Below are 72,089 nucleotides of genomic sequence, written 5' to 3'. Positions count from 1 at the left end.
GTATACATTATGTTGGTATGCGTTATTGGTGGTATTTATGGGTGAGCATAAATCCTTTGTTTTATATATGTGACCACAATATCCAGAACCCCTTATTTTTGTTTAGTTTGTTCGTGTGATCACTAGAGAGACCTCAGGCTTGCATTTCAGAAACAACACATTTCCAATTGGAGTGCCACCATGGGCTGTTCTCACTGACTTATCTATGACAGCAAGCTATATGTGGTATTTATCACCAACTTATTTACGTTTGGTGAGCTATGTCCAGGGCCTCTCTTCCTGCCGACTCATAGACCTTCGGCAGCCGGCTATTTCATCTTGTTATTATTATGTTCCATTCAGAAAACACACACGCACTCATATACTGAATGGATTCATGCACACAGCTACTGCCATGTCTTATCTTTTAGCAACTTTTTAAAAATGACAATTGCACTGTGCAACGATCTTCCCATATTCCCAGTGTTATAATGATAGATGCACAAAGGACAAGATAAAATGAAACACACTTCCCGCCTGCTTTCAGATAATTTTTTTGTATTATAAAACTTGCATTTCAACACGGGATTACTCTTTTTTTACAGAAATAAATGGAAAGCTCATAGTAACAACATTATCTGTTACACAATGAAAGGAGAGTGGCGAGGAACAAGAATTCAATTTGCAACATTAACATGTGATTAAAACACAGGAATCTCCTCTCCTTCTCTGACTGAATATTTTCGCACACATACGCACAGCTCCCACACTTCAGCGAGACAATTACCAGGCTTATTCAGCATGTAACTTCTTTGGCTGGTCACCTTCTGGAGGGGTTCACCCAGCAAGGACAAGCATTTGCTGTTGCTCAAACTGGGGCTTGTTCACTGGAAATCCCAGTCTCTGTAGCAGTATTGAATCTGCTTTAGGAATCAGGCATCCCCAGCTATCAACCCCGTCCTTCTCCGAGCTGTGTCAAGATGTCGTCTCCTAGCTTCTTCCCCGAGATTACACAAGAAAACTCTGGTTACCTCCTACCAAAGGATCCTAACCAATAAAATTCTATCATGTCCTATCCACCCTCTGCACACAATAGAACTCTTTTACAGTAAGCAACTGTAACAAAACTGATTTCCTGCTATTCGAATCCTTGCTTCCTGCAAATACTATGGACAAAGCAGCACAGAAAAACCAGAAGAAAAAAAATATCTGCACACAGTCTGAAATGAGTTTCAGCCTGCCTCATTTTGCAGTGTAGAACACATTATATTATTAAGAAGTTAGAATCATGTTAGTACGGTTAATTATATTAGTTCATTCATCTTCAAATGTGTCTCTTGCAACATAGGCATTTCAGATGAAAAGAAAAAAAAATGTGTGCATTTTGAATATGAAAAATAAAATGTGCTTTTAAATGAGAAAATGGTTTGTTTTTAACCTGTGTAGCCTGCCTTCATTTACATATCCATATGTTGCACTGGCAACACATAGCTTGAAGCAATTGCATTAAACCCATGCAGTGGCGCTGTACTTCAAAAAACATGCTATACATTGATCCTGTGCAGTGGTGCTGCGCTCTGTGCTCCCAAAACATGCTAAACAATCCTACATATACCCTCCTTTTTTTTTAGAACTTGGCTACAATCCAAGCCAATTTTAAAAAAACAACCTGCTTCTTTTCTTCTTTTCAAAATGTAACAATCCAATACAATTAACATTCTTGTTGTGAAGATGAAAATTGAAAAATCACTGTTCAATCAACATAATATTAAAATTCATCTGAATTCATCAATTCTTATAAAATGTTCTACATTTGCCTTCCCAATGGAAGTGTCCATAGTCCAGTGTTTCAATTTTATACTTGAAGTCAATTGAAAATAATAAAATAAAGCAACTAACTAAAACAAATAATTAACATAACAGATTAAAACAATTAATTAAAATAATAAATACGTGGAACTCCATATGCCAGGACACTTGTCTGCCTCTTTTGGTTAATTCGGGTACTCTTTCATCTTGGTACTCTTGGATCCTTTTCTATAGAAGTCATCTTTTCTTTGGCATTCCGGTTATTTTGTCTTCAACTCCACCTGGAGGCAGGCATCATTTGATCTTCATCCAGGGGACTCCAGGACTCCATCGTCTCCCGTGACCTCTGGTACAAATATGTTAATATTCTAAATCAAATAGAAAAGAAACAGATTAAGTATATAGCACAATACCAATTTCACCCTTTTGCCAAAATAAAACACGCCTTCTAAAATATTTCGCCCTTGTTCTTTCGCCTTCTGAAATTAAACACAGGTTATAGAGAACAAGTATACATAAAACACCATTCGATATTTAATGCATTTTCATTCTGCAACTTCAGCTTCTATTTTTTTATAATATATATATATATATATATATATATATATATATACTACAGTGTTTATATGCCCTTATAATCAACCATCTTCATTTAACTTCTCTATCACTGCCTTCTGTCTGAACCCACTTATTTCACTTTTTTTTTATATTCAAGGGATATTATCTGTTTCTACACGCTCAAGGTGTTTAATTTCATGTCTGGGATGGCATGGCTTGATCTGATTGACATGCACACACTGTTCAGTTACTGTTTCACCTTCAGTCTTTAAAATTTTATAAACTACAGGAGAAACCTTATCTATAATTCGAAATGGCCCCTGCCAGGCTGCTAGAAATTTTGCATTTTTCTGTTTACTTTTTCCAAAATGAAACTTATACACCTGATCCCCTACACTGTATTCTCTCACTGATGTTCTTTTATCATAGTATGACTTTGCACTGTCAGCAGCTCTTTCTAAATTTCTCTGCACAAAAGCAAATGCATGTTGCAAATGCTTCCTCAATTCATCAATGTACTCATGAACTGTGGATGCACTCACAAGTGTCTGCTCATGTGTTCTGTATAGTAGGTGTTGTGGTAACACCATTTTCCTACCTGTTAAGACTTCATGTGGACTAATACCTGTTGCTTTGGCCGGAGTTGATCTGATTGCCATCAAAACCAATGGTAAATGTAAATCCCAGCTGGAACCTGCTTCTACCACAAATTTCTTTAATATGTACACAACAGACCTATTGCTCCGTTCAACTCCACCTGAAGAGGCTGCTCGATATGCGATATGTAGTTTCCTTTTCACACCCAGTATTTGCCATACCTTACTCATTAGAGTACTTGTGAAATGACTTCCTCTGTCTGACTCAATTCTTTGTGGCAACCCAAACCTTGAGAACACATGGTTCACCAGCAATGTGGCTGCTGTTTGCGCACTACAATCTGGTGCAGGAATACATTCAATCCACTTCGACATCATGGACTATTGAAATAAACCCACTAATGTACTGTACTTGAATATAATAATTTAATGCTCATGCTCATTGTTACTGAATATGAAAGTGTTTGCATTGCACTGCGAATTTAGCATTAAGGCTGGACCTACGGCTCACACAAAATGCCACTTTAAGCATGGCTGACATTGGTAGATACAAAATCACCTGTCCAGCCCTGTCCTTCCTTTAAGGAAAGGCACAACACTTCTAAAGTCAAATCCCAATGCTTTATGCACTTAACCAATATTGCCTGGAGCAATTTTGTTTAAAGGCCGTCAAAAATATTCTACTGTTTTCAAATTAGGCTGAAAGCATACATTTTTAAAGCAAATATATGCATCGCAATATGATAATAATGTTTTTGTATATAGCACTTCAATCTAAAGTGCATTATATAGGACATATCTACACACATACAAAAAAGGTAACAGGTGCCCCGCTCTAGAAAGAGAATGGCATTATAACCTGTTCTGCGTTTTTTACCCACTTTGAGAGTCCGCAGCCATCGCTTTTTGCTCACTGTGCTTTTCACAAAAAAAGGTAATATCTATTTGCATAACAGTCTTTGTCCCGCCCACAAGGGCAGTCCAGCACCAAAATGCCTGGCAAGCCTCCTTTGAACAAGAGTGCCAACAGCAAACCCAGACACGTGTTTCAGTCTAGTCGGGCCTCTTTAGTGCGGTAGAGCTGTGCCTCTCTGAGCACACTGAGCAAGAGGTCCATGTATGGGTTCACCCAGGAAATTTAGGGTGACCAACCCCAAGTTCCTTTCACAAATACGAGAAAGGTAGCAGGCAACCTTCTCTAGAAAGAACATGGCATGATCATCTGTTCTGAGGCTTATCCCCACTTTGAGAGTCCACTGCTATCGCGTGTTGCTCCCTGCACTTATCACAAAGAAGGAATCCCATTTGCATATCAGTCTTTGTTCCACCCATAAGGGCAGCCCATCACTGAAATGCCTGGCAAGCCACTTTTGAACAATAGTGCCAACAGCAACCCCAGATATATACATTGCAATTATTACCCTATCAAAATTGGTAAGCATTTATATAGCTTGGAAGTATGAAAGGCTGAGTTTGCGTTCCTGGGATTTGAATCTGTGACCTGCAGATCAAATACACATCACAGCAATGATTGTTTAACCCGCTGAGCCGTACCAGTTATACATATCACAATATCCAATGCAAAGCATAAAATCACAGCATGACAGGACTAAAGGAACACAAGTGCACATTTTCAAACAAGCCAAAACCCATTGCATCTTTAGAAAAGACATGACTTCAAAGTGTAGCTCCGAACTCACACCCCCTGGTCTAGCTTCAGCAAAATCAGCCCTGGTGTTCGGCCAAGCAGCATATACAAAGGGTCCTTAGCTTGGAGATCCCCCTTAACATAAATGCTGTCACTTGTTTGGCAAATTCCTGCTTCTGAGGTTAATTTAGAAGTACCTCCCTATTCAATTTTTATGACATAGGTAAACAGTATGAGAAGTGCCTACCTCAGTTTGCGTTTGCTCCCGAATGATAAAGTGTCGGCTTCTGGACGATTTATCTCTACGGCTTCAAAACAAATTATCTTCAAGCCCTAAATGTCACTGATTCAGGGACTCAAACTTCACAAGATTATGTTTCTTCCTCTAACATAGAACATTTAGCTGATTTTATTTTACGGTGTACTCATTATAGCTATATGTTATATGTATTGTGACCAATCTGAGGATATCATCCCTTCTTCGCTAAGGGAGGCCTTTTCCATGGGGCCAGAGTAGTGTGTCCACATACCAGATCCTTTCCCCTTAGTTGTAGGCAGAACCAATATACTCTGCTGCGAGGTTAGTAACTTTAATATACTTAAAAACGTTTACCTATCAGAGAATACTGCCTCAGAGTAGCCAACCAGTACTGGGACAAGGAGGATCACTTAGAGAAAACAAAGTGTGCAATCGAGTCTTTTTCACAATGTCAAGTGCCTGAATGAACACAGCTGGTGGGCACGGGAGTTCAAAAGGAGCTCAGCTGTGAATCTCAGCGAGAACTAACCTCTGAGGAGGAACAGTGGGAGGACTGCAACAGGAGGGCAGAGAGAAGCTGGATGGGAACCCACAAAGCGAGGTGAATGAAAACCTGATGAAGCTCTGAGCGGGCACGAAAAACAGGGTTGTTGCTGATACTTACCTACAGGCAACCCGGCATCTGCGACCCACTTGCAAGACAGGATTTGCAACCAAATTAAGAGAGACTTCTGTGCAACCGCCATTCACCAGGGAGCTGCCAGAGCCTCAACTAGCAACACAAGAGCTGGGCAAATGCTGGTACTGGTCAAAAGAGAGAGAATGGGTACAAAGGTTTACAGTGTCACTATCCTAAAAGCAAAGAGACCATAGAAGGTGTGCAGACAAGCACCCACATTTTGAAAACTTGTGTGCCTCCTAGGCGCTGCTGCAATGTTACTTGCACACTCTGTGCATGCTGTGCCTTCAAGTGCATCCATGGCTCCACCGTATAGTGTGCACTCAGAAAAGGTTTTACTTTTGCCTTTGAAGTTCAGTATATATTGTGCATTGTGTATGCACAGGATACAATATATGTGTACATTCTTATAAAGGTATGCTTGTGTGTGGTGTGTGAGAAACCTGAGGCATTTCTCTCAGGTTATTCCCGGGATCTTTTATTCAGATGGCCAGGGAAGGGCAATCGCTCTTGGATCCCAACCCTGGAGGTGGATGAGCAGGGGAGGATCACCTCGGCAGGGGGTCCTTGGAGACTGTGAGAGGAGCGCCAATGGTCAAGAGGTTGTATTCCAGTGCACCCCTACATGATATTCCAGTGCACCCCTCCCTGGAATCCCAACAGTTTTCATGTTATGTTGTTACCAACATCCCATACCCCCCAGCACTTTCCCTTACGGAAAAGAAGGAGAAAACAACAGGGGACCGCCACATTACCTTTAAGACCCAATACGAATTTTACCTCTCCACAACATTAAAACGCCCATAATCCTATTCCCCTATGGAAATCCACAAGGACTGGGTCGAGAAAGAGGCACATGGGAGTCATGAGAATTACTTACGCCGGCTTTCTTATTCAGGCCTCTTAAGAAAAACAGGGGGTTCAGCAAGTGAAATACGTTGAGTAGTGACCCTAAATAAGAAAGAATTGCAATAACAAATAATGTGTTTTTCTGAAATTCTATTCAATAATTGCTAGACTCATTAAAGGTTTATTTCAGGCACACTACAGGGGGTGAGTCACTGATTTAGTCTGTCCTTAAAGACCTCAACTCAGCCTTTCATCCTTCTTAGCTTGCTTTGGAATAATACATCATTATCATTTGGCCTTGGAAGTCTGCTTGCATTCACAGTAATTTGGTAATATGGGCCTATACACACTGATATTAACGATACATATGGTGATCCATTCTTGTATGAAATGTATATCACATTATAGTGATATTGTAACCATATTTGTCATAGTTTACTTAGGAACAATGCTATGCGATGGAACTTCCTGTTTTGTCAAGCGGTGAAAGGCTGTGTTCCTTCGCTTCCCGTGAAGTCCCTTCAGGCGGTGGTCAAATGACATCACTTCCTGTGATGCCATCAGAGATCTTTGACCAAACGCCACAAGGACGGCCTTTTTTCATTTGATGGTCGAAGCTTGCTCCCATCTTAGATTTAGGTAAGATCAGGCATTTTTGAAACCTGCATATTGTTTACACACCCTTGAATCGTGATCACTTGTGTCTGTGTTTACTGTTACCACCATGAGTTCCCTACAGGTTTGGTGGGGTGTATGTTTCTTAAAGGAACAGGTCTCCATGTGAATGATTACCAGTTGGGCCATGTCATGGGCTGATACCTTCAACAAGCCTTTGGCATTTTAGCTAACATTTTGAATGCTGGAAATTGTGGGATAATTTACATACTGGGGGAAACATTTACGCACCTGCCAATATGCAAGGTTCTGTTGGCAGAAAAGCCAGGACTGACTGATTATGTCACACATGACATTGGATCACTTGCCACTATGGGCACTATAGACAATGCAAACATTATAAGGCTCCCCTCAGGATGTTATTGTAATCTGTTAGGCAAATGCTCTTAAAGTAAACATACTTTCATAGGCAGTTCAAGTGCAAGTACTAATGCCCCAAACCATTACAGATGTAATGGCAGAAATAATCCCGGGAGTCCTCCCAGGAGGATAGCTCAGCGGCAACGTGCTCGCCTTGGAAACAAGACTACATGAAGCAGCATAGGTTCGATCCCCGGGTCTGTGCTTAGAAACCTCTGTGTATTAAGTGCGTTATGAATACTCAACTAAGACATATTCCTGTAAAAGCGCCTTGATGCACCCGGGCTGTGCGAGCGCTTTAAAAATGCAAATAAATAAATAATGCCTGTATCACAAATGTATTGTCGAATTAATCATGCCCAACTCACTTGCAGCACCTTTGGGTGTCTGTTGGGCCACGATATTGACATTATTTAGCGACCCTAAGTTAGTGTGCATGTTAGCTTCCCATGCAATCTTCCAGTGAAGATAGGCTATGTATCAGCCACAAAGGTGCACGTGTTTGCATGTACCCGTATACATGGAAAACTGAGTGGCTAATTGTAAATGATGTGTGCCTCTGTTACTGTATGATGTTGCCCTCTGCTCTTCAGACCTGTATGCCAGCAAGAGTTTGACAGAGGACTCTAGGCAGACTTCTCTTTCACGCTATCCTGGGTACTATCTCTGGCCTGTCTGAGCTAGAGTAGATCTTTCAAAATAACCTGCTAATTCTATAGGTAGTAAGGACTATTCTCGATTTCAAAAACACCACCTAGCATGACAACTACACCATTTACAATGTATAGTTCTGCTGCTTTCATAGATTTCAGTGGATCAATTAAATAACTCTGACTAATAATAATAAGGATAATAATCAAAATGACAGTGATACATGTTTTCTTATCATCAGGTGACACAAATTTCACAATGCCACAAGTATACTCAACCCTGCATTAATAACATGCTCTCAGTGGCATCATCCCTACTATTGTGCAATACAACAAGCTAGCGGCCTGTACGTCGACCATACATCTTTAGGATTATCCACCGACAAACCATTGAAGTTAAGGATGTACAACACATTTACATATCTAAGTGTAAGGTGTTACTCCCTAAGATATCTGAAAAGTGTTGTGTGCTGCAACCTGTAGGAGTCCTGAGAATGGGATACTGCATTCTTGAAGTGTTCCCAATTGCATTCTTGAAGTGTTCCCAATTGCATTTAGAAGTGTTCCCAATTGCATTCTTGAAGTGTTCCCAATTGCATTTAGAAGTGTTCCCAATAGGATTCTGAAGTTTAGGTGCTGCGTTCAATAGCCTCTCTGAGGAAAGTTGCATTTAGAAGTGTTCCCAATTGCATTAGTAGTGTCCCAATCGCTTTCTGAAGTTGCGCCCAATACCCTCTCCGATGAAAGCTGCATTTAGAAGTGTTCTCAACTGCATTTAGAAGTGTCCCCAATTGCTTTTACTAGCGTTACAAATTGCATTTAGGTGTTGCGCCCAATTGTCTCTCTGAGCAAAGTTACATTTAGAAGTGTTCTCAACTGCATTTAGAAGTGTCCCCAATCGCTTTTACTAGTGTTACAAATTGCATTTAGGTGTTGAGCCCAATTGTCTATCTGAGGAAAGTTGCATTTAGAAGTGTTCTCAACTGCATTTAGAAGTGTCCCCAATTGCTTTTACTAGCGTTACAAATTGCATTTAGGTGTTGCGCCCAATTGTCTCTCTGAGCAAAGTTGCATTTAGAAGTGTTCTCAACTGCATTTAGAAGTGTCCCCAATTGCTTTTACTAGTGTTACAAATTGCATTTAGGTGTTGCGCCCAATTGTCCCTCTGAGCAAAGTTGCATTTAGAAGTGTTCTCAACTGCATTTAGAAGTGTCCCCAATTGCTTTTACTAGTGTTACAAATTGCATTTAGGTGTTGCGCCCAATTGTCCCTCTGAGGAAAGTTGCATTTAGAAGTGTTCTCAACCGCATTTAGAAGTGTTCCCAACTGCTTTCACTAGTGTTCCCAATTGCATTTAGAAGTTGCACCCAATAGCCTCTCCGAGGAAAGCTGCATTTAGAAGTGTTCCCAATTGCATTAGTAGTGTCCCAATCACTTTCTGATGTTGCGCCCGATAGCCACTCTGAGGAAAGCTGCATTTAGAAGTGTTCCCAATTGCATTAGTAGTGTCCCAATCGCTTTCTGAAGTTGCGCCCAATACCCTCTCCGATGAAAGCTGCATTTAGAAGTGTTCTCAACTGCATTTAGAAGTGTCCCCAATTGCTTTTACTAGCGTTACAAATTGCATTTAGGTGTTGCGCCCAATTGTCTCTCTGAGCAAAGTTACATTTAGAAGTGTTCTCAACTGCATTTAGAAGTGTCCCCAATCGCTTTTACTAGTGTTACAAATTGCATTTAGGTGTTGAGCCCAATTGTCTATCTGAGGAAAGTTGCATTTAGAAGTGTTCTCAACTGCATTTAGAAGTGTCCCCAATTGCTTTTACTAGCGTTACAAATTGCATTTAGGTGTTGCGCCCAATTGTCTCTCTGAGCAAAGTTGCATTTAGAAGTGTTCTCAACTGCATTTAGAAGTGTCCCCAATTGCTTTTACTAGTGTTACAAATTGCATTTAGGTGTTGCGCCCAATTGTCCCTCTGAGCAAAGTTGCATTTAGAAGTGTTCTCAACTGCATTTAGAAGTGTCCCCAATTGCTTTTACTAGTGTTACAAATTGCATTTAGGTGTTGCGCCCAATTGTCCCTCTGAGCAAAGTTGCATTTAGAAGTGTTCTCAACTGCATTTAGAAGTGTCCCCAATTGCTTTTACTAGTGTTACAAATTGCATTTAGGTGTTGCGCCCAATTGTCCCTCTGAGGAAAGTTGCATTTAGAAGTGTTCCCAACTGCTTTCACTAGTGTTCCCAATTGCATTTAGAAGTTGCACCCAATAGCCTCTCCGAGGAAAGCTGCATTTAGAAGTGTTCCCAATTGCATTAGTAGTGTCCCAATCACTTTCTGATGTTGCGCCCGATAGCCACTCTGAGGAAAGCTGCATTTAGAAGTGTTCTCAACTGCATTTAGAAGTGTTCCCAATTGGATTCTGAAGTTGCGCCAAATAGCCTCTCTGAAGAAAGTTGCAACTGCATTCTTGAAGTGTTCCCAATTGCATTCTTGAAGTGTTCCCAATTGCATTCTTGAAGTGTTCCCAATTGCATTTAGAAGTGTTCCCAATAGGATTCTGAAGTTTAGGTGCTGCGTCCAATAGCCTCTGTGAGGAAAGTTGCATTTAGTAGTGTTCCCAATTGCATTAGCAGTGTCCCAATCGCTTTCTAAAGTTGCGCCCAATACCCTCTCTGATGAAAGCTGCATTTAGGAGTGTTCTCAACTGCATTTAGAAGTGTGCCCAATTGCTATTACTAGTGTTACAAATTGCATTTAGGTGTTGCGCCCAATTGTCTCTCTGAGGAAAGTTGCATTTAGAAGTGTTCTCAACTGCATTTAGAAGGGTTCCCAATTGCTTTTACTAGTGTTCCCAAGTGCATTTAGAAGCTGCGCCAAATAGCCTCTCTGAAGAAAGTTGCATCTAGAAGTATTCCCGTTTACATTTAAGTAGTGCTCCCAACTGCATTTAGCAGTGATACCAATCGCATTCTGAAGTTGCGCCCAATAGCCCCTCCGAGGAAAGTTGAATTTAGAAGTGTTCCCAATCACACTAGCGGTGCTCCCAACTGCATTTAGCAGTGATACCAATCGCATTCTGAAGTGCGCCCAATAGCCCCTCTGAGGAAAGTTGCATTTGAAGTGCTCCCAATTGCATTTTGAAGTGTTCCCAACTGCACCTAGAAGTGTTCCCAACTGCATTTGAAGTGTTCCCAACTGCATTTGAAGTGTTCCCAATTGCATTTGAAGTGTTCCCAATTGCATTTGAAGTGTTCCCAATTGCATTTAGTAGTGTTCCCAATTGCATTTAGGCGCTGCGTCCAATAGCCTCTCTGAAGAAAGTTGCATTTAGAACTGTTCCCAATTGCATTAGTTGTGTCCCAATCGCTCTCTGAAGTTGCGCCCAATAGCCTCTCTGAGGAAAGCACCTAGAAGTGTGCCCAATAGCCCCTCAGAAAAGTTGAATCCAGAAACGCACTTAGAAGCTGCATTCTAGAAGTATACCCAACAAGCTAAATTGCGAATCTAGAAGTGCGCCCAACAACCTGTCTACGCAACTCTAACTTAGAAATAACTAACAGTATAACTGCGCAATGTAGAATCTAAATGATGACTACAAAGTTGATTTAAATCCACACAACACCGTCCCTGTATAAAGGCGAATTGGAAAAGTCCACCACCACCGTGCCCTACCCAATCCTATTCAGTATAACCAACAGTACCACTGTATATTATTGTATCTAAAACTGTGACTAATAATCTGACTCCCCCTCTAAGCAAATAGAATCTAGAGGCTGACTGAATATCCTCCTGAGGACAAACAATCTTAGAAGTGTACCCAATAAACTAAAACAATCACTATCTACAACTGTAACTAGAAAAGCACCAAGTAAACCTAATACCATCTTCGAGCAGTTGAACCTTGAAGCGTACCTTAAAGCGTGTCATCACCAATCTTAGAACTACAATCAGAAAACCCTCCTAAACCATCCTTTAAGCTTACACCAATCATGAATGCACCCACTCCACCAGAATCAGTCAGAAACATCTCCCATGGACCACCCCCTTCCTCCGATCAGTCTTCCTTCCCATCCCGCCCCCGCGAAACCCCCGCACCCTCTCCCTCTCTCCCTGCCTTTCCCCTCTCCAAACACCAAGCCAGGGGAGCACAATGGCGAACCACCCACCCTAAAACCACTCTTCCCCTGAACCCCACTCCCGACCCACCAGCACTCCCCATACCCGCTCCCATCACTAGCATACCTAGCACACCCCACCCTGTAATCACCCACCTCCCGCCCTCCCCTCATACCCCTGCCATCACCAACCTCCCGCCCTCCCCTCATACCCCTGCCACCCTCCCCCCCGACCACACCGTTTCCCCTCCCTAAAAACTGCACGGCTAGCCCTAGCAAGAACCGAAGCTGCCTCCTGCTCACCCTCCGACCCCCCTACTCTCTCCCACACACCAGTCGCAACAAAGAAACTAAAGAGGAAACGTTCTTGGTCCCCCTCAACCTCCCAGCACTCCTCGCCTCCCCTGGCTCGACCCATCACCTCTATCCCGCAATCCCCTCCTTCCCCCGTCGCTTCTCCCTACCTGAAACCCCTCTCCCTCGATTTCTCATCAACTCCAACTGAAACTCCTAACCGCCAACATCCCTCTTTCAAACCCCCCAATCAAAACCCGACCATCCTATCACACACTGCCTCCCAACCCCTCCCGAACCCTGCCAATCACACTGCTCGCCCACTATTCCCATCTATCACCACCCACCCTACCCCTTTCCGTCCACACCCCCCACCACCGCCCTGTCCCGCTCCAGCACCGAGACCATCCTTAGCTGCCGATGTGAACTGCATCCCATTTAACGCCCGATCGGTAGCAAAAAACAGACATTCCATCTTTGACCTCCTCTCCTCTGCCACACCAGACCTAGTTTTCATCACCGAAACCTGGTTCTCTGATGACTTCGGCCCAATCGCTAATGAAGCTTTTCCTCCGGACTACTCCCTCATCCCACTGAACCGCACGTCCAGGGGAGGAGGGATAGCATTCGTCTTCAAATCCCTCTTCCGCGCCTCAATCATCGACAACCAACCCTCCATTCCATCCTGCGAATCGCTCCTTGTTAAACTATCCCTCTCCCTTTCACTCTCGTACAGCTTCCTAATAATCTACAGGCCCCCTGGCTATGATAGACACTTCGCAAACAAACTTTGCGACTCCATCTCCACCCTCCAACTAAACCATCCCAACCTCACCCTTCTTGGAGACTTCAACATATGGCTCGACATCCCCACCAACCCCATGACATACTCCCTGATTGACGGTTTAGATGCAATTAATCTCCAACCCCACATAAACGGCCCGACTCATTATAAAGGACACACTCTTGATGCCATCTTCAGCTCCAACACCCTGATTCATCTAAGGCCGCCCACACCTATCATCTGGTCCGACCACTTCATTCTCTCGTTCGCCATCCACTCACCTGAACCCCTTCCCATACTCGTATCTGAACCTCCGAACATTCGCAAAAGCTGGAAGAAACTAATAGTCACCCCTGACCTAGCCGAGGCACTCCTCCAGTCCCCACAACCTACCTACCATCTCAACAATCAACTAACCCCTAAGGCCTTTGATTCATGGCTCAACTCATCCCTGATGCGCCTGACCCCCTCGTGCAAACCATCAACCCGACTTGGCCTTTTCCCCAGATGGCTTACTCCTGAGCTAAAAAACACTAAACGACATTACAAATACCTAGAACGCAAATGGCATAAAGAGAAAACCCAAGACAGCAGGACCACCTTGGCACAACACCTGTACCAGTACAAAGCCGAAATCCGGAAAGCAAAAAAAGCCCACTACAACTCACGAATCCTAAACTGCAAAAACCCATGCAAAGAACTTCACAAAATTATCTCCGAATTCACCAAACCGGCATGTAACACAACCATCCCGACCGCGTCACAATCACTATGTGACTCACTCTCCCTCCATTTCTACTCCACGGCCATTGAAAGGACAAAATCTCTGACCACCAAACAGGCTCTCTTACAACCACCAGGCAATCCTCAACCCGTACCAGCCAGCCCCCCTACTACGACCACTACGCAACCAACTTTCGAATCCTTCAGTCCAATATCACCAGAACAATTTCTCAAACTCCTATCCGACCGCAAGCCATCTGGATCACCACTAGACCTTTGCCCAGCCACAACCCTTAAAGAAATCTTTGCCTCCACCTGCGCAGGAGAACACGCAAGATCTATCATAAACGCCTCCCTTTCCTCCGGTATCTTTCCAGATGCATTCAAATTAGTGTACGTCAAACCTCTGATTAAAAAACCCTCACTCGACCCTCTCGAACCAAAAAACCGCCCGATCTCTAACACCAGGTTCCTTGCCAAACTCATTGACCGAACAGCCTACTCCCAACTAAACGCCTTTGTTGAAGCCAACAATCTCCTAGACCCCGCCCAATCAGGATTCAGATCTTGCCATGGAACTGAAACCACCCTAACCTCGATCTGGGATGACCTAAAAATGACTGCTGACTCTGCAGAATGCGCCGCACTAATCCTTCTCGACCTATCAGCCGCCTTTGACACGATCAATCACTCAATACTCCTTGACCGCCTCCACTCCCTAGGAATCCGTGGAACCGCCCTTAAATGGATAGCCTCATTCCTCAAAGACAGGCACCAAATAACGACACTCTCCAACTTTACATCACAAGCCCGACCAGTTAACACAGGAGTCCCACAAGGAGCATGTCTATCCGCCCTCCTGTTCAATCTCTACCTGATCACCCTCCCACCAATAATTCGTGCTCACAACATCCTGTGTTACAATTACGCAGATGACACTCAACTAATTCTAAAGTTCCTGAACGCGAAACCCAACTCCCAACCTGACCTGACCTCCTGCCTCCTCAACATCGAGCGCTGGATGACCCAAAGCCACCTCCTGTTAAACCCCTCCAAAACAGAAATCATGGTCTGCGGCAACTCAGATCTTCTTCCGCACCCACTACCATGGCCACCCGCCATGGGCATCTCACCGACCCCCTCTAACACAGTAAAAAATCTTGGGTGCACCCTGGACTCCGACCTAACACTCTCGCGCCAAGTCAACAATGTCTCTAAGTCCTGCCACTACCACCTCAAAAACCTTAGGCGCATCTTTCCATATCTCTCATTCCCTAACAGAGTCTCCGCAGTCCAATCAATCGTCATATCCCGACTGGACTATGGTAACCCCCTGTACCTCGGAATTCATGCCTACCAACTGAATAAACTACAAAGAATACAAAACGCAGCAGCCAAAGTGCTTCTCGCGCTCGGTCCAAGGGACCACGTATCCCCAGCCCTTAAGACACTGCACTGGCTTCCAGTAGCCTGTAGGGTAGCTTTCAAAACCCTATGCCTCACCCACCGAGCTCTACATAAAACTGGACCCTATTATCTTCAAAAAAAGCTAATACCCTATCACCCTACCCGCACCCTTAGATCAAGCTCAGCCGGCCTCCTAGTAATTCCTAAAACAAACTCAGTCAGGTTAGGCGGAGCATCATTCTCAGCCCTGGCCCCAACCCTGTGGAACTCGCTCCCACCCCACATCCGCCGAACTCAGGACCTAACGGCCTTCCGCAAACTACTGAAAACCTGGCTCTTTCCCTAAAACCAACCAGCCCTAAACCACCATCATCCCAAAAAAAATAAAAATAAATAAAAAAAAATAAAAATAAAACAAATATATTAAATAAATAAATAAAGTAACCGAACCAGATTGTAACCTACATTGACAAACAGAACTAAAACGAATAAACTAGATCTAAACAGGGAAATGATTAAATAGAAAAAGAATCACTGAATAATGGAAAGAAGAGAGCGTGGAGAGCGGATGAACAAGGAGAGCGGATGAGCTTAGAGGGCACGACCAGATGAGTAGAAAGAACGAATGAGTATGGATGAGTATAGATGAGTATGGATGAATGTGAGGATAAATGCTGTTGGCAAATGAGCCTGGAGAATATGGAGAGCGCAAGATCATACAGAACGAAAGAGCGCTGAGAACAGAGGCACATATAGAGCGGAGAAATGTGGGGAACAACCGAATGGGGGGAGAGACTGAGTGTGGGGAGCGTATGAATGTATGGAACATATGAGTGTGGGGAGTGTATGAGTGTGAGTAGCGGATGAGTCTGGAAAGCGGATGGGTCTGGAGAGCGTATGGGTCTGGAGAGCGGATGGCTGAGTGTGGGAAATGGCTGAGTGTGGGGAATGGCTGAGTGTGGGGAATGGCTGAGTGTGGGGAATGGCTGAGTGTGGGGAATGGCTGAGTGTGGAGAATGGCCGAGTGTGGAGAATGGCCGAGTGTGGAGAATGGCCGAGTGTGGGGAATGGCCGAGTGTGGGGAATGGCCGAGTGTGGGGAATGGCTGAGTGTGAGAAATGGCTGAGTTGTAGGGAATGGCTGAGTATGGAAAATGGCTGAGTGTGGGGAATGACTGAGTGTGAGGAATGGCAGGGTGTGGGGAATGGCTGAGTGTGGGGAATGGCTGAGTGTGGGGAATGGCTGAGTGTGGGGAATGGCTGAGTGTGGGGAATGGCTGAGTGTAGGGAATGGCTGAGTGTGGGGAATGACTGAGTGTGAGGAATGGCAGGGTGTGGGGAATGGCTGAGTGTGGGGAATGGCTGAGTGTGGGGAATGGCTGAGTGTGGGGAATGGCTGAGTGTGGGGAATGGCTGAGTGTAGGGAATGGCAGAGTATGGAAAACGACTGAGTGTGGGGAATGGCTGAGTGTGGGGAATGGCTGAGTGTGGGGAATGGCTGAATGTGGGGAATGGCTGAGTGTGGGGAATGGCTGAGTGTGGGGAATGGCTGAGTGTGGGGAATGGCTGAATGTGGGGAATGGCTGAGTGTGAGGAATGGCTGAGTGTGAGGAATGGCTGAGTGTGGAGAATGGCTGAGTGTGGGGAATGGATGAGTGTGAGGAATGGCTGAATGTGGGGAATGGCTGAGTGTGGGGAATGGCTGAGTGTGGGGAATGGCTGAGTGTGGGGAATGGCCGAGTGTGGGGAATGGCTGAGTGTAGGGAATGGCAGAGTATGGAAAACGACTGAGTGTGGGGAATGGCTGAGTGTGGGGAATGGCTGAATGTGGGGAATGGCTGAGTGTGGGGAATGGCTGAGTGCGGGGAATGGCTCAGTGCGGGGAATGGCTGAATATGAGGAATGGCTGAGTGTGGGAATGGCTGAGTGTGGGGGAATGGCTGAGTGTGGAGGAATGGCTGAGTGTGGAGGAATGGCTGAGTGTGGGGGAATGGCTGAGTGTGGGGGAATGGCTGAGTGTGGGGGAAATGGCTGAGTGTGGGGGAATGGCTGAGTGTGGGGGAATGGCTGAGTGTGGGGGAATGGCTGAGTGTGGGGAATGACTGAGTGTGGGGAATGACTGAGTGTGGGGAATGACTGAGTGTGAGGAATGGCTGAGTGTGGGGAATGACTGAGTGTGGGGAATGGCTGTGGGGAATGGCTGAGTGTGGGGAATGGCTGAGTGTGGGGAATGGCTGAGTGTGGGGAATGGCTGAGTGTGGGGAATGGCTGGGTGTGGGGAATGGCTGGGTGTGGGGAATGGCTGAGTGGGGGGAATGGCTGAGTGGGGGGAATGGCTGAGTGGGGGGAATGGCTGAGTGGGGGGAATGGCTGAGTGTGGGGAATGGCTGAGTATGTGGGAATGGCTGAGTATGTGGGAATGGCTGAGTATGTGGGAATGGCTGAGTGTGGGGAATGGCTGAGTGTGGGGAATGGCTGAGTGTGGGGAATAGCTGAGTATGTGGGAATGGCTGAGTGTGGGGAATGGCTGAGTGTGGGGAATGGCTGAGTGTGAGGAATTGGCTGAGTGTAGGGAATAGCTGAGTGTGAGGAACGTACATAATATGCATTGATATGCGGGAACATTCGAATGAACATATATCATACCACAGCTCACGCCTACTCTCCTCTTTACACCATCACTCAAATAGAACACAGGGATACTATGACACCATTCGGTATAACTGTTCTCATATCAACATCTCCCGCTCACTCCCCATCACTCTAAGTAACCACCGCTGGTTTAACACCCCCAGCCAGGCGTTTCTCCTCAGGCCTAACGCAGCCACTCTCGAGCTGGATTAATTCTGCCAGAGCGTACACATTCTCCTGACCTCTCAACCACCACACCTACCGCTAAGAAGCAGCTACCACAATAACCCCGCACCAGCTGCACATATACTCTGTGCGCACACGCACCTTTTGTCTCTCTTCACCCTCTCTACTGACTCGAACCTCGGTTCCCAAGGGCGTTCAACCCACCAGCGCCTTCAGACCATACCAATGGTATATAAGGCGCTATATAAATGCAAAATACAATACAATACAATACAATACTCACACCTTACCGCACACATGTGCAAAATGACATCCCAAGGGGTATAGGGGTGTGCTCTCTTATGATGACTATTGGCCCTCCCCAGAGAGAATAGTGGCTCTGGGCAGCGTGGGCCCTCCTTTATGAGATATGTTAGACCTGGTTGCTAACCTGTATTAGTGTGCACCTAGTGTAAATAAAACAGACAGAGACATATCTTCAGTTGACCAACTTGATAGCTTGCTTTATATATCCCATGTTTGGGTCAAGTAGCACATTGTTTCATTAAGGCTATTCAAGGCTCTAAGCATCACCCACAAATGTGTCCATCTTGCCGCCCCAATGTACCTTTCCCAGAGGATCCACCTGGTCTCCTCCACAAGACCCACTAGATCACCCTATGCCAGCATGCTCTCAGTACCCAGGGTAAAAAGGACCAGAGCAGGGGGCTCCAGTTTCCCGTACCTCGCTGCCGTATACTGGAACACCCTCCCTAGCTCCCTGCACTCTGAACCGTCACTGACCGCCTTTCGGAAAACCCTGAAAACGACCCTGTTCATCTAACAATTACATGGCCTAGCCCTCATAATTGTATTGTATGATGTATTATGTGGTATATCTGATCACAGGTCACTGCCTTACTGTAACCCAAGGCACAACCTGCTCACATTGTAACTATGTCTTCCTTGCAAGTAACAGTGCCACAATGCCCCTGGGCTGCCTGCGCGCTATATACATTTAATAAATAAAGAAATAAATAAATAAATACATTAAACATGTCCTAACATTCTGGATAGAACAGTCAGTTCACATCTGTTACATACATGTTTTAGCATCATAACTTGGGTCACCTTGGAGTAAGTCAATTCACCGCTGGTAAATAAATAATTATTTAAAACACTTGAATGTCAATATGATGCATTGGGTCACCTGGGAGTGAAACAATTAACCTCTGATAAATACATAATTAATTGTTAACACTAGAAACACTGTTAAATCAGTCAGTTCACATTTGCAACATAAAGATCTGAGTATCATAAATGGGGTCATCTGGGAGTGAGATAATTCACCAAGAACATTACAGCCTGTTGTGACTGAACCACCACCTTTCGGAAACCTGCCTGCCTCTGCAGCCATCCAGGGGGCAGGGGGATTGGGACGAAAGGGGCACGTGACTGCTCCCTTCACTTTGACAGGATGACTGTACACTGGCCCCAGCCCACCTGTGCGTTGCCGGTGAGTGAGTTTACTTTTAAACAGTTCACTATTGTTCCTTCGTTCCCCGTCAACTTTGACAGAAATAAAATACACACTAGCCACTGCCCGCCTGTGCATTGCTGGTTACTGGGCTTACTTCTCAACAGTTCAATATTGTTCTTTTGTGCTCCCTCAACTTTGACAGAAATAAGATGTACACTATCCATTGCCAGCCTGTACACTGCCGGTGAGTGAGCTTACTTCTAAACAGTTCAATATTGTATGGCATTGTCCTATTCCCGAAGGGAGCACGTTGGTATTGATGTCATGACCAGAGGCCCCAGAACACAGAAACCACACCATCTAGTGATGGGGGCAATGGGTCACTTGACTCACTTATGTCCCTTTGGGACCCATAAACACAGGGGCCCTGGCTGGACTCAGCCCTGCCGCCTTTGGCGCCAGGCTCACATAGAGATGTGAGGAGGAACACCTTATTTCAGTGTAGGAGTGCTTTTACTTTATTTCATTGCAGGAGTGCTTTTATTTTAAAAGAACTTTCCAGGAGCTGAAAGCCTTTATTCCAGAGAACATCCACATGTGCTGACTCATCAGGTGTGGCTCCCTAGGCCTGGTCTCCATGTGCTGATTCATTGGGTGTGGCAGGTAGGCTGAACCTGGTCGGCGTGGCTTCAGAAGCTCAGCTATATAAGCTGCTCCATCCTTAAGTCCGGTGCTTTGTGTTACTGTACACTCATGTGCAACGTGATGCTCACCGCCGCTTGGACCAGTTTACTTACCTTTGAAACCAGGCGTTCTCCTGCATACTCACCTCCAGAAAACTCGTGCTTCATCGCTTCATCTGCAGACTCATCTTCTGATATCCAGTGATCTTGATGCCGACGCCGCAATACAACAAAAACAGACAAGGAAAGTCAAAGGCAAACAGGAACACTTAAATGAAGTATGGTGGCTTAGTCGCAGCAGGACTGGACTACCATGTGCAAGGGAACAGTGAAGGAACTCGGTCCAGATCATACATACGCCCCTGCCAGAAGCAGCAGGAATCAGTGCTCGCCAAAACTAATCTTTCCAAGAGACCATCCCACGGGTACCACGGTTTGGGAGAAGGGGTCTGGAAGGGGATCAGGCGCACAAGCAGGAATACTCACGCCCACTATTCTCCACGCAGGAGCAGTTCTGAGCAGCATCACCTATTACCACCAGTCACCACATAAGCGCAGAGGTCCGAAGTTGGACCCGAGCGACCTCACCCATGGGAGGGCTGCAACTGTGCCCCAACGCCTTTGCAGAGACCAGGTGAGCGTAACAATTGAGTTATCTGCCCAGCCATTTTTCACATATACACAGACATATGCTGGACATGACGTCAAGAACTCAGTGCCATCATTAAAGCACTTCCTTAACCTTCATAAGTATAGACCACACGAGACAAACTCCAAACATGCAGCTGTGGTGTGGAATATCAAAAAAGACAAGTTAAGAGCACTACAAGGCAAAAAAACCATTGGGAGATGTGCACTATTCAAATATCCATTAACATCACACCATTATTAGCACCCGATGCGGGGGGAACAGCCAATCAGGTTCTGTGGATCGCAGGCTGAAACCACTGACCCCAGCCTGCGTTCCATGGGACCCGCAATCTGCCTCACCCACCCGGACCACCATCTTGTCCCCACCCTCCTTTCCCTTTTTTGAAAAAAAATCTTTTTTTTTGTGTGTATGGTTGTGAAAGAACCTTTCCAAAATTACAACCAATCACATAATTACATTTAACTAAAACACATTTTCAATCATTAAAAGACATATGACCTTTGTTAAAGATTACCATAAAATGTCCTAAAAAGTCTAAAATACATATTAATTGTAGGGTATTTTGTATAAATCTGGGGCCTAGCGGTATTTTCTTACTGCCAAAATGAAAATAATTCAGTAATAATCACTCTTTGCATTCAGATTAGATTTGGTATATAGTACTATAGTATACATACATTATTTCAGCACTTCTCCCATCACAGCCCCAATTTTAGCTAGGTGGTCTGCCTTATCATTTCCCTCCTTATCCTCTCCGGGTGTTTTTAAATGCCCACAAATTTTTCTCCAGTATATTGTCAAATCATTTTCTGACATCAATTTGTCTATGGCTTGTATCATTTTTCCATGTTTAAGTGGCTTTTTGTTGTATGTAACCATGCCTCTCGCTTTCCAGCCAGGTACATTCTCAGAATCATTCACCAGGATAATTTCATTGAATTTATTATCAACTGCAGTAGAAATTGCTTTATAAATGGCCGCCAATTCTGCCACTTGACTGATTCTAGCTCCAATCCTCATCCCTACACTAGGGACGCCTTCACATTTCAACCAGACATTCCCTATTCCTGACACTAATTGTTTATTACTGTCATTTTCAATGTGAAAAGCACAACCATCCACATATACAGTTGGCAGATCCTTGCAAGTTTTTTCATCAAAAGCTTTGTGTGGTGATTGTTCAAATTCCTGCAAACTAGGTTCCACTTCCATTTCGTTTAAGACTTGTTCAGCTGCACACTCATGAAAGTCAGCTAACCCTTGAGCAATTGGGCTCTTTTTATTTTGTCCATATCTCACTTCTACAGGAAAACCTTGTAATGCCAGTGTCCATGAAGTGATTCTGGACTGCGCTAGATTACCTGACCTAATTCTTTTACTCTCTAAAAACTGCAAAGGTTGATGATTTGTTTCAATAATCCCCTTTTCTCCCTGAACAATAGGGCGGAAATGTTGTAGCGCCCACACAGTGGTTAATAGGGCCTTATCACATTCATTGAATTTCATTTCAACTTGGGAAAATGCTTTACTTGCATTGCAATGGTTTTGTGATTCACATCATGTTTTTGTGATAACACTGCTGACATACAATGTTCAGAGAACCCTATTTCTATAAAGAAATCCCTGTCCTTTATGGGATATGCTAAACATGGTGCCTTTACAAGACATTCCTTCAATTTAGCTACCGCCTCAGACTGCTCTTTTCCCCATATCCAGGGTGTATTCAGTTTATGCAGTTTAGTCAATGGTTGAGCGATTTAAGCATCATTTTCAATGAACTTTCTGTTATAGCCTGTCATCCGTAATAACATTTTTACCCCTTTCACATTTTTAGGGTCCTTTAGTTTTTGTATGGCCTCTATTTTCTTCTTTTGTGGATTTAGCCCATGTTCAGTCACTTCATGGCCTAGAAAGTTCACTTTTTTCTTGCACCATTGTGCTTTTTGTAAAGACACTTTGGTGCCTGCTTTCTGCAATTGGCCAAGCACATGTCTTATTTCATCAAAATGGCTTTTCAGGCTTTCATTTTTTATCAGGACATCATCCACATAAACTATGGTTCCTCTTTCCGCTGCATCTGGCATGGCCTTTCTCAAAAATATGCCAAATTCACTCCCACTATTGATGTACCCGAACGGAATTCTAACCCATGCGTATTGAGTCTTGTCAAATGTAAAAGAAAATAAATTCTGTATCTCCTCTGCCAATGGCACGCAGCAATATCCAGAGGTGAGATCTAATGTGGTAAACACTTTTGAACCATGTACCTGTGCTAGGCCCTGATCAATGAATGGCAGTGGCCATCTGGATACTGGCAGTCTTTTATTTAACTCCCTCAAGTCTGCACATAGCCGCCATTGACCATTTGGCTTTAACACACCTAAAATAGGTGTATTGGATGTGCTATGAATGGGCCTGATGATTCCCTGAGCTTCCAAATTCTTTATAATCTCTGCTAATGATTCTAAACAGGCCAGCGGTAGTCTATACTGGCGTACAAATACTGGACTTCTGCTACACCCTTCCGGAAGTGTGGCCACATGTAAATCAGTTAAACCGCAATCATAAGCATCTTTTGCAAATACATCTTTAAATTCCATAAATATCTTTCTCAGTTCGTTCCTATCCTCATTGCTGTCACACGCATCCGCTAAGGAAACCTGCCCTACTACCATTTTGGAAAATTCTGGAAAATCTTCTGGTAAGGGAATCTCGGCGCTTTCCTCTAACTGTGTGGCTGTGTCTTTTTGTAAAGTTGCCTAAATGTTTTGGCATATCAGCTTCCACTTGAATGGGCTGATTTTCTTTTTTATTTTCTTTTAAATTAAATGTTATGCAATTCTCTTGATGGCAGCACACTGTCTCATTTGAATCATAAGGATACACAGAATGAATTTTAAATATTCCTTTGGGCTGAGAGTCCAGGTGTTCTGGCAACTCACCCTTGGCATCTACATACTTTTCAGGGATATTTCCAATCACCATGTTATTTAAATCTGCCGTATAATGTGATTTTTGTATGGCCATTCCTAATGGGGAGTTTTCCTCTAAATGAATATCCTGACAACCTTTATTATTTACCATAAATTTTACAGATCCTTCACCAATATCTACCAATGGAATGTATTCATAATCCAGGCCTTGCTGTTTTATGGATTCATTCAGGCATACAAATGCATCAGAGTCTTTCATCTGGTGTCCATTTTTGCATTTCAGTGTTATTGCAAACTGTTTTGTAAATGCAGGAATAATAGTATCTTTCCTCATTTGTAATTCGATTGCATAAGAAACCAGTTGTGCACAATGATAAGCCCTTCTTTTGTCTTCAAATTCAGGTGACGGCCCACCTAGGCATGACCATATTTTTTGATTAAGGAAATCTAACACCATACACATTCTGTGCATGATGTCATTGCCAATGGCAAAGTCATTTTGTGCTCCACTCACTATCCATACATTTTGGTAAATTGTTTTCTGCCCAATGCTAATTTTAAGCATGCATCTGCCTGCAATTCGGTTTTCAAAGTCTGGACTGTCCAACCCAGAAACATATTGGTTTTTGATCCTAAATTTCGGGATCTCTTCCCTCTCCATTATCTTTTGCAACAATTTCTCATTAATGAAGCTCCTCTCCTGTTCAAGTGCTAAAGTGGCTTTTATTGTTTTAAAACAGTCATTTATACCAACATGAACCCATGGTTGCTCATCTTCCATGTGTATTTCAGCAAGAGTGGTAATGTGTTTCTGAATCTGTTTTAGGAGCAATATTCTGTTTGATTATTTTCTCTTTTAAATAAAAACGTAATGTGTGCTCATCTATGGCAGTCTGCCAATTTTTCCTTGGGTCCAAGTATATTGTACAGGTAGTTTTTCATTGTCGCTCTGCATTTTGTCTTGACACATTAATATAACCGTGACATTAGGTATGCAACTATTCTGGAGATATACCTCCACAGCATCATTTGTTTTGGCAACGGTGTGACATTCATTTATGTTGCTGTTTTGTGATTTTAGTTTCTTCGGTCTCAATGGTTTTTTGGTTAAGGACAACAGCACTCCATTTACCCCATCTATGAAAGGAGACAATCTTTTCAGGCAATCTGTCCCCATCAGAAATGGAATTTCACAAATAGATGTGATCAATACCTCTTGTTTCATTCTGTGCTTTCCTATTTTTATGTCAACCTCAGTTACACCTATGATGGGCAACTCCTCCCCATTAAAGTTATGCACTGGACCTTGATTTTCCTTCACTGTGATCTGATTCTGTGGGGGTCTCCCTTCATTGATACTCTTTACCAGCTCCTTGGACATAATTGTGGCCTGTGCGCCAGTGTCAACCATAGCAAATGTTTGGCATTTTTCTTCTACAGTGATGGGTGCATAATATATGTCCTCAACTTCCTCTAATACACATAAGAATTGTGAATTCTTACTGATTTCAGGGCTCACCTTTCTCAGGCCTTTTTCACTTTTGGCTAAGCACATTGGTAAATGGAAAAACATGTTTCCTTCCTTTTTACCCATTTCTGCGGGAGAGACTTTATTCATTTCTCCATGATCAAAGGTTTTTTGGAGTGTGGCCACTGTTTGCCCACCCATCTGGGTATCATCAGGGACCACATTACAACCTTCCAACTGAACATGTGTAACAACATCATTTAGTAATTTGTCATTGTTTAATTCTGTGCATTTGTGATCATTTAGTGTTTTACCAGCCATTTCAGTTTCTTCAAAAATATGTGGCTCAAAGAATTCTTCAGGTGATTGATTTGTACCCTCCTTTTGAGTATTTCCTTTTTCTGTCTGTGTTTGTTCACCATTTTGACTGTCCAGGAAAGGAACTATAGCATCCCCACTTACTCCCTGTTCACTGGTATTCCCCATGCATGAGTCATTTTTCTTAAATCTGTCTCTTTGTTCTCTTGGAGTTTCAGGTTATCTTATTTCATTTGTACAAATCTCCAATGTTTGATTTAGCTCTAGGTTAAACCGTACCTCTCTTTTACAATTATTTGCACTTTCTATTAGATGTTCATTCATTGGTGCTTTCACTTTGACATCATTAGGCATCTCAGAGTAATTATGCAAAATTACATTAGGGCAATCTGTCTTTTCGGCGTTGTAGGTATCATGAGTACTTTGAGTCACTTTTCAGAAGAAGTCCCCCGGTCATTGCTATGGCCATTAGCCCCCTCTTTGGATGGTTGTTTTTGCGCTGTATAGAGCTTCCCTATTTGCTCAGCTAACATTTTCACTTGGGCCTCGAGGCACTGGAACCTTTCCATTTCTCTAGAATCCTCTTTCTGTGGCCTAGGTCGATATTGGTTGTTTTCCCCGTGATTGGATCTATTCTGATACCTCTCTGGTGAGTGATTTCTATTGGGATGGTTCCAGAACTCTTGATTCATTTGTGGAGAGGAGCGGGGTGCACTCATCCTTTGGTTGTAGTCCCCTGGTGGGGAATCATTGTACTGACGTGGAGTATAATACATGTTCTGTCTCATGTCCTGTCTCTCATGTTGTGGGTACTGACCCCTATGTTGATTCCCATTATCAGCAAATCGATCCACATATCAGGGTCTATCCTGATTACCATATATCATGGTGTTGGGATTAAATCTGCTCTGTGTCCCCAATGTCTGGTAGGGACCCTCATTTCTTTGATCTTGATTTTGTCTTTGGTTATTATTCATACCTAACATATCAGGCCGATATCCTGCCCGGGGTCTATCCCCTCAATACCTAGGGCTGATGTAGCTCTCCCTATTACTAGGATCATGTGATTGGAACATTGGTGCAGAGTGTGATGACCTTTGTTGATTAACCCTTTGTTCAGGTGCCGAATTATATTTGCCTGGACTTTGAGCAGACTCAAGGGACATTTTGGCTGACCTGATTTCCATCACTGTGGCTGAGGGTTCTTTAGATTTAGGTCTAATATCTTTCATTGTATCACTTTTTCTACTCTGACAATGGAGTACCTCATATAGTTTTGTGCTTTGATGTACAATCCATTCAAGGGACTTGTCACAGTCAAATTCACGGAGCAACTGTGATATGATGTCTTTCTGTAGCCCATAGAAGTAGGCAGTTTTAAACTCATTGGAATTGGGGTCAAAAGATACATCAAAGCGAGAAAATGCCCTTTTTAAGTCCTGTAAAAATTGGCGAGGGGATGTGGTAGGCCCAGCAGTGATTGTGTGAGCGACTTTCTTTGCCTCCTGCAATGACTGAAAAGGAGAAAAATGACGCCTAATTTCCTTTTCAAACTCCACCCATGTCATATTCTGCTGTTGATTTAATCCCTTTATGATGCTGGTCGTCGGGGCATCTAAGGTTAAATGAAAATATTGTCTGTACTGTTCCTTAGGTATCTGGAGTGCTTTAAAAATGTCATGAACCGCTTCTAAGTGATCCTCAATGCAGCATTCCCCTCCTTTTTTAAATGGTTTGATCAGGGCTTTAATGGATTTCATTATCTTTATGGGGCTACTTGTTGCAATACATGGAATTGCACCATTTTGTGAATCAATCCTGGTTTCAGGTGTATGGGATTGGTGGCTGCCCCAATGGGAGTATCAAATCCCCCAAGGGCGCTGCAACCAAGTTCAGTCACCGGCCCAGTCACTGGAGCACTAGCTCTTTGGGCAGAACTAGAATTCACCTCCACTCCATTGAATGTAGTACCCTGCCACCTCTCCTGGGACCCGGGAATGCACATTTGTTGTTCTAAGTCTTTGCACTTTTTAAGGAGCCTGCGTGCTTCATTTTGCAGATAGTTGTTTTCATCACTCATTTTATTTATTACCTCCTGCATGTCGCACATTTGCATTTGGCATTCATTGAATTCTTTGTTTCTCTTGAATCATTTTAACCATTTCTTGCTCTGCACCTTGGAGATGATTTTCTTTTTCAAAATGCTCTTTTTGTAAAATCTGCATTTCTTTATCCTGTCTAATGTGGTCCACTAAGGCTTTTAAGTGTACCAATTCTTGCTCACTGTCCTCAAATTGTTTCTTGCTTTTGGACAACTGAGCATCAAAATCTCTGCATTTTAATTGCATGTCTTTTTGGCATACATCCAATTCTGCTCTTAACATCTCCTCTTTTTGCTTGCCCCATCTAAATCAGTCTTTAACCTGTTAATTAGCTGGTTATCATTTTCTTGCATTCGCAGGGACCTATTCAAAATAAACCAGATCTTGGCGCATAACCGTATTAAACAGTCTTTCTCTGCAGTTTTATCGGCTGCATTCAATAACCTTGTAAGGCAGACCTGAATTATGCTGCCTTCTCCAAAAATATTGTCTAGTTTTTCTTTCTGCACTTCACCCTGAATTCGGTCATGCCATTCTAAAGTAGTGTTCGATGACCACGTCCCATGTGCAAACAACTTTACCTCTAAATATTGCATTAGGTCTGAGAATAAGGTTTCCCTTTGTGACATTCTGAAATTCGTTTTTAGTAACATACTATTATTATAAAATGGGTTCCCTTAATGTACAGGTGGCAGTGTGACACAATTGCCACGCCCAGTAGGTACTCTGTGATCACTTTCCCGGCCTGCAACGCCCCATAAATATGTAGGGTATTTTGTATAGATCTGGGGCATAGCGGTATTTTCTTACCGCCAAAATGAAAATAATTCAGTAATAATCACTCTTTGCATTCAGATTATATTTGGTATATAGTACTATAGTATACATACTTTATTTCAGCACACTGATACATTTAGTGGTATACATTATGTTGGTATGCGTTATTGGTGGTATTTATGGGTGAGCATAAATCCTTTGTTTTATATATGTGACCACAATATCCAGAACCCCTTATTTTGTTTAGTTTGTTCGTGTGATCACTAGAGAGACCTCAGGCTTGCATTTCAGAAACACCACTTTTCCAATTGGAGTGCCACCATGGGCTGTTCTTACTGACTTATCTACGACAGCAAGCTATATGTGGTATTTATCACCAACTTATTTACGTTTGTTGAGCTATGTCCAGGGCCTCTCTTCCTGCCGACTCATAGACCTTCGGCAGCCGGCTATTTCATCTTGTTATTATTATGTTCCATTCAGAAAACACACACACGCTCATATACTGAATGGATTCTTGCACACAGCTACTGCCATATCTTATCTTTTAGCAACTTTTAAAAATGACAATTGCACTGTGCAAAGATCTTCCCATATTCCCAGTGTTATAATGATAGATGCACAAAGGACAAGATAAAATGAAACACACTTCCCGCCTGCTTTCAGATAATTTTTTTGTATTATAAAACTTGCATTTCAACACGGGGTTACTCTTTTTTTACAGAAATAAATGGAAAGCTCACAGTAACAACATTATCTGTAACATAATGAAAGGAGAGTGGCGAGGAACAAGAATTCAATTTGCAACATTATCATGTGATTAAAACACAGGAATCTCCTCTCCTACTCTGACTGAATATTTTCGCACACATACGCACAGCTCCCACACTTATGCGAAATAATTACCAGGCTTATTGAGCATGTAACTTCTTTGGCTGGTCGCCTTCTGGAGGGGTTCACCCAGGAAGGACAAGCATTTGCTGTCGCTCAAACTGGGGCTTGTTGACTGGAAATCCTAGTCTCTGCAGCAGTATTGAATCTGCTTTAGGAATCAGGCATCCCCAGCTATCAACCCCCTCCTTCTCCGAGCTGTGTCAAGATGTCGTCTCCTAGCTTCTTCCCCGAGATTATACAAGAAAACTCTGGTTACCTCCTACGAAAGGATCCTAACCAATAAAATTCTATCATGTCCTATCCACCCTCTGCACACAATAGAAATATTTTACAGTAAGCAACTGTAACAAAACTAATTTCCTGCTATTCGAATCCTTGCTTCCTGCAAATACTATGGACAAAGCAGCACAGAAAAACCAGAAGAAAAAAAAAATCTGCACACAGTCTGAAATGAGTTTCAGCCTGCCTCATTTTGCAGTGTAGAACACATTATATTATTAAGAAGTTAGAACCATGTTAGTACGGTTAATTATATTAGTTCATTAATCTTCAAATGTGTCTCTTGCAACATAGGCATTTCAGATGAAAAGAAAAAAAAATTGTGTGCATTTTGAATATGAAAAATAAAATGCGCTTTTAAATGAGAAAATGGTTTGTTTTTAACCTGTGTAACCTGTCTTCATTTACATATCCATATGTTGCACTGGCAACACATAGCTTGAAGCAATTGCATTAAACCCATGCAGTGGCGCTGCATAAAAAAAAAATGCTCAATAACACATGTCTTGCTGTACCACATTGTATCAATGCATCAAACCAATGCAGTGGCGCTGCACTTCAAAAAACATGCTATACATTGATCCTGTGCAGTGGTGCTGCGCTCTGTGCTCCCAAAACACGCTAAACAATCCTACTACAGTAAATATAAAACATCAGCTATATTGTGACTTGGTAGCACAGGCTGCTACCCCAGTAATAGTGTGCCATACCCAATAAAGGTCAATATGAAGACTTTCTGATTCAGAATTCAGACATAAGTCCCAAAACTCATTTGTGCCTATAAACTCAAATTCCAGAACATGTTTCCCAAGTAGTCACAGCTGGGTAGTGCCCAATACAGCACACTCTTGTTGCAGGGTTTCAAACTGCCGTACAATATTACAAATGCAGCACATCCTATCTTTTATCCTTATCTTCAAGATTGTCTCTTTGAAAAGTAGCAACCCTAACTGATGTGTCCTTAATCTAAGCATAAAGTTACAAACTGCTCTGTTCAGGCTTTGACAGAGGTAGGTTTGCGTACGTGGGAAGCAATGAGTAACATTAGCACGTAACAATGTGTACATAGTGTAAACAATTGAAGATAATTATTTGGCCAGTCCAATCTTTTAGTCTTTTCCCTAAAATGGCCCTTAAAGTAAGATAGTGGATACAAGAGCTGAATACAGAAGCCCACCCAATTCTTTCAAATATGTGTTCATTCAATGCAGTAAATTCACATACTGCTTTGTTTTCACCAGACAATCTGTCCCTGCAGCCAACAGCTGACATTTTGGATTGGTCTTAGCCTGGATAAACAGCTCCCCTCTTATACTTAAAAGTTGGCCTTTTAATGACATCAGTCCCATTTAAAAGTGCAGATACTGCATCGGAATAGATGGCGTCATTTTCCAGAAGTACCCTTCTAGAATATCAAGTCAATCCAAATTGTGCATCGCAATTGCATCTAATCCATATACAATTGCGGGGCAGAAGCTTTGCTTATATAAAACTATTTTTCCTTCTAATGACAATCCCACTGTGTTGCCCGCAAACTTAACAAACAGGTGCATCAGCTGGTGAGCCCTTCTCATCTTTGCCTCTCGTACATGGATATAGTTCTTACTTTTGCTCATATCTAGGCCAAAGCATGATTATTTCTCCACATATTCAACCACCCCCAGACTTGTCACCAAAATAGGCCTATTAACATTTTTTCACTGAGATTAACATGATTTTTGTTTTATCCATGTGCATCACTAAATCGTTCTGACTCGCAAACTGAGCTAGTTCTCCAAACATAGCCCTAATGCCGCGAAACATGTGATTGAACATTGGCAAGTCATCAGCATAGACCATGCAAGGAAAAGCTTCATCTCCCATATTGGGGTAGCATCCTAATTCACCCAAGAAATACTCTAGTAGGTCTGCCAGGTATAAGTAGAACAGCAGGGGGCCAAGCCCACTACCCTGCTTGACTCCCCCCTGTTGATCAAAACCTTTCTCTCTATTAACATTCTCGAAGGCTGCTTGAAAACGCATATATATCACCTACAGTGCAGGTTTACCCACATTTCCAACAGACAAGCAGGGTAATTCATAGAATTTCGCAGAAAAGTGTCGCAAGCGGCTGGCGCAGAGTGTCCGCGTGCGATTGTCTGCGCCAGGCACGTGCGCTAAAACCGATTTCCGTGCACAGCGTATTCATGGATTTTAGGCTCCCAAACCAGCCGTGGCGCAGAGTATCGCAGCGACCCTGCAGCAGCGCCAGTAACGCCCCCAAGAACGCCCTCGCGCAAGGAAAAGCCATCAAAATCGCTAAATCATCGCAAAGGGCTGCGCTAACCCTGGACCAGTTTACAGGGCTGCCAAACAAGGAACGCAAAGCGGGTAACGTTCATATCAGGGGTAGGGGGAAGTTTTACACGCAATTAGCCAGAGTACGTGTATTACAGGGGTACGCGTGCAGTTTTACATGCGATTGCCCAGGGAACGTGTATTACGGGGGTACGCGTGAAGTCTCACACACGATTAGCCAGGGCACGTGTATTACAGGGGTACGCGGGAATTATCAAACGCGATTTGGCTGGGTATGTGTTTTACAGGGGTACACGGGAAGTTCTACACACGATTTGTCTGGATACGTGTATAACAGGGGTGCGCGGGAATTATCACACGCGATTTGGCCAGGTACGTGTATTACAGGGGTGCGCGGGAATTATCACACGCGATTTGGCTGGGTACGTGTATTACGGGGTGCGTGGGAAGTTACACACGCGATTAGGCTGGGTGGGTCCTCACAGGTGTTCCCTGTACACCCTCCACGGCCCCTGCAGGCAGCCTACAAAACAGGGGACTACCCTGCACACCTGCTCATGTCCCCTTGCACCCCCACCCCCCAGCAACCAGGGGCAGCCTCCACCAGGCCCCCACCCATGTCTCCCACCACCCCCACCCCCCAGCAGTGCAGGGGCAGCCTCCACCAGGCCCCCACCCATGTCCAACCCATGTCTCCCACCACCCCCACCCCCCAGCCACCAGGGGCAGCCTCCACCAGGCCCCCACCCATGTCTCCCACCACCCCCACCCCCCAGCAGTGCAGGGGCAGCCTCCACCAGGCCCCCACCCATGTCCAACCCATGTCTCCCACCACCCCCACCCCCCAGCCACCAGGGGCAGCCTCCACCAGGCCCCCACCCATGTCACCCACCACCCCCACACCCCAGCATCCAGGGGCAGCCTCCACCAGGCCCCCACTCATGTCCCCTTGCACCCCCACCCCCCAGCAACCAGGGGCAGCCTCCACCAGGCCCCCACCCATGTCCAACCCATGTCTCCCACCACCCCCACCCCCCAGCCACCAGGGGCAGCCTCCACCAGGCCCCCACCCATGTCCAACCCATGTCTCCCACCACCCCCACACCTCAGCATCCAGGGGCAGCCTCCACCAGGCCCCCACTCATGTCCCCTTGCACCCCCACCCCCCAGCAACCAGGGGCAGCCTCCACCAGGCCCCCACCCATGTCCAACCCATGTCTCCCACCACCCCCACCCCCCAGCCACCAGGGGCAGCCTCCACCAGGCCCCCACCCATGTCTCCCACCACCCCCACCCCCCAGCAGTGCAGGGGCAGCCTCCACCAGGCCCCCACCCATGTCCAACCCATGTCTCCCACCACCCCCATCCCCCAGCACTGTGGGGCACCTGCCAGCAGGCCCCCACCCATGTCTCCCACCACCCCCACCCCCCAGCAGTGCAGGGGCAGCCTCCACCAGGCCCCCACTCATGTCCCCTTGCACCCCCACCCCCCAGCAACCAGGGGCAGCCTCCACCAGGCCCCCACCCATGTCCAACCCATGTCTCCCACCACCCCCACCCCCCAGCAGTGCAGGGGCAGCCTCCACCAGGCCCCCACCCATGTCTCCGACCCCTCCCACACCCAGCAGTGCAGGGGCAGCCTCCACCAGGCCCCCACCCATGTCTCCCACCACCCCCACCCCCCAGCACTGTGGGGCACCTGCCAGCAGGCCCCCACCCATGTCACCCACCACCCCCACCCCCCAGCACTGTGGGGCACCTGCCAGCAGGCTCCCACCCATGTCTCCCACCCCTCCCACACCCAGCAGTGCAGGGGCAGCCTCCACCAGGCCCTCACCCATGTCCAACCCATGTCTCCCACCACCCCCACCCCCCAGCCACCAGGGGCAGCCTCCACCAGGCCCCCACCCATGTCACCCACCACCCCCACCCCCCAGCATCCAGGGCAGCCTCCACCAGGCCCCCACTCATGTCCCCTTGCACCCCCACCCCCCAGCAACCAGGGGCAGCCTCCACCAGGCCCCCACCCATGTCCAACCCATGTCTCCCACCACCCCCACCCCCCAGCCACCAGGGGCAGCCTCCACCAGGCCCCCACCCATGTCTCCCACCACCCCCACCCCCCAGCAGTGCAGGGGCAGCCTCCACCAGGCCCCCACTCATGTCCCCTTGCACCCCCACCCCCCAGCAACCAGGGGCAGCCTCCACCAGGCCCCCACCCATGTCTCCCACCACCCCCACCCCCCAGCAGTGCAGGGGCAGCCTCCACCACGACACCAACTTCCCTGGCACTGAAGCTGGTGCCCCTCTGCCTCCTTGGCCGGGGGTTGGCACTGGTGCCACCTGTTGTAGTGGCCGACATGGCAACCCCAGAGGCAGGAGTGGGTGGGCAACTGGGTCCTGGGGCAGGGCTGTGGGGCGACGGAAAAGCAGTCGGGAGCCTTTGGTTCCAGCAGGGGTGGTCACAGCAACAGCACCCCTGGCTGATGTGCAGGCAGCAAATGGCAGGGCACGTGGCCAGCAGGCAGTCAGGCAGCAGCAGATGGCAGGTGGGAGCGTGCTCAGGGCTCTGGGGGGCATTAATTTGGCCCCCTGGGCAGGAGCGTGGTCTTCCGTGTGTGAACGCGTGGCCAGCTTGATACGAGTGATTTGGCACGCGAAAATCAAACACGTCTGCGTGTAAATCGACGTGCACGCGTATGAAAATGTTGCGTGACACGTCCGAGTGTCAAAGCGTGTAATAGTTGAAAATGGACCTACACGCAGAAGTGACAAAGCGTGTGATTGGTGAAAAAGGACCTACACGCAGAAGTGACAAAGCGTGTGATTGGTGAAAAAGGACCTACACGCAGAAGTGACAAAGCGTGTGATTGGTGGCAATGGGCCTAGCACGTACACGCCGCGTAAGTGACGCTGTACGTGTGGGCCTGTATATTAAGGTACGTGTAGAACACCATTTCCTTGTACGTGCTTTTCGTGGAGAGCGAGTGGGTGAATTCTGTACTTCTTCTCGTTTCACACGCGATTTACTTCACAGCGTTTCCAGTTTCTTTACCCCTGTTACCTCTGACAGCTTTTCCTCTTTTTTCTCTTGTACTGGTTTACCTGGGCCTGTTCCCTCAAACAGTGTCCCCTTCTACTGTTGTCCTGTCTTCTCAGACAGCGTACAAATCTTCTTTTGGCGGGGCTGTTGCCAACCAAACGCGCTCATTTTTCACGCTCTTTTACCTGGCAGACGGTGAGTCACGCACGTATCTAACTTCTGTGCTTGCCCCGTGTGTAGCCTACCCCTTCAGAGGTAATTCTAGGCTGCGTGTGACACGCATACGTTCATTATTGTGTTACTGGGTGCCACAGCGTAGTGCAGGTTTTTCTTTCTGCACACGTGGTCTAGGAGGGGTTGCGTGCACGTCATCTCCCTTTTTTGGGGCTCCTGTGCGTAGCGTGACCCGTCATCTTTCCCCAGGGGTTACAATCAGCCTTGCAAGAGCACTAGGGTACAATTACCATCTGGTACCCAGCCCCTTTGACCCCCAATTGCCCAGGACAATAGTCTACATCCACTCCCAAACGCACATTAATATCAGTGCCATGGCTGGTAGGCGAGGATTCCGTAAGGGTGGCAAAGGTGGAAGAGGCACAAGTGGTGGCCGTGGTGGATCCGGTAGGGGACGTGGTCGCAACTTGCAGGGTGAGCCTGTCCCCCCATGTGTGGAGGACCAGTCAAGGGCACCCATAATCCCCCCCCGATCCCCCCCTCCCGTTGAGGCTGATGTGGCTGACACCATCCATGCTCAGCCCTTGTTGGACCAGCCCATTGTGGCACCAGACCTGGCTGACTCCATGGCTGACTTCCAGGTCAGCAGGGCTACGACACGTGCGCTGGTGCACGTTGATGCCATCATGCCACGTGGATCTGGGGCAGCAAGGTCATCTGCTGCCCCAAGTAGGCAGGGCGGAGAGGCTGCAGGGGCAGCTGCGGCTCCATCCACCCCAGCTCTCACACACCCAGCCAGGACAGTGTCAGTCCTAGTCCATCCTGCTGACATTCCCCCTGACACCATTACACTAGAGCCAATGCCTGCACCAACTCCCATGCTGAGTGTGCAATCCCACACACCTGATACAGAGCCCACCAGGGCTCCTGCCCCTAGTGTCCAGAGCGGCGCAGGACACTCAGGATCACCACCACCTTCCAAGCGGAAGAGGAAGAGTGCTAGTCCGGCACAGGCTGATGCCCCAGACACGGCTACACAGTCCGGCCCGTCCAGGAAGCCCAGCTTTACGGATGACGAACTGAATGCACTTGTCGAGTATGTGTCCGGACATGATAACGAGATGGTCATTGTTGCAGGATCCAAGACCACACCTGCACAACGCCAGGCACACTGGCAGACCGTTGCGGACATCGTAAGTGCCCTTGGAATCGTGAGGCGCACAGCCAATGATTGCTATAAGCGCTGGAATGACCTAAAGCGCAGGGCAAAGAAGAAGCTGGCCTCAAGTTATGCCGCAACTCTAGTGACTGGAGGTGGGTCTCCAGTATTAGACATGGAACTCACTCCACATGAGTCAGTCGCTGGGACCTACGTCACGGAGGAACAGATCCAAGGCGTGGGAGATCTGCCTGATCACGAGGCATTGTCCGGTGAGTGCACATGCATGTGTGTGTCATCCATGTGCATGGTGTGTGTGTGAGGGCATCTCTTTGTGTGCCAGGTGAGAGTGTGTGCGCCTGAGTCGTATGGGTCAGCCATGTGCTTCATGCAATACATCCTGCGCAGCTGCATTTGGCCATTGCAGTATCCCTTCTGCCAACAGTAGACATCTAGCCCAACAGCACCCCAGTTGCCCTTGTAGTGTCACCTTGCCACAACATTGTTGCTTATTTTTCTATGTTCAATCAGACAGATTGTTTGCATTCCACCACTTATACTAGGCATTCCTCAGTCCTATGGTCACATGCCTGGCATGGCTATGGTAAAGTGGAGTGACTTTGTTACCTGGATATCATATGTTCACACATGTCCCTGTGCAATTGGACCATATTGGACTGGCAGCTCCAGGTGAAAAATCAGACCTGTTTGAATTAGAAAAGCTATTGCATGCGGGAACTGGACTGAATGAATAAGTGCTGCCCTCCTCTCCATCTACACTCAATAGCAATGGTACATGCCAGCTGTGTGATGGCATGTGTGTGTGTCACCTGGCAATCACAGGCCAATGTGTGATGCCACTGCCAGGCAGCATGCAGAAAATGTGTTCATCTTCCATCTTTGTGTCATGAGTGTGTGCCATTTGCCTGCCCTTCATACGCAGTGAGGGTGCATGCATGGGAGGGTCTTAGTCATGTGGGACATGTGTCAATCAAGTACTGGTTCTCTTGCTTCTCAGCCCTCATTGTGTGCCATGGTGCTAATGCGTGTTTCCATTTCTTTGTCATTATGTCATTGCAGGGGAAGACGCACCTGATACTGCTGGGGTTGTGGAGATGGTGCAGAGCCAGGAGGGGTCCGAGGGCCGACCAACCACCAGTGAGGGACGTGGTGTGCTGGTGGGTGAGAACCCACAAGTGCTGCAGGTCGTGCTCTCAAGGGGTGTCTCTGGCTGCACCTCCCCCGAGCTGTACTCAGCTGTTGACTCGGATGATGAGACCTACGTGCCGTCGCAGGTGAGTGTTCCAGGGAGGGATTCTGTTCTGTCCCACCCACCTGCACCAGGGTCAGAACCCTCAATGGGGATGTCAGTGTTGGCAGCTAGGCCTTTGGTGGTTACGGATGCAGGGTCACACTCCGCGACATCTGATCCTGTTCCTGGGCCAGCAGATCAGAGGGGGAATGCAGTCCTGCAGCCTCAGGCAGTGCCGGCACAGCAAGGCGCAGTCTGCCTTGCCCCAGACAGGTGTGGTGCCCGCCGACGTGGTGGCCGTACGCCACCTGGCAATACCGCATGGGAGCAATCCATTTACGGTATGGCTACCCAACAGGCAGCATCATCCGAGATGATGGCTCAGGCCATGGATAGGGTGGCCACTTCCATTGTCCCCCCTGAAAGGCTGATGGAGCGACTAGAGCAGGCAACCGACTCCATCTGCCAGTCACACAGGGAGGACATGTTGGTGTCCAACAGGGACAGGCGGGCGGCACTGGCGACTCTGCAGGAGGCCATCTCCATAGAGTCCCAGGGCCACAGGGAAGCCCTGAGGCAGGAGCTACATCAACTCAGGACGACTCTTGTTGAGCTTGAGGCTTCAACACACCAAAGGACAGAACAGCAGTTGGAGCGTCTCACCCGTACGCTCTCAGCTGAGATGCAAGCAACAAGGGCGGAGGTCCGGGCATCCCGTGAGTTGTTGCATGGGGACCTCCGCACCCTCATCCTCCAGAACGAGACCTACCACACCCGCATGCTTGCAGCCATGGAGGAACAGAGTAGGGCCTTGCGTGGGCTGCCTCCCATAGTGCAACCACCTCCGGATGCAGCTGCACAGGGTGATAATAGCGACAGCAGTGATACTCCCACAATAGGGTAGCCGTGTGGGCCATGAGCCCATGGAGGTGTTTTTTTTTCCCAGGATCCACACAGGTGGGTTTTGGTGTGCACCCTGACCTCGGACCTCCTGGGTGGCCTCCCCAACCCCCCCGGGCCCTTTAATGGCCATTTTTGATTTTTTTTATTTTTATTTTTATTTTTATTTTTATTTTTAATTTTATATTTTTCCCAAATTTTTTGGGACAATTTGTTGGCTTCCGTGGTTCCTGTGGGCATACGCTGCATTGTGGATGGGCACATGCAGGCTTGTCATGTATTAGGTTCAGATGCCTGGGTTTGAGTCACACACACCCCTCCTGCTTCCCGTTTCCATGGGCTTGCAAAGGGTGTGCCCAAGTGACATTGAAGTACATGGTGACATTGGAGTCCCACTACATGTGTGGGTAGTCTAGTCAATACTGTATATACATTCCTAGTGCATATTGCTGTTGTGTTGTACACTGCATGTTGCATTGATGTGTAACTCATCATCTGTGTCTGCCTCCCAATTTGCAGGTCCCTACCTCATGTCTACACAAGGCCCTCTAGTCTGGAGATGGGGTCCTTGTTGGCAGCAGTGCACCTACAACTCTACATGGCGCCAACACTGTTCAGTTGGAAGTGGTGGGAGTGCAGGCATTTCCAGGTGGTGAGACTTCTGATTTATCACATTAGTGAAGTCATGTCAATGGTAGTACCTGCTCAAGTTTGTTGTTGGTCCTGCATTACAGTGAGTATTTCAGGTGTAGCAAGTTTCAATTGGGGACACTGTACATCGCAACACTTGTCATGTTGTGGGGATTACTTTGTTTACCTGCACATAGCATGACATGGAACTGTGTGTTGTGTGGCGGTGCTGGGGATGGGTTGGGTGACATGGCACTGTCCTCTTGTTGCATTTAGCAAGTGGGTATTCATTTTAGCTGCTTGAATGTGTTTCTTCACAACACTGCATTGGTGGTGTGTGTGGGTAGGGATGCACACATTGTAACACTTCCAGGTGAACAATCTCAGGCTGATATGCTTTTCATGGTTGAATCTCCAGACATTCAGGATCAGTGTCAGGTTGAGTCATCATTGACTGTCAGATGGAATGTGCCAGGCCAGTGTGCAGTCCACAGGGGTGTGATTACTATGTGAAGTAATTAGCCACTAGCTGTGTACGGGCTGCCTCCCCCCATGCCCTTTCCCCTCCCATGCGCAGCGGCTGTGCATGTGGTTGGGGATGTGGGGCCACCACCATGTCCACGGCCAGGCCCCGGCCTGTTGCAACGTTGTGCAGGACACATGCTGCCACTATGATCCTGCACACTACTGGGGGAGCGTATAACAGCTGCCCGCCAGAAGGGTCAAGGGAGCGAAAGCATGACTTTAGCACTCCGAATGTGCGCTCCACTATGCCCCGGGTTGTAATGTGGGCTGTGTTATATCTTACCTCGGGTGGCGTGGTGGGGTTCCGAATTGGCGTCATCATGTGGGGGCTGAGAGGGTAGGCACTGTCCCCTGTGGAGGTGGTGATTGGTATCATTGGTGGGGTTGTGACCTTGCTCAGTATCCAACATGCATGCATGTGCAGTGGCATACATACTCACCAAGCAGCCATGTATCGCCATGCCGCCCAGCATCTAGGTCCCGGCATAGGGTGGACATTCTATATATGAAGCTGTCGTGGGTGGAGTCGGGATAGTTGGCATATACTGAGGTGATGATTCCCTTGGCATTACATACTACCTGCACGTTGATGGAATGCCAGTGCTTGCGGTTCCTATAGATGTGCTCAGATGGCCTGGGGGGACGTAGAGCCACATGGGTGCAGTCGATGGCACCTAGCACTTTGGGGAATCGTGCCACACCGTAAAAATCCAGGGCGGCAGCATGCCTTTCTGCAGGTGTTCTGGGCAGGTATATGTGCCTGCGGACTGATGGGCGTGCAGTGATGATGTTCAAGACCTGGTGTAGGCAGCGTGACTGGGTGGCCTGTGACACCCCACCCACTATGGCACTTGTCCGCTGAAATGATCCAGTGGCTAAGAAGTGCAGTACATTGAGGACCTTCTCCAGGGGGCTGAGTGCTTGGGAGCACAGGGTGGGTGATGTGAGGTCATCCTCCCACTCACTCACCAGGTCCAGTATTATGTGTGGTGGAAACCTGTACCTTCCATAGACCTGGTCATCAGGCATCCCGAAAAGGCTGGTTCCGGGTGTGAATATTCTGGCCCTGACTATCCTCCTCCTCCTCCTTTGGTAGCCCACTGCCACTGCTGCTAGGAACGGTATGTTCATCCTGGCTTCTGGCTTGTTATTGTTAAAGTGCGCAAATTCATGTTTTGTGCGTGTTCTAGGCGAGCGTGTGACCCGCGCACCCCTGGAATCCAGTTCCCAGTACAATAGCGTGTGGAAATTTACAGCACAACGGGATACAGGTGCGCTGACGTACTTGCGTGTGTAAGTGCCCGCGCACCCCTGAAATACACGTACATAGGCCAATCGCGTGTACGGCCAATCGCGTGTACGCGCACTTTTGTCCAATTACACGCGATGACACTCTGACGTGCAGTATTTACACGTGTGCTCCGTCATCACGTGCTGGGTGGGGAACACCCGTGCGGGTCACGTCACATACGCGCTTACGCACTGAGGGACTCTGGACCAATAGAATCGCGTATGCGTGCTTACGCGCTTACACGCTAAGGGCCTTTCCTCGGATTTCACGCTGATGTGCCGAATTTTCACGTGCCAAATCACTCCGTATCAAGCTGGCCACGCGAAACACACAGAAGACCACGCTCCTGCCCAGAAGGCCGAGTTACTGCCCCCCAGTGCCCCGAGCAGCCTCCCACGTGCCATCTGCTGCTGCCTGCCTGCCTGCCTGCTGCCACCGTGCCCTGCCATTTGGTGCCTGCACATCAGCCATCTGCAGGGGTCCAGTTGCTGTGTCCACCCCTGCTGGAACTGAAGACTCCCGACTGGGATTACATCGCTCCACAGCCCAGCCCCAGGACCCAGTTGCCCACCCACACCTGCCTCTGGGGTTGCCATGTCGGGCACTTCCACATCTGGCACCAGTGGCAACCCCAGGCCAGAGGGGCAGAGGGGCACCAGCTTCACTGCCACCGAAGTTGGTGTCCTGGTGGAGCATGTCCTGCGGCAGTATGATTCCCTCTTTGGATCGTCCCGCGCCAGCAAGGATGGACGGGAGAGGATCTGGGCCGACTGTGTGGTTGCCATCAACGCGGAGGGGGTGGCAACCCGCAACGTCCAGAAGATCAAGAAGCGCTGGGAGGACTTGAGGTCCAGGACCCTTGTGAAGGCCCGGCGCCTCGTGGAGGGGGGCCGGGGCCGCATGAGTTCCATCCAGATGAGGGTCCTGGAAGGCGTACGACCCAGCGCTCCACGCCCAGATCCTTGAGAGGGAGGCCCGTCTGGAGTTGAGCGGTAAGTGTCCAAGCATTACTGTGTGAGACAGGGCATGTTGCTGTGTGCTGGGTCTATGATACTTGCCTGTATGTGTGCCATAGGCCATGTATGCATGTATGTGTGCATGGACATCATGGTAATGCATGTGCAACCAGTGATGTGTGACCCACATGGTTGTTGCATGTGTTCAAATGCCGCATGGGGAGCCCAAGGCAGATTTTGAACATGAGAGCATGCCAGTCTCTGTACCGGGACATGGGTGGGGGTGAGGGATGGGTGCTGATGCCAGGTACATATGTGGTAGCCATGTCTGTGTGGCTGACCTGCGTGTCTGTGACTTGTGCATGCCATGGATGCATGACACATGTGTGTGACAATGCACAGATTCAGTGAAGCAGCCAAATTGCCCTTGTATCCGCTGTGTTTGTTGTGTTTGGGGCCATATGGATGTGACTGAGGTGAAGTGTGTGCATGTGAAAGGCATGAGCCATGATGCATGTGAGTTCCATATCATTGAATGTTTCAAGAGTCCATTGGAAATGCATGGAAATGTCCATGGCATGCAGCATGCCTGTTACTGTGTGTGTTTTGCCTGGACTGACCCATGTGTTGTGGAGGGACATGATGGAAGTGTACTTTGACAGTGGTGGTCATCTGCTATTGCTTCCTGTCTAGGGGACCATTGTACAGTACCCTGATGCTTGTGTTCTTTGTCTCCCTCTACGCAGCGGCTAGTGAAGAAGAGGGCGGAGACGGCGCTGTGGAGCAAGGCGGCGGGGATGCCCCCACGGCTGCAGCGGAAGGGGTGGGTGAGCCCCCACAGGGGCCTGCTACGGTGGGAGACGGTGAGGAGCCATCCAGGTTGGTGGTTTGCACAGAGGAGGAGGAGGCCGCCACTGGGGCACACATGGGGCCTGGTGGGGGCATCCCTGCTGGTGCAAGTGGTGCAGTCCAGGGCCAGGGTCAGGAGGCAGCACAGGTCACCGTGGAGGGGCCTGTGCATGTCGCTGTCCCTGACCCTGTGAGTGCACCACCATGCACCAGCAGGGATGCCCCGTCCCAGGCCCGTCCGCAGGTAGAGGGGATGTCCATGTCACCTGACTCCCCTCCACCTGCGGACGTGGGAACCCCTGGCCGTGTGGAGAAGGTCCTGATTGGAGTCGCGATGCGCACGGCTGTGATTCGTGATGCTGTGCGTGCTTCCCGGGAGGAGCACGCACGTCATCACGAAGTGCACCGTGCCGACGTGGCCCAATTGGGATCGGCCATGTTCGGGGGTTTCCTGCATGTGTTGGCCAATGTGGCGGCCCTCTCCTCCTCTGTGCAGGCTATACACCAGTAGTTCTCCTTGCCGTCTTCCAGCCCAGATGCCACCAGGGCTCCCTGTGGACCTGCCCCGACCAATGCAGCCAGCTCGGTGGGGATCCCATCCCTGCCACAGTTGGGAGTCGGAGGTCCAGCAGGGGTGGACAACACAGCAACTGGACCCCAGCAGATGGAAGATGTGACAGCATCATCAGGCAGGGCACGTGCACGACGGCGTCAGTGGTTTCCATCAGCCTGGATGCCGTCGTGCTGGCAGAGGCAGTGGCGTCGGAGGCAGCAGCGGGCTCGACGTGGGAGGCATCATGGCTCGGGGCCATCAAGATCAGAGGGGCAGGCATCGGCCGGAGGGCAGGGCAACCCTGGGATGGTGGTGTCTTCCGTGTGGGAGCAGTTGGTCCAGCGTATATGTGCGGAGCGGCAGCGGGCGGAAGAGGAGCGGCTCGCCATGGTCAGGGCAGAGTTCTCCATGCGTCGGGCGTTGAGGCGGGCTGAGTGCCTCGAGGAAGCTCGCAGGGAGTTTGAGCTGAACATGGGGTTATCCCTGCGAGACCTCGGGGCCAGGACAGAGTCCCGCCTCCAGGACATCGACATGGAGTTGGATGACGCCCTGGCCAGCAACATCAACAAGTGAGCCGCAGGACTTGCCCACTGCCTTTGTATATAGTTATATAGTTAGTTAGTGTTAGGTTTCCTTTATTTGTTTTTATTATTTTGGACCGCTCGGACAATGGCCACTTTTTTGTATATATTTTTTTCATTAGCTAGTAGTAGGTTTCCTTTATGGTGTTGGGCTCATGGACCCTGGTACATTCCTGTATATAGTTTGTTTTTTGAAGGAACATTTTCTTTTTTTCGTTATTGTGTTCACCATGTGTAAATGGTTTTTCATTCTTTTCCTTCTACTTGATATTGCTTTGGTCAACATTTGTTTTTGTATTCCTTTTTGTTTTTTTATTTTTACTTTTGTTCTCCGACATGGACCATTTATTTTGTTATCCACATAGTTGTATGTTTGATTTGTTTACTTATTTTTCATCTTTAATACATTTGTTATTTTTACTTCCTCTTGTGTTATTTTGTCTTTGGTTTCATACATGTCATGATATGGGTTTTGACATTCACTTGCAGCCATTGTGTATGTGTGTGTGACGGACATGTGTTCATTTACATACTTGCCATTGGGGTTGTGTCATGTAATTGCATTTACTATGTGGGTGGATGCAATCCTTGCCTGGGTGTTTGTGCTGGGTATGCTGCCCATTACTGCCATGATTGTGTATCGTCAGGACCTGGGGGCAGGGGGACATGGGTGGGGGCCTGGTGGAGGCTGCCCCTGGATGCTGGGGGGTGGGGGTGCAAGGGGACATGGGTGGGGGCCTTGTGGAGGCTGCCCCTGGTTGCTGGGGGGTGGGGGTGCAAGGGGACATGAGTGGGGGCCTGGTGGAGGCTGCCCCTGCACTGCTGGGGGGTGGGGGTGGTGGGAGACATGGGTGGGGGCCTGCTGGCAGATGCCCCACAGTGCTGGGGGGTGGGGGTGGTGGGTGACATGGGGGGGGCCTGCTGGCAGGTGCCCCACAGTGCTGGGGGGTGGGGGTGGTGGGAGACATGGGTGGGGGCCTGGTGGAGGCTGCCCCTGCACTGCTGGGGGGTGGGGTGACATGGGTGGGGGCCTGCTGGTAGGTGCCCCACAGTGCTGGGGGGTGGTGGGTGACATGGGTGGGGGCCTGCTGGCAGGTGCCCCACAGTGCTGGGGGGTGGGGGTGGTGGGTGACATGGGTGGGGGCCTGTTGGAGGGTGCCCCTGGATGCTGGGGGGTGGGGGTGGTGGGAGACATGGGTGGGGGCCTGCTGGCAGGTGCCCCACAGTGCTGCGGGGTGGGGGTGGTGGGTGACATGGGTGGGGGCCTGCTGGCAGGTGCCCCACAGTGCTGGGGGGTGGGGGTGGTGGGAGACATGGGTGGGGGCCTGGTGGAGGCTGCCCCTGCACTGCTGGGGGGTGGGGGTGGTGGGAGACATGGGTGGGGGCCTGCTGGCAGGTGCCCCACAGTGCTGGGGGGTGGGGGTGGTGGGTGACATGGGTGGGGGCCTGCTGGCAGGTGCCCCACAGTGCTGGGGGGTGGGGGTGGTGGGAGACATAGGTGGGGGCCTGGTGGTGGGTGCCCCACAGTGCTGGGGGGTGGGGGTGGTGGGAGACATGGGTTGGACATGGGTTGGGGCCTGGTGGAGGCTGCCCCTGCACTGCTGGGGGGTGGGGGTGCAAGGGGACATGGGTGGGGGCCTGGTGGAGGCTGCCCCTGGTTGCTGGGGGGTGGGGGTGCAAGGGGACATGAGTGGGGGCCTGGTGGAGGCTGCCCCTGCACTGCTGGGGGGTGGGGGTGGTGGGAGACATGGGTGGGGGCCTGGTGGAGGCTGCCCCTGCACTGCTGGGGGGTGGGGGTGGTGGGAGACATGGGTGGGGGCCTGCTGGCAGGTGCCCCACAGTGCTGGGGGGTGGGGGTGGTGGGTGACATGGGTGGGGGCCTGCTGGCAGGTGCCCCACAGTGCTGGGAGGTGGGGGTGGTGGGAGACATGGTTGGGGGCCTGGTGGAGGCTGCCCCTGCACTGCTGGGGGGTGGGGGTGGTGGGTGACATGGGTGGGGGCCTGCTGGCAGGTGCCCCACAGTTCTGGGGGGTGGGGGTGGTGGGTGACATGGGTGGGGGCCTGCTGGCAGGTGCCCCACAGTGCTGGGGGGTGGGGGTGGTGGGTGACATGGGTGGGGGCCTGCTGGCAGGTGCCCCACAGTGCTGGGGGGTGGGGGTGGTGGGTGACATGGGTGGGGGCCTGTTGGAGGGTGCCCCTGGTGGCTGGGGGGTGGGGGTGGTGGGAGACATGGGTGGGGGCCTGGTGGTGGGTGCCCCTGCACTGCTGGGGGGTGGGGGTGGTGGGAGACATGGGTGGGGGCCTGGTGGAGGCTGCCCCTGCACTGCTGGGGGGTGGGGGTGGTGGGAGACATGGGTGGGGGCCTGGTGGTGGGTGCCCCACAGTGCTGGGGGGTGGGGGTGGTGGGAGACATGGGTGGGGGCCTGGTGGAGGCTGCCCCTGCACTGCTGGAGGGTGGGGGTGGTGGGAGACATGGGTGGGGGCCTGGTGGTGGGTGCCCCACAGTGCTGGGGTGGGGGTGGTGGGAGACATGGGTGGGGGCCTGGTGGAGGCTGCCCCTGCACTGCTGGGGGGTGGGGGGGTGGGAGACATGAGCAGGTGTGCAGGGTAGTCCCCTGTGGTGTGTGCTGCCTGCAGGGGCCGTGGAGGGTGTACAGGTAATGCCTGGGAGCACACAGCCAAATCGCGTGTGGAACTTCCCGCGCACCCCTGCAATCCACGTACACGGCCAAATCGCGTGTGGAACTTCCCGCGCACCCCTGAAATCTACGTACCCTGCCTAATCGCGTGTGTAACTTCCCGCGCACCCCTGAAATCCACGTACCCTGACTAATCGCGTGTGGAACTTCCCGCGCACCCCTGCAATCCACGTACACGGCCAAATCGCGTGTGGAACTTCCCGCGCACCCCTGAAATGCACGTACCCTGCCTAATCGCGTGTGTAACTTCCCGCACACCCCTGAAATCCACGTACCCTGACTAATCGCGTGTGTAACTTCCCGCGCACCCCTGAAATCCACGTACCCTGACTAATCGCGTGTGGAACTTCCCGCGCACCCCTGCAATCCACGTACACGGCCAAATCGCGTGTGGATCTTCCCGCGCACCCCTGAAATCCACGTACCCTGCCTAATCGCGTGTGGAACTTCCCGCGCACCCCTGAAATCCACGTACCCTGCCTAATCGCGTGTGTAACTTCCCGCGCACCCCTGAAATCCACGTACCCTGACTAATCGCGTGTGGAACTTCCCGCGCACCCCTGCAATCCACGTACACAGCCAAATCGCGTGTGGAACTTCCCGCGCACCCCTGAAATGCACGTACCCTGACTAATCGCGTGTGGAACTTCCCGCGCACCCCTGAAATCCACGTACCCTGCCTAATCGCGTGTGGAACTTCCCGCGCACCCCTGAAAACCACGTACCCTGCCTAATCGCATGTGGAACTTCCCGCGCACCCCTGAAATCCACGTACCCGGCCATGTCGCGTGTGGAACTTCCCGTGCACCCTTGAAATCCACGTACCCTGCCTAATCGCGTGTGAGACTTCCCGCGCACCCCGGTATACACGCACACGTTTTTTTTTCTGTCAGCGCCTGTCTGTGTTTGGGGGTAGCCCTTTGCACGTCATTTGTCCTGGAGGGCCACAGTATTGGCCATTCATCATGGCTGTATATGGGTGCTATTTGTTGGCGCACCTTTTGGCGCACATTTCTTCCAGGCGCAGAGACGCTACCGCCTGCTTTCTTGTGGCGGTCGTGTTTGTGCCTGTGCGCTGGTTTGAGCGTGCGCTTTTTTGCCCTATTCTATTCCATGAATACGTGTTGGAGGCGAGCGTGTGGGCGTTCTGCGCACTTGTACCCTGTGCTTCCCCCGTGACGCCCACTTTTTGGCAAGTTGTTCCCCATTCCGAGTGTTACGCCCCGTGTTACGCCTACTTTTGTTGCGTGCGCCGCGCTATGTGCGATTTTCGCTGTGGCCTGTGCGAATTTCGCTGCAACCTGGCGCACGCCGTTAGATGGCCTGTGCGCCAACGTGCGCCGCGCACTTTCTTATCGCACATCCGATGGTCTTCTCGCGCACGGCCTTCTATGAATTGATGTGCGCTGCTTTTCATGCGATTTTCGCACTTGCACTGCGATTTTCGCTATTCCACTGCGATTCGCACGTTTTTGGCCACTTGCGCCGCGCTAATTATTCCATGAATCGGCCTGCGAATATTTTTCCCTTCATATCAAGAGGGATAGAAAGCTGTTATTTTTGGGCAACACCATATACCCTTTTTTATAGACCGGTATCATAATCGATTGCTGCCAAGCTCGGGAGATTGTCTGTGAAGAGCCGACTTTTTCAAATAAGATTTTTGCATCTGGGCCCACCCACCAGGGTCATGTTTTAATACCACGCTGGCAATCCCGTTTGGGCCAGGAGCCCTGGAGGATTTTAGTCTAGATATAATTAACTCCTGCAGATACTGATTGTGAAGGAGAGCAGTCTGTCTACACTTGCAATGAGACGGAGCAGGTTTAAAACCCTTTTTACTGTGGAGCACCGCAGAGTCCCTGCAGAGTCCTGCAGTTACTGATTGTGTAAGAAGAGCAGCCTGTCTGCACTTGCTACACCTGGAGGCGAAGCAGGTTTAAAAACCTTTTTTTACAGCGGAGCGCTGTGGAGTCCCTGCAGAGTCCTGCGGTTACTGATTGTGGAATGAGAGCAGCCTGTCTACACTGCCTACACTTGGGGGCCGAGCAGGTTTAAATACGCTTTTTACCACAGAGTGCCACAGAGTCCCTGCAGAGTCCTGCAGTTAGTGGAAGTTGGTGGCTGGAGTGGCGGGTGACTCCCAGAGTCCTGTGCGTACGTCAGTGAAACCTGGGTACTTTTAGTGCTTTTAGTGTGGCTCTGACCTACTGTAAAACGTGTGCTTCTGCCACCTGACACCTTGTTTCTTGCTGTGTCTTGCTGTGACTGTTCTGCTCGCCATCCCACGCTATGACTTCCTATAACCTTCGCACTCGCACCGTTGCTCATCACATGTACTGCCCAGCCCATCTGGCCCTTGCACCCTATCTGTGTTGAAAAATCAGCCACCACCTCCTTGTACTTTAACTCTGGCTGGCGATCAAAGCAACTTTATACCTGAGCCAGTAGCAGAGCCAATACCGGCACTTGAACCATTAGCAGATGTGCCCACTTTGTCTTTGGAGGCGGAACCAATGAATCCTTCTGACATTTCTGATATTTCTGATATCCATCTCCCGACCATGGAGAAGGTCGGGCAGGGGGGTGTGGGAATTCTTCCCCTCAGCAGCTGCAGACATTGTTATTGGACTCAGTTCCATTGTTTTCTCCTCCTGTATTGAAGCAAGTTTGTTTCCATGCATCTCCCCAAAGGTTCACATCTAAGCTCAATAACGCTACAATGGGACCCCCAAATTCAGCTCCTCCAAGGTTCCCTGTGGTGAATTCAGAGGCTCAGGTATTTCATTTTGGGAAGTCCCAATTCCAATCTTTTGCCTTTCATAATGACACTAACAAGGGCCCTTTTCTCAGTTGAATGATCTAAATAGGACCCCAATATAATATCTGGTTCAGCTACTGAGGAGAATTTAATGGTAAATGACTCCTTTTTGGCCCTCCTCGCTAAGAACAAGGACATTCTCAAAGAAATCCTTGCTCTGTAAATTGGTTCTACTTTTAATTAATAGGGTCCCTGGTCCCCTATAGCTTTTACTAAATCTAATGTGGCTGATAACCAAACGGGACTTATTTCGAACTTTTCAGCCTCAGACCCTTTTGACAATGCCCTAGATGAAGCTGGCATTCTTAACTCAAGGCTATTGTCTCTGTCTCCAATCCCTGTGAAACAGCTCATGGACACCCCATAGGTTCTTCATTCAGCCCCGGTGCTCCAGTCCACCTTGGCTACTGGTCTCATTCCTAAGGCCTATACCAGTAATGTGACGGAGGGCGAAGGGATCTCCTCTTCCATAAAATCAGTGGCACTTTGTAATCTCTGGGTGGGCTCGCAGACGGACCTCATTTGTGGAGTCCTTTTTAAAGGGCCCACAGTGGAACCACTTGTTTGACTTTGTGACCCAGCATTCCTCCACTCCTATAATGGGGGAACTGGACCTACCTACATCAACCCTATGCAGCCATTGAAAGTCAAGAGGGGGAAGGTTGCTTCTTGCAGTAGCCAGCTTCTTTGAAGATTCTGAAGATATTCTGGTGGAGTCGTTGGTCCATACTGAATCTGCCATTATCCAAATGGCCGAGGTCCTCCTGATAGAAGGGAGGGGTGATGTGATCAACAGTGATCCTGCTGTGCAAGCTCTAATGATTGAAACCCGAGAGTCCTTTGTGATTTTTGGGGTTGGTGGTGCGAGAGCTAACAAGGGGAGTAAGCCACTCAGAGTCAAACTGAGTGAGCAGAAGGTGGAGCGTACTGTACCAGTTCTGCCCATCAAGAAACCCAGAAACAGGAAAGGTAACCATAGGAATTTGGGCAGGGGCTCGAGAAAATGTTGCCGTAATTCAACACTCCTATGTCTTTCTTTCATGTCCCATTAGTCCGAGCCTCAGCAACAACATATGTACAGGATACAGTCTGCACTGAAACCTGTGTTACCATCAAAAAGTCTTGTAACTTCGACCATGCCTCTGAGTGAAGTTAGGGGCGATGGCGACCATACAGCGGGCTCAAATTATGAGGATGAGGTTGGTGGAGATGCTGGTTCAGTTAGTCTGGGTGTAACTGACTTGATGCAGTGCAGCCCCTGCTCTTCACTGACTCCTTTCGAGGGCTTGCCCTCTACGCAAGAAGTGACCTCTCTGTGTCCAACACTGTTGGAGGCCCCCCAGAGCCCACCAAGAGTGTGTGATGAACAGCGGGGGCAGTGGATGTTCAGCAGCCTGTCCATCAATATGTCCATCAGTATGAGGGTATCAGGAATTCACCCCAGTTTACAACTATGGAGGAGCACCATGCACACCTTCCGAATAGGGGCCATGTAGAGGCATTGATCTCCCTGAAGGCAGCATCTTCGAACATGTTATTACTCTTGTCTTGGGAGTTGAAAAACTGTATTCAACTGACATTAAACAGGTGGACAGTTCTGAAGCTGATAAATAAAGTGCCTTCGCTATCACACCTTGTTTCAGCATACATTAAGCAGGTGGAGTTCATTTTGGTTCACGGTTGGTTTTCGACCAGGTTTTATCAGCTGCAACCCAATTCAGATGACAGGGTTTCTCAATTGTTCTCTACTATGGTAATCAACCTTGCCTACTGTTCTAGATAGGTGTGACACTAATGGTTCAGATCAGGTAGCAAAGACGATGCAGTATCTACTCTCCCCTCTGGTGTCGCCTATCTTTGAAGCAGACATGTTTTGTGTCCAGGAATGCTGGCTCCTGGAGCCCCCAAGTGTGGATAGATACCATTGCTTGCTTAACCCAGCGTACAAGGGGGACAAAGGGAGACAGGCTTCTGGGCTTTTGTTTGGTATTCAGATTGACATTGGAGTAGTAGCTACTCCTTATGGAACTCCAAATGCATGTGTACAAGCAGTGGAGTTAACCTATGTAGAGATATCTTCTACTTTGATAGTTAATCTCTATTGGAATCCTAACATGATCACTCAAAACTCTTTATTTGATGTAATTGAAGACTTGATCTATGATTGGCAAACTGGAAAAAACTCGTACGTACCCTGACTAATCGCGTGTGGAACTTCCCGCGCACCCCTGCAATCCACGTACACAGCCAAATCGCGTGTGGAACTTCCCGCGCACCCCTGAAATGCACGTACCCTGCCTAATCGCGTGTGTAACTTCCCGCGCACCCCTGAAATCCACGTACCCTGACTAATCGCGTGTGTAACTTCCCGCGCACCCCTGAAATCCACGTACCCTGACTAATCACGTGTGGAACTTCCCGCGCACCCCTGCAATCCACGTACACGGCCAAATCGTGTGTGGATCCTCCCGCGCACCCCTGAAATCCACGTACCCTGCCTAATCGCGTGTGGAACTTCCCGCGCACCCCTGAAATCCACGTACCCTGCCTAATCGCGTGTGTAACTTCCCGCGCACCCCTGAAATCCACGTACCCTGACTAATCGCGTGTGAGACTTCCCGCGCACCCCGGTATACACGCACACGTTTTTTTTTCTGTCAGCGCCTGTCTGTGTTTGTGGGTAGCCCTTTGCACGTCATTTGTCCTGGAGGGCCACAGTATTGGCCATTCATCATGGCTGTATATGGGTGCTATTTGTTGGCGCACCTTTTGGCGCACATTTCTTCCAGGCGCAGAGACGCTACCGCCTGCTTTCTTGTGGCGGTCGTGTTTGTGCCTGTGCGCTGGTTTGAGCGTGCGCTTTTTTGCCCTATTCTATTCCATGAATACGTGTTGGAGGCGAGCGTGTGGGCGTTCTGCGCACTTGTACCCTGTGCTTCCCCCGTGACGCCCACTTTTTGGCAAGTTGTTCCCCATTCCGAGTGTTACGCCCCGTGTTACGCCTACTTTTGTTGCGTGCGCCGCGCTATGTGCGATTTTCGCTGTGGCCTGTGCGAATTTCGCTGCAACCTGGCGCACGCCGTTAGATGGCCTGTGCGCCAACGTGCGCCGCGCACTTTCTTATCGCACATCCGATGGTCTTCTCGCGCACGGCCTTCTATGAATCGATGTGCGCTGCTTTTCGTGCGATTTTCGCACTTGCACTGCGATTTTCGCTATTCCACTGCGATTCGCACGTTTTTGGCCACTTGCGCCGCGCTAATTATTCCATGAATCGGCCTGCGAATATTTTTCCCTTCATATCAAGAGGGATAGAAAGCTGTTATTTTTGGGCAACACCATATACCCTTTTTTATAGACCGGTATCATAATCGATTGCTGCCAAGCTCGGGAGATTGTCTGTGAAGAGCCGACTTTTTCAAATAAGATTTTTGCATCTGGGCCCACCCACCAGGGTCATGTTTTAATACCACGCTGGCAATCCCGTTTGGGCCAGGAGCCCTGGAGGATTTTAGTCTAGATATAATTAACTCCTGCAGATACTGATTGTGAAGGAGAGCAGTCTGTCTACACTTGCAATGAGACGGAGCAGGTTTAAAACCCTTTTTACTGTGGAGCACCGCAGAGTCCCTGCAGAGTCCTGCAGTTACTGATTGTGTAAGAAGAGCAGCCTGTCTGCACTTGCTACACCTGGAGGCGAAGCAGGTTTAAAAACCTTTTTTTACAGCGGAGCGCTGTGGAGTCCCTGCAGAGTCCTGCGGTTACTGATTGTGGAATGAGAGCAGCCTGTCTACACTGCCTACACTTGGGGGCCGAGCAGGTTTAAATACGCTTTTTACCACAGAGTGCCACAGAGTCCCTGCAGAGTCCTGCAGTTAGTGGAAGTTGGTGGCTGGAGTGGCGGGTGACTCCCAGAGTCCTGTGCGTACGTCAGTGAAACCTGGGTACTTTTAGTGCTTTTAGTGTGGCTCTGACCTACTGTAAAACGTGTGCTTCTGCCACCTGACACCTTGTTTCTTGCTGTGTCTTGCTGTGACTGTTCTGCTCGCCATCCCACGCTATGACTTCCTATAACCTTCGCACTCGCACCGTTGCTCATCACATGTACTGCCCAGCCCATCTGGCCCTTGCACCCTATCTGTGTTGAAAAATCAGCCACCACCTCCTTGTACTTTAACTCTGGCTGGCGATCAAAGCAACTTTATACCTGAGCCAGTAGCAGAGCCAATACCGGCACTTGAACCATTAGCAGATGTGCCCACTTTGTCTTTGGAGGCGGAACCAATGAATCCTTCTGACATTTCTGATATTTCTGATATCCATCTCCCGACCATGGAGAAGGTCGGGCAGGGGGGTGTGGGAATTCTTCCCCTCAGCAGCTGCAGACATTGTTATTGGACTCAGTTCCATTGTTTTCTCCTCCTGTATTGAAGCAAGTTTGTTTCCATGCATCTCCCCAAAGGTTCACATCTAAGCTCAATAACGCTACAATGGGACCCCCAAATTCAGCTCCTCCAAGGTTCCCTGTGGTGAATTCAGAGGCTCGGGTATTTCATTTTGGGAAGTCCCAATTCCAATCTTTTGCCTTTCATAATGACACTAACAAGGGCCCTTTTCTCAGTTGAATGATCTAAATAGGACCCCAATATAATATCTGGTTCAGCTACTGAGGAGAATTTAATGGTAAATGACTCCTTTTTGGCCCTCCTCGCTAAGAACAAGGACATTCTCAAAGAAATCCTTGCTCTGTAAATTGGTTCTACTTTTAATTAATAGGGTCCCTGGTCCCCTATAGCTTTTACTAAATCTAATGTGGCTGATAACCAAACGGGACTTATTTCGAACTTTTCAGCCTCAGACCATTTTGACAATGCCCTAGATGAAGCTGGCATTCTTAACTCAAGGCTATTGTCTCTGTCTCCAATCCCTGTGAAACAGCTCATGGACACCCCATAGGTTCTTCATTCAGCCCCGGTGCTCCAGTCCACCTTGGCTACTGGTCTCATTCCTAAGGCCTATACCAGTAATGTGACGGAGGGCGAAGGGATCTCCTCTTCCATAAAATCAGTGGCACTTTGTAATCTCTGGGTGGGCTCGCAGACGGACCTCATTTGTGGAGTCCTTTTTAAAGGGCCCACAGTGGAACCACTTGTTTGACTTTGTGACCCAGCATTCCTCCACTCCTATAATGGGGGAACTGGACCTACCTACATCAACCCTATGCAGCCATTGAAAGTCAAGAGGGGGAAGGTTGCTTCTTGCAGTAGCCAGCTTCTTTGAAGATTCTGAAGATATTCTGGTGGAGTCGTTGGTCCATACTGAATCTGCCATTATCCAAATGGCCGAGGTCCTCCTGATAGAAGGGAGGGGTGATGTGATCAACAGTGATCCTGCTGTGCAAGCTCTAATGATTGAAACCCGAGAGTCCTTTGTGATTTTTGGGGTTGGTGGTGCGAGAGCTAACAAGGGGAGTAAGCCACTCAGAGTCAAACTGAGTGAGCAGAAGGTGGAGCGTACTGTACCAGTTCTGCCCATCAAGAAACCTAGAAACAGGAAAGGTAACCATAGGAATTTGGGCAGGGGCTCGAGAAAATGTTGCCGTAATTCAACACTCCTATGTCTTTCTTTCATGTCCCATTAGTCCGAGCCTCAGCAACAACATATGTACAGGATACAGTCTGCACTGAAACCTGTGTTACCATCAAAAAGTCTTGTAACTTCGACCATGCCTCTGAGTGAAGTTAGGGGCGATGGCGACCATACAGCGGGCTCAAATTATGAGGATGAGGTTGGTGGAGATGCTGGTTCAGTTAGTCTGGGTGTAACTGACTTGATGCAGTGCAGCCCCTGCTCTTCACTGACTCCTTTCGAGGGCTTGCCCTCTACGCAAGAAGTGACCTCTCTGTGTCCAACACTGTTGGAGGCCCCCCAGAGCCCACCAAGAGTGTGTGATGAACAGCGGGGGCAGTGGGTGTTCAGCAGCCTGTCCATCAATATGTCCATCAGTATGAGGGTATCAGGAATTCACCCCAGTTTACAACTATGGAGGAGCACCATGCACACCTTCCGAATAGGGGCCATGTAGAGGCATTGATCTCCCTGAAGGCAGCATCTTCGAACATGTTATTACTCTTGTCTTGGGAGTTGAAAAACTGTATTCAACTGACATTAAACAGGTGGACAGTTCTGAAGCTGATAAATAAAGTGCCTTCGCTATCACACCTTGTTTCAGCATACATTAAGCAGGTGGAGTTCATTTTGGTTCACGGTTGGTTTTCGACCAGGTTTTATCAGCTGCAACCCAATTCAGATGACAGGGTTTCTCAATTGTTCTCTACTATGGTAATCAACCTTGCCTACTGTTCTAGATAGGTGTGACACTAATGGTTCAGATCAGGTAGCAAAGACGATGCAGTATCTACTCTCCCCTCTGGTGTCGCCTATCTTTGAAGCAGACATGTTTTGTGTCCAGGAATGCTGGCTCCTGGAGCCCCCAAGTGTGGATAGATACCATTGCTTGCTTAACCCAGCGTACAAGGGGGACAAAGGGAGACAGGCTTCTGGGCTTTTGTTTGGTATTCAGATTGACATTGGAGTAGTAGCTACTCCTTATGGAACTCCAAATGCATGTGTACAAGCAGTGGAGTTAACCTATGTAGAGATATCTTCTACTTTGATAGTTAATCTCTATTGGAATCCTAACATGATCACTCAAAACTCTTTATTTGATGTAATTGAAGACTTGATCTATGATTGGCAAACTGGAAAAAACTCTACCTTGATTTTGTTGTGTGATGGCCTTAGCTCGTTTTGTCTGGAGGATGCTCGTCTCAGTACGTCTGGCCATAGTTTGATGGCAAGGAAGCGCAGAAGTGCTTGGATGGAGCTTATGAATGCCTTGGAAATGAAAATGGTGAATGGGACGGTAATAGGTTATAGTGGCTATAGAGCATCTACTGGGTATGGCAAGTGTGTCTCTACCGTACCATACATGCATTAAAAGGAATCCATTTCATAATAGCAGTATGACACTAAAAGTGAATTTCAGAACGTCTTAAATGGAAGCCACATTCCGAAAGCTAGTGCAATATCTGGAGGCAAAGTTATATGCACATGGGACATGGTCATCAAATAATGCCACAGAATGGCATGACCGCATTTATGGTGAAGTACAGAAAGAACCATTAAACAGAATTTTTGCAGAAAGCAGCATAATTCAGGTCTGCCTTTTGAGACTATTAAATGCAGCTGATGAACATGTAGAGAAAGATTGTCTGATACGCCTATGTGCCAAGGTATGGTTTATCCTAAATAGGTCCCTGCGAATGCAAGAAAATGATGCCAAGCTGATTAGCAGGTTAAAAGCTGATTTGGACAGAGCAAGTGAAAAAGAGGAAATGTTAAAAGCAGAATTGGAGGTATGTCAAAAAGACATGCAGGCAAAATATAGGGTTCTTGACACCCAATTGTCTCAAAGCAAGAAGCAGTTTGAGGATAGTGAACAAGAATTGAAACACTTGAAAGCGTTGGTAGATCATATTAGACAAGACAAAGATGAGGTTGTTTTGGAAATGCACGTTTTGCAAAAAGAACATTGTGCGAAAGAAAGTGATCTCCAAAATGCTGAATAGGAAATGGTTAAAATGTTTCAGGAAAGAGACAAGAGAAACAACGAATTCAATGAATGCCAAATGCAAATGGGCAATATGCAGGAGGTAATTAATAAGATGAGTGATGAAAACAACTATATGCATAAGGAGACAGAGAGACTCCTTAAAAAATGCAAAGATTTGGAACAGCAAATATGCATTTCCAGGTCCTAGGATAGACGGCAGGGCACCACATTCAATGGATTTGAGGTGAATTCTATTTCTACACAGAGAGCTAGTGCCCCAGTGACTGGGCCAGTGAATTAACTTGGTTGAAGTGCTCTTGGGGGATTTGACACACCCATGGGGGGCCGCCACCAATCCCATACACCTGAAACCAGGATTGAATCACAAAGTAGTGTAATTCTGTGCATAGCAACGAGGAGCCCCATAAAGATAATGTTATCCATCAAAGCTCTGATCAAACCATTTAAAAAAGGAGGGGAGTGCTGCATAGAGGACCACTTAGAAGCAGTGCATGATATATTTAAAGCCCTCCAGATACCTAAGGAACAATACAGGCAATTTTTTCACTTAACTTTAGATGCTCCCACAGCCAGTATCATAAGAGGATTAAATGTACAGCAGAACAAGACATGGGCAGAGTTTGAAAAAGAGATTAGATGTAATTTTCTTTCCTTTCCAATCATTGCAAGAGGTGAAAAAGTTTGCTTACACAATTACTGCTGGGCCTTATACGTCACCTCGCCAATTTTTGCAAGACTTGAAAAGAGCTTTTTCTCATTTTGATGTATCTTTTGACCCCAATTCCAATGTGTTTAAAACTGCCTACCTCTATGGGCTACAGAAAGACATCATATCACAGTTGCTCCGTGAATTTGACTGTGACAAGTCCCTTGAATGGATTGTACACCAAAGCACAAAACTATATGAAGTACTCTATTGTCAGGGTAGAAAAAATGATAAAATGAAAGACACTAGACCAAAATCTAAAGAACCCTCAGCAACAATGATGGAGATCAGGTCAGCCAAAATGTCCCTTGTGTCTGCTCAAAGTCCAGGTAAAAATAATTTGGTACCTGAACAAAGGGGTTATCAACAAAGGTCGTCACTCCCTGCACCGTTTCAATCACATGATCCTAGTAATAGGGAGAACTATATTAGCCTTAGGTACTTGGGAGACAGGCCCCGGGTAGGATATCGGCCTCATATTTCAGGTATGAACAATAACCAGAAGCAAAGCCAGGATCAAAGAAATAATGGTCCCTACTAGACATTGGGGACACAGAGCAGATTTGACCCCAACACCATGATATATGGTAATCAAGATAGACCCCGATATGTGGATCGATTTACTGATAATGGGAATCAACATAGGGGTCAGTACCCACAAAATGAGAGACAGGAAATGAAGCAGAATATGAATTATGCTCCACGTCAATACAATGAATCACCACGACCAGGGGACTACAACCAAAGGATGGGTGCATCTCGCTCCCCTCCACAGATGAATCAAGAGTTCAGAAGCAATCCCAATAGAAATCATTCTCATGAGAGATATCAGAATAGATTCAATCAGGGGGAAATATACAATATCGATGTAGGCCACAGAGAGAGGATTCTAGAGAAATGGAAAGATTCCAGTGTCTCGAGGCCTAAGTGAAAATGTTGGCTGAACACATATGAAAGCTCTGTACAGCACAAAAACAGTCATCAAAGGAGGGGGCAGAAGGGCATAGCACTGACCAGGCGGTTTCTGATAAGTGACTAAGTATTAATGATACCTGCAATTCTAAGAAAACAGATTGCCCCGATGTGATTTTGTATAATGATTCGGAGGTGTCTAACGATTTAAAAATGAAAGTCCCGACAAATGAACATGTGACAGAAAGTTCAAATACATCTAAAAAAGAAGTTTGGTTTAACCTGGAGCTAAATCAAATGCACAAATGAAAAAGAAAAACATGAATCTCCGAAAAGAACAAAGAGACAGTTTATAGTAAAGAGTAAAGAGTAAATACCCAAAAGGAGGGTACAGGTCAATCACCTGAAGAGTTATTTGAGCCCCCGATTTTTGAAGAAGTTAAAAAGACTGGTACCATACTAAATAACTACAAATGCACAGAATTAGAAAATGACAAATTACCCAGTGATGTTTTTAAACATGTTCAGTTGGAGGATTGTAGTGTGAACTCTGATGATCCCCATTGGAAAGGGTGAACAGTGGCCACACTCCAAAAAACCTCTGAACATGGGGAAATGTATAGAGTCTCTCACTTACAAATGGACAAAAAGGATGGAAACATGTCTTTCCATTTACCAATGTGCTTAGCCAGAAGTGAAAAAGGAATGAGAAAAGTGAGTCCTGAAATCAGTAAGAATTCACACTTTTTATGTATATCAGAGGAAGCTGAAGACAGGTATTATGCCTAGTGAGTCCCCCAGCAGCTTTGCTGGATTTCTGGGGTTTATTTTTTTCTCCTGCCAAGAGTGAGACTCTTTTACCCTCACTCTTGGGCATGATTTGAGTGTGTTTCTTTGAATCTAGATGTGTTTAATGGGATATGGGGTCTTTTACTCCATAGGGCTACATGTGTTTTTGTGATATGTGTTACACAGCACTCTCAGTGCAGTGACACAGGGGTGTCTTAGTGACCCCCCAGTATAGACTCCATACCCTGGGACTGACTACTGTCTCCCAGGGCATGTAAAGTCACCATTGACTTTACTAGTCTTAAATTCTGAACAGAACCAGTACAAACCATCATATTGTGGACGTACTGGCTGGGGCAATTCGATTTTGTTAGTCGAGGGGGCACGTCTCCGTCCCCCCTGATCGAGTTTTGGCTGGTGGCAGTGGATACTACTTTTTATATTCAACCGCGAATATTTTCCTATGGGATTTCCCATTGTTTTAGGCTACTATCTTTATTTAATTATTTACGGTAGCCTTGAACATACCGGCGGTTTATTTAATTAATATTAATTCTCCAGTTGGTATTTTTTGCAAAAACTTGATTCTAAAATGGCGTTTGTGTTCTCTTCTGTGACTCCAACCCAAGTCGAGCCCTTTGTTCCACTTTTTGGTGGGCTTCTCCACAGAAGCCCTCCAAAGTGGTGCCACTATGTCTGGGGTACTTAGGAGGTGTGGAGGGGAATTTAGGCACCCTGGACTGAGTTGCCTAGGCAACTCAAGTCGCACTCCATCCTGATTGGCCCAAGTGGTGAGCCGGCCGGCTCACCACTTAGCATGTTTGAGTGACAGCTAGGCTGAGTGAATGGGGGTTTGCTGCATAAAAGCAGGGCTTTGGGGACTGGAACGACAGAAGTTGCCACAGGACCTAAGAATCCGACGAGGGAGAAGCTGAGCCGACCTGCCATGACACCACCACCGGTGGAGCCCTGCTGGACTGCCTCACCACTTTTCCCAATGACAGAGGAGATCTCCAGCCGGAGAGTCTTCTTCCTTTGACTGGTGGGGATAACCAGTTTCACCGTCTCTTCGATTTCCTGACGTACCTCGTGGCCACCTTGCCCGTGCCAAGCACCCCGGCAACCGGGATACCACGTTTTACCACGACCGCGAAACCAAGGTACCACCTTTAACCGGAAAACTCTGCGGCTGGTTTCTTCCCTGGTAGTGCAACGACCTTCATCTTTCCTCCAAGTCGAGATCTTCTCTTCCCCTGGACGACGACGCAACTTGCACCCACTACCAGGAACAACCTCCACCGCTGGAGGATGCTTCCCACTTAAGGTACCGTGTCCCGCCTGGCTTCCCTTGCTACCGACTGTACGGGGTAGATTTAGCCCGAGGCTCTCGAACCTGGGTTAGCCTGGAACACATTGGCTAGTCTTTTCTAAGCCTCTCTAAACTTTTCTTGAACCCTCTGCAAGACTTTTCTAAGCCTAGTGTAACTGTGTGATCTTGGGCGCATGTGTGCTCTGCTCTCTCTAAGAGTGGGCCCAGCCTTTGGACTTTGGCTCACCAGTGACTTTTCGCTCTCTGCCTTGCTAACAGACCCCTTCCCAGTAACTTAAGAGGTTTAGGACCCTCAAAAAGCATGATGGTACCCCTTGGGCTACCTGGGTGAGTGAAGGGTTGAAAAACTTAGAGGGATGGATTAAGGGTTACAAAGTGAACACTTATGAAGGTATGAAGAATCTTTTTATGTTGGAGTCAATTTATGATGCCTGCTCTCCTGAGCTCAGACAGCACTTGGCTGATTCAAAGGAATTAGATTCCTGAAAGCTAGCTAAGGCTGCTGACTTGTGAGTTGCCAACATGGCCACTCACAAGGATTCTAGGGTAACTCAGAAAAAGGATGAGGGGAAACAGCCTAAAAAGGACACCAAAGAGAATTCTAATACTGCAAATTCCAAAGAGGGCCCCAAACAAAACCAGAAGGGTAAGCCACCAGGGAAACCACAGCAGCATAGTGTCTCCTCTGGTGCCAAACCAGAGGGAGGTCAGATTAAGCCTCCATTCCAGAAGGCATTTGGAAAATGCTTTGTTTGTGGCTCTACTGACCATGTGAAAGGAGATCCCAGATGCAAGGGTAAATCTTCAGGTATCCAACTTGCCTCCTTAGCCTTCGCTCCAGAAGAGGAAGTCCCTATGGCAAGTGGAAACTTTCTACTGCTGGCTGATGAACCCATTGGAGTCTCAGCCAGTGTTTCTTTAGTCTCTCTGGGGTTGTGGGAACAACAGAATTTAGATGTGTATAATTCTATCCCAGATAATACTAAAGAGTATTATAAAGACAGTGTCCAGGTGAATGGTCAGGAGACTCCTGCCATTAGAGACACTGGGGCCAGCATAACTGTGGTGGATGAATCATTTTTCAAGGCAGAGGATGTTGCTAAGGCACCCAAATGCCTCACCAAGTTAGCTGGAGGGCCTGTGCAGATGTGTCCCCAGTTACCAGTTCTCATCCAGTGTAATGACATGGTTGTAAAAATACCTGTCAGTGTACAATGGGAAGTGCCAGGTAGGGTTCTGTTGGGTAATGACCTAAAAGCTCTTGGAGTTGTGTCACATACCCCCAGACCACCTAGTAAAAGGTTACAGGAGCTCAAAAAACCTGCAAGAGAGAAAACCCTGAGAGGGTTATCTCAGGAGATGATGGCAGAGATCACTCCTTTACCACTGGAGCAACTCACTGCAGTAACTACCAGATCAGGAGCAAAGGAGCAACCCAAGACTCCTAGGAAGAAGTCAGCAGCAAGCACTCCAGTGCTTCCAACAGTTACACCTGTAACTCCACCTCCAGCTGAGGCTTAGAGGGAGGTACAACCCTGTATGGTTGAACTAGACTCTGAAGAAGAGCTAGTGGGAGGCCAAGAACTTATTGGAGATCTAGACCCTGAGGACCATCCTGAGCTGCAGTCTTTACTGGCAGAAGGTGGACCCAGCAGGGCAGCTTTCCGTAAGGGGCAAAGAGAATGTCCAACTCTGGAAGTCTCCGCCTACAGGCAGCTGCTCAGGGTGATGGGTAAGAGCCTGGGAAGTATAGGTTGCACTGGGAAGATGGCCTCCTCTACAGTGAACCAACTGAGTCTGAACCTGGAGACTACAAACGCCTTGTAGTACCTCAAGAAAACAGACAACAGTTGTGTCATGATGCCCGCTCCCGGGGTGCCGGTTCAAGCCCTGCGTCCCCGAAAGCGGACATCCAGTCCCCAAGGAAGGTCCCAGCAACCCCATATAGGGGCCCTTTTGACAGTGTCCTGGCGCCTATGGCGCCAGGCTCATAAAAGACATCAGTCCTGGCGCCATAGGCGCCAGGCTCATTATGGGAGTGCATGGGTGCACTTACCTGATGCAGACCATGCTGCAGGATCCCGGCCTCCTTGAGGCCTGAAAGGAACTACTTTACCTGTGGGACTAATTTACCATCCGGGCGTGGTCGGGGAAGGATACATACCTGATTGGAGGAAGGATACATACCTGGAACTTCTTCCAAGGCTATTTAAACCCCACCCGAACAGCCACACGTGCTTCGCGTTGTTCTGCATCTAGCAGCTGGACGCTCACCGTGTCTGCTCCTGCATTCTGACTTCTGCCACGCCTGCCAGCATCCTGGATCACCTGCAAAGGAAGAGAAGAAGAGAACAGAAGAAGGAAAAGTCCTTACCTGCTAAATCCGCATCCCGGAGACATCTCGCCGACAATCCTGAAAAGGAAGACTTTAATTTAAAAGCTCATCGCGTCGATCGCTGCAGCGCCGCATTCCACTCACCTTTACAGGGCGCCTCCATGTTCAGCAGCGATCATCCGGATTCGCAGTCACGCCCCAGCGCCTAGGGAGAAAAAGACCAGAACAAAAGGTGAGAGAGAGAAGGGAATAAGGAAAGCTAAATCTCCATGTTAAGACTTACCTGTTGATTCATTCCCTCTTCATTTTGGGTCCGCGCCGCATCCTGGCATTTCCGGACCCCGGCCCCCAAGGGGAAAAAAAGAGACATCAGCATTAATGAGTGAATGAAAAGACATTACCAAAAAACGCTCATTAAAGACTTACCTGATTTCTACAAGGATTTCACCTCTCATCTCGGGTCGGTGCCTGTTCCCCGGCATTCCGTACCCCGGCCCCTATGGGGAAAAAGACAGTAGCATTAGTACATTAATGCATGGACACAAGGGGAACCTCTTATCAAAAAAACTTACCTGGAAGCCAAGCAAGTTTGGTTCTCACCAATCCGAAAATCCAGTGAAGTAACTGGATACCAACGCGCCCCTGCATCAGAAGCAGGATGGAGAGCTCGTCCTTCCAGACCCTAAGAAGGATACATCTGCGAGACAGGCAAGCCAGATTCGGGGGCCCGGTCCAGTCCGTCTTCCGAACCCTGCGCATCACCTTAGAAGAGGTCACAGCAGCGCGAACCAGGCCAGCGCCTCCGTGGGAGTCAGGTGAGCGTAACAGAACGCGAAGCTTTCCTACAAATTCCCACCCAGGCGCTATGGAAAGTTCTGAGACTGATCAGTTGGCCCAATTACTGAGGGAATTACGGGCCGAAGTACATGCCGCTCGTCAAGAGACTCATGCCCTCAGGAGGGAATTAATATTATCAAAGGAAAGAACTGATGAACTGGCCAGACAGCTTTTGCAAGGTCAAGCTGGGCAAACTCCTCTACCTGGTTCCGGAGGGAACCCCGCTCCTGTGGTTTCCAGTAATGCTGTGCAGATTAATCTACCTGGAAACATGCCGCTGGCCCCACCCGAACGCTTTGCTGGGGACCCCAAACGATTCGCCGTATTCATGAATCAGTGTCGTTTGCACTTCCTATGCAGACCTGGGGCCTTCCCTAATGATCAGACCAAGGTGGCCTTTGTATTGTCATATCTCAGCGGCTGCGCTGCCGATTGGTCAGTTCCACTGGTTACTCAAGATGACCCGATTCTCCGTGATTTTCAAAGGTTTCAAGCAAGCATGGAAAGGTTATTTGCTCGACACTCTCAGGGGCAGGCTCTGGATGACGAACTTCTATCCCTGCGACAGGGCAATCAGGACCTCCTATCCTATATTGCAACCTTTAATAGACTAATTGTGGAAACGGGATGGCCAGAGGATAAAAGAGTCACGTTGTTTTATCGAGGCTTTCGCGGAGAACTTAAAGATGTCTTGGCCCAGGTTGTAAATCCGCCCCAAGAATGCACAGAGTATATAGACTTAGTGGTCCAATTGGATCACAGACTTCAAAACAGAAAAGCAGATCGGTCCAGGTTTGAGACCCGGGTGTTGGTCAAGACCCATGCTAATCCCAAGGGAGTTGATGTCTCTGAGCCTATGCAAATTAGAGGGGTTAAAGGACCCTTAACTCAAAAGGAACGTGAAAGGAGGCGGCAGTTAAAATTATGTCTTTGTTGTGGGAATTCTGGACACTTTCTACGAGATTGCCCGGCAAAACCACCCCGAAAGGCGGTAGGAGCCGCGGATAACAACCATGAAGACTCTGTTTCGGGAAACGACTCCGCCCGACAAGTGTAGGGGTCCGCTTGCCGAGCTTGAAAACTAACTCTCAGACCTTGCATTTCATTGTGCCAATGGTTTTAGTAGATCCAGAACAGCCTAAGCGGTTGCATGCAATAAAGGCACACATCGATAGTGGGGCTATTGGAAACTATGTGGATCGTGAATTGGTCTCTAGGATTAACCTCCCTCTCCGTCCTAAAACCAGCAAAGATGTCATCACCACAGTCGATGGAACTGAAATTGCCTCTGGACCGGTAATACATTCCACCACTGAGGTGACTCTTATTGGTCCTGACGGCCATCGGGAGGGTGTTGTGTTTGATGTAATCAAGGCTCCACAGTTTCAGGTTATTCTTGGAATCCCTTGGTTGGAGACACATAATCCTCGAATTGATTGGCGAGCTAAGAGAATAACCTTCCCGGATTGTACACAAACCTGCTACCCAGAAAACCTGAAGATTAATCTAGCATCTGTAACCTCTGCCTCCATGCAACTACCTCCGGAATACCAAGACTTTCAGGACGTCTTCCAAAAGGAACAGGCCAACACGTTACCTCCTCACAGATCGTACGATTGCCAAATCGATCTGGTGCCCGGTGCACAACCCCCTTGTAGCAGGATTTAAGCCCTTACCGAAAATGAGAATCTGCATTTGAGACAATATTTGGATCAATACCTAGCTAATGGTTTTATTCGCCCGTCAAAGTCCCCGGCATACTCGGCTTTGTTCTTCGTGCCCAAAAAAGAAGGCGACCTTAGAACTTGCATTGATTACCGCGCATTGAACCAGATAACGGTTAAAAACCATTATCCTCTGCCTCTGATCCCTGAACTCCTTGACCAGGTGAAGGACGCTTGCATATACACCAAGTTAGATCTCCGGGGGGCTTATCATCTGGTACGAGTTAAAGAAGGCGACGAATGGAAAACTGCCTTCCGTACTAAATACGGATTATTCGAGTACCAGGTGATGCCTTTCGGATTGTGTAACGCGCCGGCTGCCTTCCAATACTTCATGAATGATGTCCTTCGGGAACTCATCGATGTTTGTGTTGTCGTATATATCGAAGACATTCTGGTGTACTCCTCTTCGGAATCTGATCACAGAAAACACGTCAGGGCAGTACTTGAAAAACTGCGCCAACACAAACTATTTGCTAAATTGGAGAAATGTGTTTTCCATACCACAGAAGTCGAGTTTCTAGGTTTCATCCTGACACCCAAAGGAGTCCGAATGGACTCAAGAAAAGTGGATGCCATCCTCAAATGGCCATCACCTAGCTCTATAAAAGGGGTTCAAAGCATGCTCGGCTTTGCCAATTTCTATCGCAGGTTTATCCCGGAATTTTCACGCATGGTACAACCCATTACTGCACTCTTGAGGAAAAATAAACGTTTTGAATGGTCTGAAGAAGCCGAGCAGGCCTTTCAGAATTTAAAAGCTAAGTTTACCTCTGTACCTATATTGAAACACCCGCGTCCAGATCTCCCTTATGTCCTCGAGACTGACGCATCCAGCCTAGCCATGGGAGCTGTCCTCTCCCAAAGAGATCCCGAAACCAACCAACTGCATTCCGTAGCATTTTGGTCCAGAAAATTCTCGGCACCCGAGGTTAATTATGCAATCACGGACAAAGAACTGTTAGCCATTAAGTCCGCTTTTAAAGCCTGGTGGCATTATCTGCCTGGCGCTCGACATACCATCAGAGTGATCACTGATCACCGGAATTTACAGTATTTGAAAACCGCCAAGGCTCAGTCATCACGGCAGCTCTGATGGGCTTTGTTTTTTGCTGAATTTGATTTCGTGATTACCTATCGACCTGGCTGCAAGAATGGCAAAGCAGACGCCTTATCCCGAATTGGAATGGGAGAATCTGATACAAACTCAGAACCAGTACCAATAATTCCCGAACAGAGGATTCTAGGCATGACTTTGTTACAGACGCTTGAAGACATTCAAGCCAGAGTGAAACAACTCCTGGACCCTACAACCTTACAGGAATGGATACAAAAGGGATCAGACTTTACCATAGATAATGGTTTACCTTATTTCCAAGGACGCTTATTCCTGCCACATAAGGAATTACACGAAATAGTTATTTCCGGTTATCATGATATATTAATAGAGGGACACCCCGGTATTGCCAAGACAGAGGAAAAGGTGAAACGACAATTTTGGTGGCCCTCTTGGCGAAAAGATGTTAAATCTTTTGTGATGTCCTGTGGTGTTTGTGCCCAAAATAAAAGTCAAAATAAAAGACCAGACGGTCTCCTTCAACCTCTAGACATACCACCAGCACCCTGGCACACCCTATCAATGGATTTTATTACGGACCTGCCTCCTTGTTCGGGGTACAATATTATTCTGGTAATTGCGGATTTGTTTTCCAAAATGGCCCACTTTATTCCTTTGAAAGGTTTACCTTCAGCTTCTGTCCTAGCCAAAGAATTCCTCGAAAATATTGTTCGGCTACATGGATTCCCATCTATACTAATCTCTGACCGGGGAAGCCAATTCATTTCCCACTTCTGGCGCAAATGTTGTGAAATGGCGCAGATCGACGTAAGATTATCGACCAGTCACCACCCCCAGACCGTGGTCAGACCGAGAGGACAAATCAGAACCTTGAACAGTACTTACGGTGTATGTTACAGCAATCTGAAAGCAACTGGAAAGACATTCTTTGGATAGCCGAATACGCATATAATAATTCGGTACACTCTGGAACTGGCCACAGTCCTTTTTATACTTTGTTTGGGCATCACCCTCGCACCTCAAACCTTGACTCACCTCAGAACCTCGGAATGCCTGCAGTAGAACATCTGCATTCTACAATTACCCAAGCCTTCAAAGAGGCAACTACGCATTTACAACAAGCCAAGAGAAAATACAAGAAGAATGCTGATCTACATCGGAGTGAAGCACCTCTGTATCAGATTGGGGATCAAGTGTGGTTAGCTACCAGACATTTACCAATCAAAGGGCCTCGAACTTTTAACCCAAAATATCTGGGACCTTATTCTATTACGGCAATAATTAACCCAGTGGCTGTTAAACTTGATTTACCAGCTAGTATGCAAATTCACCCTGTTTTTCATGTGTCACTTCTGAAACCAGTGGTACCCAGAACCCGACTACTCAAACCTCCAGAACCTATTCTAATAGATGGGGAGCCCGAATTCGAAGTGAAGAACATTTTAGACTCAAAAATGTTTAGGTCAAAACTGTTCTACCTAATTGATTGGAAGGGGTACGGACCTCAGGAGAGGTCGTGGGAACCCAGCGACCATGTGCATGCACCTCGATTAGTCAGGAAATTCCACCGACTCTTCCCAGACAAACCAAAACCCCCGGAGGGAACAACCTTGGGAGGGGCCTTGGGGGGGAGTGCTGTCATGATTCCCGCTCCCGGGGTGCCGGTTCAAGCCCTGCGTCCCCGAAAGCGGACATCCAGTCCCCAAGGAAGGACCCAGCAACCCCATATAGGGGCCCTTTTGACAGTGTTCTGGCGCCTATGGCGCCAGGCTCATAAAAGACATCAGTTCTGGCGCCATAGGCGCCAGGCTCATTATGGGAGTGCTTGGGTGCACTTACCTGATGCAGACCATGCTGCAGGATCCCGGCCTCCTTGAGGCCTGAAAGGAACTACTTTACCTGTGGGACTGATTTACCATCCGGGCGTGGTCGGGGAAGGATACATACCTGATTGGAGGAAGGATACATACCTGGAACTTCTTCCAAGGCTATTTAAACCCCACCCGAACAGCCACACGTGTTTCGCGTTGTTCTGCATCTAGCAGCTGGACGCTCACCGTGTCTGCTCCTGCATTCTGACTCCTGCCACGCCTGCCAGCATCCTGGATCAACTGCAAAGGAAGAGAAGAAGAGAACAGAAGAAGGAAAAGTCCTTACCTGCTAAATCCGCATCCCGGAGACATCTCGCTGACAATCCTGAAAAGGAAGACTTTAATTTAAAAGCTCATCGCGTCGATCGCTGCAGCGCCGCATTCCACTCACCTTTACAGGGCGCCTCCATGTTCAGCAGCGATCATCCGGATTCGCAGTCATGCCCCAGCGCCTAGGGAGAAAAAGACAAGAACAAAAGGTGAGAGAGAGAAGGGAATAAGGAAAGCTAAATCTCCATGTTAAGACTTACCTGTTGATTAATTCCCTCTTCATTTCGGGTCCGCGTCGCATCCTGGCATTTCCGGACCCCGGCCCCTAAGGGGAAAAAGAGTCATCAGCGTTAATGAGCGAATGAAAAGACATTACCAAAAAACGCTCATTAAAGACTTACCTGATTTCTACAAGGATTTCACCTCTCATCTCGGGTCGGTGCTTGTTCCCCGGCATTCCATACCCCGGCACCTATGGGGAAAAAGACACTAGCATTAGTACATTAATGCATGGACACAAGGGGAACCTCTTATCAAAAAAACTTACCTGGAAGCCAAGCAAGTTTGGTTCTCACCAATCCGAAAATCCAGTGAAGTAACTGGATACCAACGCACCCCTGCATCAGAAGCAGGATGGAGAGCTCGTCCTTCCAGACCCTAAGAAGGATACTTCTGCGAGCCAGGCAAGCCAGATTTGGGGGCCCGGTCCAGTCCGTCTTCCGAACCCTGCGCATCACCTTAGAAGAGGTCACAGCAGCGCGAACCAGGCCAGGGCCTCCGTGGGAGTCAGGTGAGCGTAACAAGTTCTTGCACTTAGCCCACGAGACCTTTGGCTGGTCACTTGAGTTTCAAGAAGACCAAGGAAAGGCTCTCACTCTACTTCTACTGGCCAAAAATGGGGGCCGAAGTAGATAAGTTGTGCAAGAGCTGCCATACCTGCCAAACTTCTGGTAAGGTTGGCGCCAAGAGTGTGGCACCATTAGTGCCTCTCCCAGTTGTGGGAGTCCCATTTGAGAGGGTAGGGATTGACATTGTTGGTCCCCTTGATCCCGCTACTTCCTCAGGCAACAGGTTTATCCTTGTTGTAATAGACCATGCTACTAGAGACCCTGAGGCAATACCTATGAGAACTGTTACAGCTCCGGCTGTGGCTAAGGCCCTCCCTGGTATTTTTACCAGGGTTGGGTTTCCTAAGGAAGTGATATCCGACAGGGGGTCAAACGTTATGTCCCACTACATGAAAGCCATGTGGAAAACCTGTGGAGTTACTTACAAGTTCTCAACCGCCTACCACCCCCAAACCAATGGGCTGGTGGAAAGATTTAACAGAACCATAAAGAGCATGATAGGTGCTTTAGAGGAACCCCTGAAAAGAAAGTGGGATCTTCTACAGCCATGCCTTCTCTTTGCTTATAGAGAAGTCCCTCAGGAGGGAGTAGGTTATTCTCCCTTTGAACTTCTCTATGGTCATCCCATCAGAGGTCCATTGTCCCTGATTAAGGAGGGGCTGGAGAGTGCTCCTTCCCCCAAGCCAGTCAGAGTGACTGACTACGTGATAGGTCTCCGGAGGAGAATGTCGCACATGATGACGGAAGCAAGCGATAACTTGAAAGCTGGACAAGCATTGGTCAAGCACTGGCACGATCAAAAGGCTAACATGGTTGAGTTCGCTCAAGACCAGCTCGTTCTCGTTATGATCCCAACAAGGCAGAGGGCCTTGCAAGACAAGTGGATGGGACCCTTCAGAGTTGTGGGTAAACTCGGAGAGGTCAACTATCTGGTGGACTTGGGCAATCCCAAGGAGGCTCCGACAGTCTTTCACACCAACCGACTTAAAGAGTATGTCTCACGACCTGATGTAGGAGCGTTGCTTCTAGCGTCATCCGAGGAAGAAGAAGAGAGTGAAGCTCTTCCGGATCTCCTCAGAGGCTTACCTTTAGATGAAGAAATTGAAGGAGTAAATCTCTCCTCCAATCTGACACCCGAGCAACAAGAAGAGTGCAAATCCATGTTGAATCAGTTTGCCTCTCTGTTCTCGCTTTCACCAAGCTTGGCCCCTTGGGGCCAGCATGACATACTCATTGGTGACTGTCTGCCAGTCAAAAGCAGAGGATACAGAATGTCAGAAAACGTACGAACCCACATGAAAGGTGAGGTCAGCAAGATGCTTGATCTCGGGGTAATAGAGCCCTCTACTAGTCCATGGTCTAGCCCAGTTGTGTTAGTAGCAACGGCCGGATCTAAAGAATTTAGATTCTGCGTGGATTATAGAGCTCTTAATGCAGTCACCAAGACTGATGCCCACCCTTTGCCAAGAACAGATGAGTTGGTGGATAAACTTGGCGCCGACAAGTTCCTCAGCACATTTGACGTGACGTCAGGCTATTGCCAAATAGCCCTGACAGACCATGCCAAGGAGAAAACTGCATTTTCAATCCCCGTTGGCTTATACCAGTTTAAGGTAATGCCTTTCGGATTGAAGAATGCACCTGCTACGTTTCAATGGATGGTAAACCAGGTTCTGAATGGGATGGAGGACTTCTGCATGGCATACTTGGATGACATCGCAGTGTTCAGCAATTCCTGGGAAGAACATGTAACCCACCTGAGAGATGTTTTGCAGGCTCTTGGACGAGCCAATCTGACCATAAAGGGGAGTAAATGCCAAATTGGACAGAGTAAGGTAGTCTATCTTGGACATGAGGTAGGAGGTGGAAAAATAAGGCCTTTGCTCAGTAAGATTGAAGCTGTGCAAAATTGGACAACACCTACTACTCAAACCCAAGTGAGAGCCTTCCTAGGCCTCACTGGGTACTACAGGAATTTCATAGAGAACTATGGGACCATAGCTTCTCCACTGAATGTCATCTCCTCGCCCAAATTTCCTAAAAAGGTTAGATGGAACGAGGAGTGCAATCAGGCTTTTGAAAACCTGAAAAAGGCTCTTTGCCAATCAGAGATCCTGATTACAGCCAACACTTCATTGTGCAGACAGATGCTTCAAATGTAGGGATAGGTGCCGTACTCAGTCAACTGGATGGGAAAGGTAGGGAGCACCCCGTTTGCCTCATCAGCCGCAAGCTGAAGGATCCTGAAACAAGGTGGGC

This window comes from Ambystoma mexicanum, chromosome 6q (genome assembly GCF_040938575.1).
Source record: "Ambystoma mexicanum isolate Mex_15411 chromosome 6q, UKY_AmexF1_1, whole genome shotgun sequence".
NCBI classification, from domain to species: Eukaryota; Metazoa; Chordata; class Amphibia; order Caudata; family Ambystomatidae; genus Ambystoma; species Ambystoma mexicanum.
Note: the sequence above shows the minus strand (reverse complement) of the source record.